Below are 72,089 nucleotides of genomic sequence, written 5' to 3'. Positions count from 1 at the left end.
GATGCATCACCAATTATTTGATCCTTGGGGTGATCCTTCTTGTAGGTCCAATCCTTTGGCAAGTCATGTTGGACTCCTTGACTTTGTGTAATTTGCATTTGTTGCTCTTGAAGTCCAACTTCATCTTCTATTGCCTCTATTGAATCCTCCTTGGGTTGACTTTGATCTCCATGAGGTTGAGGATCTTCAATGGTCAACTCATCAAGGTTACCTACAAGATCATCATCACAAGATACCTCCTTTCTTGGAGCAAAGGGATTAGATTCATAAAAAATAACATGCATTGACTCTTCAACTATCAAGGTTCTTTTATTGAATACTCTATATGATTTACTAGATATAGAGTATCCTAAGAAGATACCTTCATCGGTTTTGGAGTCAAATTTGCCTAGATTATCCTTGTTGTTTAATATGAAGCATTTACAACTAAAAACTCTAAAATAACTAACTCTAGGTTTCCTTCCATTCCAAAACTCATAAGGAGTCTTATTTAAGAGAGGTCTAATTAAAACTCTATTTGAAATATAACAAGCTGTATTTATGGCTTCCGTCCAAAAATAAGTAGGTAAATTATACTCTCTTAACATAGTCCTCCCCATATCTAAAAGAGTTCTATTTTTTCTTTCAACAACACCATTTTGTTGGGGAGTCCTAGGAGATGAAAAATTATGAGTGATCCCTAACTTATTACAAAAAACTTCAAAATTTTCATTTTCAAATTCTCTACCATGATCACTCCTTATTGAAGAAATTTGAAAACCCTTTTCATTTTGAACTTTCTTTGTAAAACTTTTAAAAGCATCAAAACAATCATCCTTATGAGCAAGGAACACAACCCAAGTATACCTAGAGTAGTCATCAACTATAACAAAACTATAATGCATGCCACCAAGACTAGCTACTCTAGTTGGACCAAATAAATCCATATGCAAGAGTTGCAAAGGTCTAGAAGAGATTACCTTATTAATAGATTTATGTAACAGCCCGCTTACCGGACCATCACCGGCACTAGGATCCAGATCGGCTTAAGGCCGCCGGGACCCGTAGTAAGCCTACTGTCAACTCTGTGTACCTGATAAATCCCATACATGATCATACTTAAGCTTAAAACTGTTACTTACTCTCTTTTTTTTTTTTTTTTTTTTTTTGCTTGACTATCTTTTCTTTCTGTATAACTTCCACTAAGCCTGGACTATGCATGCTCTGTCTGTATGCACTCGAAGAGTGATACCTGCTATGGTACCATACAGTGACTACAGAGATAGAAAGACTACCATGCACCAAGCTTAGCTCATCATCATCACAACATTATCTCCATCATATAGAACATAAAAGAATCATGTGCAAAGGGATAACAAGCACTAGGGCCAAGCACAATTCTATAACTCACTATATAACTTACTATTACATCATTTCTATACATTACATAAACTCTGTACTGTACATCATTATCATGTCCACTATTCTATACTATTACATATGCCTTTTACCCTTGCTATCTCTTTCTCTTTCTCTTCTCTGAGGCCCTGAAAAAATGGGGTTAGGGAGAGGGATGAGCTGCTAAAGCCCAGTGAGCGGAATCTATATAAAAAACATCACATTGAAAACATGCTATCATATGATGCATCACTGCACAAACATTTCACATCTCGGATTGGACATGATCCCAAAACTCCCTCTGTCAGTGCCCGGCCCCCAAAGGAGCTCACACAGGTCTTTCACTAACTACTCATGGTGCCCGACCCTATAAGGGCTCTCACAGGACTCATCCAAGGTAAATGCCCGGCCCCAAAGGAGCTCACACAGGACATACAATAATGACAGACTTATGGGCTATTGAGATCGCCTCGGTCCAATCCACATATACAAGTAATAATGCAATACATCAACTTGGTGAATACTAATGCAAAGCATCCTACATAAACATGGCATTAATGATGCATGAATCATGCTAAAACAGTTCTTAACTTTTAAAAGAAAGTTCTGTTCCACTCACCTCTGTCAACTGCTGAGCAGTCTCTATAACTCTAACTCTGTGGGCCTCCTTGGTCTCTCGGGTCCGTACCTACACAGGTGGACTCAAATGAGGACCAAACTTACTTAAACATAACTCCTACTATCTCCCCAAAACCCCTCTAAAACATCATAGGCATGCATGGAAAAATGGGCAAAAGAAGGCTGGACTGGGCACTTTCGGCGGCTGGTTCGGCGGCCGAAACCTCCCTCCAGAGACGAAACTCATGCATGTTCGGCGGCACCTTCGGCGGCCGAAAGTCTCATCCAGAGACGAAACTCATGCACTTTCGGCGGCGGAACTCCCTCTTTCGGCGGCCGAAAGCCCCTTTCTCACCCAAAAGCCTAGCTTTCGGGGGCAAGGTTTGGCAGCCGAAACTGCCTCCACAAGGGGTTCGGCGGCCGAACCTGGATTCTCCAGAAAGGCAGAATCCGAGCACAACTCATGCTCTCAGCCTCCAAACTCCTATCAAACACCCAGAACATGCATACCAACACTTCTCAACTAACATATAACATAACTCATGCATATAGAGGCCTAAAAACTAGTTCAAGCCCCAAAAACAACAACAAAACGCATATGAGCAACATATGCTCAAACTCATGCTTATACCCCAAAACATGCCATAAACCTCTCCAAAACTTCTAAAACTTGCTTTAAACATAAGGGGAGGTGAGGATCCATGCTTACCTCTTGAAGAACTAGAGGATTGATGATCCAAGCTTGGAGATAGGAGAAAACTCAATCAAACTCTCCAAGTGCTCAACTTTGCTTCCTTTTGCTCAAATCTCTAAAACAAAGCTCAAATCAAGTTAAAACATGCAAGATTTGAGGAAAACATGAGAAATCACACCAAGGAGAGCTTGAACCTACCTTTGACCCAAAAACAGAGTGTTTAACACTCAAGTCTCGGGCAAAGGGGCTTTTGTAGTGGCCAACCGACTCTTCCTTCGGCGGCCTAACGTGCATGCGAAACCATGCAACTTTCGGCGGCCGAACTTCACCTTCGGCGGCCGAACCTGGCTTTTGTCCCCTTGGCCTTTTCATTTCATAACTCAATTTTCTTAACTCAAAACATGCAAACATGATAAAAACACTTAAAAAACATCTTCAAAACCTTTCTTATACCCTTAGGGCAAGCTCCGACATCCTCGAATCCCGACTTCCAACGGAAAATCCGCCGGAACGTAGGAATTTCGATACCGGGGTCTAGCCGGGTATTACATTCTCCCCCCCTTAAGAACATTCGTCCCCGAATGTTCCTCTCTAACTCAAAACAGAGTAAAAACATAACATAAAACACATAAAGAACAAAAGAAGCTAACACTCACCTCAAAAGAGATGGGGGTACTGTTGGAGCATAGACTCCCGTGTCTCCCAGGTGCACTCTTCTATGTTATGGTGGTTCCAGAGGACTTTCACCATCGAGATCTCCTTGTTCCTTAGCTTTCTGATCTGGGTGTCAATGATCCGCACTGGTTGTTCTACATACGTGAGATCACCTAGGATCTCCACATCTGGTTCGCTGAGAACCTTACTCGGATCTGACACAAACTTCCTTAGCATCGAAACATGGAAGACTGGATGGATTCTTTCCATAGACATAGGCAAATCAAGCTTATACGACACATTTCCGACCTTCTGCAAAATCTCAAAAGGTCCAATGTACCGTGGAGCCAGCTTACCTTTCCTCCCAAAACGAACCACCCCTTTCATTGGAGACACCTTCAACAAGACCAGATCCCCCTCCTCAAACTCTATGTGCTTTCTGCGAACGTCTGCATAGCTCTTCTGCCGACTAACAGCAGTCTTGAGCCTTTCTCTGATGATGGGCACCACCCTGTTCGTGATCTCTACTAACTCAGGCCCTGCTAGGGACCTTTCTCCAACCTCTTCCCAACAAACTGGTGACCTGCACTTCCTCCCATACAGAGCTTCATATGGGGCCAACCCTATGCTAGCATGATGACTATTGTTGTAGGCAAACTCCACTAAGGGTAGATGCTGCCTCCAAGATCCGCCAAAATCTAGCACACACATTCGAAGCATATCTTCTATGGTCTGGATGGTCCTCTCTGACTGTCCGTCAGTCTGTGGATGGAAAGCAGTGCTGAAGTCTAATCTTGTGCCCATAGCCTCTTGCAGACTTCGCCAAAACCTGGAGGTAAACTGGGGTCCTCTGTCAGACACTATAGAAACAGGAGCCCTATGTAACCTCACAACTTCCTCAACATATACCTGCGCTAGCTTGTCCACAGAGTAGCCACTCCTGACAGGAATGAAGTGAGCAGATTTAGTCAGTCTATCCACAATCACCCATATGGAGTCTAGTCTGTTGGACGTCGCCGGTAACCCCACTACAAAATCCATGGCTATATTCTCCCATTTCCATTCTGGAATCGGCAGTGGGTTAAGCATTCCAGCCGGCTTCTGGTGCTCTAGCTTCACCCTTTGACATATCTCGCAGGCTGACACAAACTGTGCCACTTCTCTCTTCATTGCTGGCCACCAATACACTCTCTTCAGATCTTGATACATCTTGGTGGCTCCAGGGTGAATGCTATATCTCGCATTATGAGCTTCCCTCATAATGTCTCCTTTCAAACTGATGTCGTCTGGTACACATAGTCTATGCCCGTAGCGGAGAATCCCTTGGTTGTCGAATCTGAACTCTTCGCTCTTGCCTGACTGAACAGTCCTGGCAATCTTGATCAACTCTGGATCCTCATGTTGTTTCTGAGCCACCTGCTCCAGAAACACGGGTGTAACTTTCATCTGTGCAATCAAAGCACCTGTACCAGTTAACTCTAACTGTAGCCCTTCCTCAACTAACCTGTAGAAGTCCTTCACCACCGGCCTCCTTTCTGCTGTAATGTGGGATAAACTGCCTAATGATTTCCGGCTCAAGGCATCGGCTACAACATTTGCCTTTCCCGGATGATACTGGATCTTGCAATCATAATCACTAAGCAATTCCACCCACCGTCTCTGCCTCAAATTTAACTCCCTCTGACTCAGGATGTGCTGTAGGCTCTTATGATCTGTAAAGATCTCACATTTCACCCCATAGAGGTAATGCCTCCACATCTTGAGTGCAAAGATAACAGCTGCCATCTCAAGATCGTGTGTTGGATAGTTCAGCTCGTGCTTCTTCAGCTGTCTAGAAGCATAAGCTATTACTCTGTCATTCTGCATTAACACACAACCTAATCCCACTCGGGACGCATCACAGAACACTGTGAAGTCTTCATCACTAGTAGGCAGAGCTAACACCGGTGCTGAAGTTAATCTTCTCTTTAACTCTTCAAAGCTCTCTCACATGTGCTAGATATCCCTGACATCCCCTCCTGAGCAACCTACGAGCCTGTAGGGCTGATATCAGACCTCTAGGCGTGCCCCTCCTGTCTCCTCTGAAGACAAACTCAGATCCATCCTCATCTCTGAACTTAACTACCTTTTCTCTGCAGTCCAAGGTAGCACCATATGCAGATAGCCAATCCATCCCTAGAATGACGTCAAAATCTGTCAACTCTAGAACCACAAGGTCAGCTGGAAGGCATCTACCATCTATAAATACTGGACTATGTCGACAGACTGTCTCTGCCAACGATGGATCACACTTAGGGCCACTGACCCATAGGGGACACTCTAACCCAGACGTCATCAAACCCACTCTCTCTATGGCTCTGGGAGCAACAAAGGAATGCGAAGCACCAGGGTCTAATAAAGCATACACCTCAGAACACCCAATGAGGAGATTACCTGACACCACGGTGTTAGAAGTGTTTGCCTCCTGCTGTGTCATCGTGAAAATCCGCGCCGGAGCTAACGGACCTCCACCTCGGGGACCCGCAGATGAAGAGGCTGACCCTCTCCCTCTGCCTCTGCCCTGTGTCATAACTGAAACTGGTGGCTGTGGCATGCTAGCTGGAGCTGTCTGATGGGATGGTGCCGTGAAAGATGCCTGAGGGCACTCACGAGCCATGTGTCCCTCCTAGCCGCACCTGTAACATCCTGTAATCCCCAAACGACAAACTCCTCTGTGCGCTTTACCGCACCTACCACACACTGGCACCTCTGAGCCTGAACTCGTGCCACTGCCTAATCCCAGACCTGCTTTAATCTTATTCCAGAACTTATTCTTCCTCGACTTCTGCGTGGAACCACTCCACTTCTTACCACTAGAAGTTGCTGCACCCTGTGAAGAGGGATCTGACTTACCCCTACCTGGGGTCTTAGACCCAGAAGACTGTGCCGGCTGCTGTTTCACTGTACCCTGTATAATGGCACTAGCCTCCATCCTCCGTGCTAAATCCACCACGGTGTGGAAACTCTCCCTCTCGGCTGCATGGATCAAAGAGGAATACCTGGAATGCAGTTTCATAGCATACCTCCTAGCCTTTTTCTGTTCCGTATCATAGGCCTGTCCTGCATACCGCAGCAACTCCAGAAACCTGTCAGTAAACTCATCAATACTCATATCCTCTGTCTGCTTGAGCTGCTCAAACTCTATCATCTTTAGCTCTTTCGAACTATCTGGGAATGCCCATCCGGCAAACTCATTAGCAAACTCCTCCCAAGACATATTATCCAACCTAGGGTCCACATAGACGCCAAACCATTCCTTCGCCTTCTTACATTTTAAAGTGAACTCTGCCATCTAAATGGCTCTGGTATCATCTGCCCCTAGCTCATCTGCTATCAGCTTGACTGCTTTAATGTACTCAAACGGATCATCTCCTGATTGATACTTAGGAGCATCTAACTTTAGGTAATCAGTCATCTTTACCTTGCTCCTCACAGATGGGCCAGGTTGAGGTGTTTGGATAACTGGGGCTTCTGGTTGTACCACTGGTGGTGGTGGGGGAGGTGCAGAACTTTCTGGTGTAGAGTATGCTGGACTGGGGTAAAAAGGTGAGGGTGGATACATGGGATATGGTGGATATGGGGGGTAATACGGTGGATAAGGCATATATGTGGGATATGGGTGAAAACTAGGATAATCCGATGTACCTCCCATCGAATATCCTGGGCCCTGTGGGTAGGGCTGATAGTGGGGTGGATAACCATACCCCGAGGCCTGACCGCCTCCCTATGATGATCCCACATCCTCCTCCGTAGTGCCAACACCTAACCCTCCATCCCTTCTTGGATCCACATCCATCTCTTCCCTTGTATCACTAGATCTTCTTCTCTGTTCTGTCTCCCTCCTGCTTTCATCAAAAGACCTTCTAGGGTCCCTTGTTGATCTTTCTCTGCCTGCCCTTTGGGACATAGCTCTTGGCAAAGCAGGGGGATGCCCTTCCATACCCTCATTCTCGGGCGGAGCTCCAGTCAATCTAGCTGATCGACGGGTTCCTCTCATCTTAGCTTCTGAAAACATAACATGAACTTTAGCATCATAGGATCCATGTAACTACATGAACCCTCAACTCATAGCATAGCATATCATAGCATATCATTAAATGCACATGCATAAAATCATGGCATTACACATCAAGACAGGACTCAACATCCTATCCTAGTGGACATGATCTTCCTATTGTGCTTGCCCTCTAAAACAACCTCTTTCCGATGTGAGATATCTCTAATCCCTGAGCATCTTAGCTCAGCACACCGTACTCTAGAGGCCCTATGCTCTGATACCAATCTGTAACAGCCCGCTTACCGGACCATCACCGGCACTAGGATCCAGATCGGCTTAAGGCCGCCGGGACCCGTAGTAAGCCTACTGTCAACTCTGTGTACCTGATAAATCCCATACCTGATCATACTTAAGCTTAAAACTGTTACTTACTCTCTTTTTTTTTTTTTTTTTTTTTTTTTGCTTGACTATCTTTTCTTTCTGTATAACTTCCACTAAGCCTGGACTATGCATGCTCTGTCTGTATGCACTCGAAGAGTGATACCTGCTATGGTACCATACAGTGACTACAGAGATAGAAAGACTACCATGCACCAAGCTTAGCTCATCATCATCACAACATTATCTCCATCATATAGAACATAAAAGAATCATGTGCAAAGGGATAACAAGCACTAGGGCCAAGCACAATTCTATAACTCACTATATAACTTACTATTACATCATTTCTATACATTACATAAACTTTGTACTGTACATCATTATCATGTCCACTATTCTATACTATTACATATGCCTTTTACCCTTGCTATCTCTTTCTCTTTCTCTTCTCTGAGGCCCTGAAAAAATGGGGTTAGGGAGAGGGATGAGCTGCTAAAGCCCAGTGAGCGGAATCTATATAAAAAACATCACATTGAAAACATGCTATCATATGATGCATCACTGCACAAACATTTCACATCTCGGATTGGACATGATCCCAAAACTCCCTCTGTCAGTGCCCGGCCCCCAAAGGAGCTCACACAGGTCTTTCACTAACTACTCATGGTGCCCGACCCTATAAGGGCTCTCACAGGACTCATCCAAGGTAAATGCCCGGCCCCAAAGGAGCTCACACAGGACATACAATAATGACAGACTTATGGGCTATTGAGATCGCCTCGGTCCAATCCACATATACAAGTAATAATGCAATGCATCAACTTGGTGAATACTAATGCAAAGCATCCTACATAAACATGGCATTAATGATGCATGAATCATGCTAAAACAGTTCTTAACTTTTAAAAGAAAGTTCTGTTCCACTCACCTCTGTCAACTGCTGAGCAGTCTCTATAACTCTAACTCTGTGGGCCTCCTTGGTCTCTCGGGTCCGTACCTACACAGGTGGACTCAAATGAGGACCAAACTTACTTAAACATAACTCCTACTATCTCCCCAAAACCCCTCTAAAACATCATAGGCATGCATGGAAAAATGGGCAAAAGAAGGCTGGACTGGGCACTTTCGGCGGCTGGTTCGGCGGCCGAAACCTCCCTCCAGAGACGAAACTCATGCATGTTCGGCGGCACCTTCGGCGGCCGAAAGTCTCATCCAGAGACGAAACTCATGCACTTTCGGCGGCCGAACTCCCTCTTTCGGCGGCCGAAAGCCCCTTTCTCACCCAAAAGCCTAGCTTTCGGGGGCAAGGTTTGGCAGCCGAAACTGCCTCCACAAGGGGTTCGGCGGCCGAACCTGGATTCTCCAGAAAGGCAGAATCCGAGCACAACTCATGCTCTCAGCCTCCAAACTCCTATCAAACACCCAGAACATGCATACCAACACTTCTCAACTAACATATAACATAACTCATGCATATAGAGGCCTAAAAACTAGTTCAAGCCCCAAAAACAACAACAAAACGCATATGAGCAACATATGCTCAAACTCATGCTTATACCCCAAAACATGCCATAAACCTCTCCAAAACTTCTAAAACTTGCTTTAAACATAAGGGGAGGTGAGGATCCATGCTTACCTCTTGAAGAACTAGAGGATTGATGATCCAAGCTTGGAGATAGGAGAAAACTCAATCAAACTCTCCAAGTGCTCAACTTTGCTTCCTTTTGCTCAAATCTCTAAAACAAAGCTCAAATCAAGTTAAAACATGCAAGATTTGAGGAAAACATGAGAAATCACACCAAGGAGAGCTTGAACCTACCTTTGACCCAAAAACAGAGTGTTTAACACTCAAGTCTCGGGCAAAGGGGCTTTTGTAGTGGCCAACCGACTCTTCCTTCGGCGGCCTAACGTGCATGCGAAACCATGCAACTTTCGGCGGCCGAACTTCACCTTCGGCGGCCGAACCTGGCTTTTGTCCCCTTGGCCTTTTCATTTCATAACTCAATTTTCTTAACTCAAAACATGCAAACATGATAAAAACACTTAAAAAACATCTTCAAAACCTTTCTTATACCCTTAGGGCAAGCTCCGACATCCTCGAATCCCGACTTCCAACGGAAAATCCGCCGGAACGTAGGAATTCCGATACCGGGGTCTAGCCGGGTATTACATTCTCTTTACTTGCTTACCCATTTGACATGCATCACACACTGTCCTTTTCATATTTGATCTTTGGAAGGCCATCAACTAGCTCATCTTTGCTCAAATTTTTGAGGAGATCCATGCTAGCATGAGAAAGCCTTCTATGCCAAATCTAAGAGCTATCTCTAATAGACACAAAACACTTCATATCTAGGTTAGTCATAGCTTGTAAATCAATAAGATAAATATTTTCAACTCTTTCACTAACAAACAATATTTTGTTATCCGACATTCTAGAAACAAAACATGATTTTGGTTCAAAGATAACTCTACAACCTTTATCACATAATTGACTTACACTTAATAAATTATGCTTCAAACCATCAACTAAGAGAACTTTATCAAGAGTATGAGAGTTTTCCTTACCGACTTTACCTATGCCAACAATTTTACCTTTTCCATTGTCTCCAAAAGTTACTTGTCCACTTCCGTCTTTCTTTTCAATAGAGATGAAGTGACTTGAATTTCCGGTCATGTGCCTTGAACATCCATTATCTAGATACCATTTGCTTTCAATTTTTGAGGATTTCAAGCACACCTAAAAAAAAAAAGAATTCAAACACTTTTAGGTACCCAAATGTACTTGGGTCCTTGGGGGTTAGTTATTCCACTATCCAATTTCCATATGCTACCATATCCAAGATGTAATTTTCTAATAGTACACTTATAATTGGTATGACCAAACTTGCCACAATAGTGACAATGACCATTGAACCTTCTTATTCTAGGTCTATAGGTGAGTGAGTGTGTTTGAGTTCTCATGTGGCCATTTCTCCTTTGTTTATTAAAAGCATGTGAGCAAGAGATATGATTAGAGTGGTGATTTTGTGAACTAGAAGTGTGTGTTCTATAATGATCATTTCTCTTATATGCAAATTGCCTAGGTGTGTGTCTTATATGAGTGTTATAACTAGTGGATTTATGTACATGTGCATTCCTTATAGACATATTACCACTAGAAACTTTAGGCATACTTCCATTAGAGCTAGATACCTTGGGTTCATTTGAGTTAGTAGCTTTAACAAAAACCGTTTTAGAAGAGTTTGCTTGAGTTGATTTATCATAGCCAATGCCATACTTGATGCTAGGAGACCTTTGAGAGTCTAATATTTCATCAAGTTTGTCCTTGCCTTTTAAAAATTTTGAAAGAGAATTTTTCAACTCAAGGATTTCATTTTTCAAATTTTTATTTTCTAGTGAGAGCTCATCTAAGGATTTTTGTAAAGAATTATTTGAGGGTAAAGGTTCCTTAGGTGAGTTCTCACTTTCCCTTTTAAAGCTAGCTAACTCACATTTCAAAATTTTATTTTTCTTATGACTCTTTTCAAGCTCATCATTCATTAATTTTAAAGCATCTACAAGTTCATCATATGAAAACTCAACAACATCATCACATAAAGTAGAGTCATCAAGTATAGTTACCTCATTGGAGCTTTCCTCTAGAGCCATGAAGCACATGTTGGCAATTTCATCCCCAACGTCCTCCTCTTCGGTATCACTCGACTCATCCCATGTTGCTTTGAAGGCCTTCTTCTTGAACTTTTTTATAGGCTTCTTCAACTTGGGACAATCCACTTTGTAGTGACCCGGCTTATTGCACTCATAGCAAATGACTACTTCCTTTTTGCTTGATTCACCCTTTTCCTTTCTAAAATTCTTCCTTGGGATGAACTTTTTATTTTGGAGAAGCAACTTCCTTATTCTCCTAGTTACCAAGGCCAATTCTTCCTCACTTATCTCTTCTTCTTCCTCACTAGTATCTTCGGAGGCTATCCTTAGAGCAATGTTCTTTTTCATCTTGCTAGGTTCCTCCACTTGCTCTCTCTTTAGAGTCATCTCATAGTCAATGAGATTCCCCAAGAGTTCATCCAATTGCACTTTGCTCAAGTCTTTGGCATCCTTTAAAGAAGTTACTTTTGGTAGCCATTCTTTAGGTAGACATCTAAGGATTTTCTTCACCAACTCTTCATTTGTGAATGTCTTCCCAAGAGATTTCATCCCTCCAATGATCTCAATGAACCTATCATACATTTGGCTAATAATTTCATCGGATTTCATTTTGAACAACTCATATTGGTAGATGAGGGATTCCATCTTGTTTTCCTTGACTTGATTGGTGCCTTCATGAGTGACAACCAAAGCATCCCAAATTTCCTTAGCGGTGGACTTCATGCATACTTTGTTGTACTCACTTCTACTAAGAGCACAAAACAGAATGTGAATGGCTTTGTCATTGAGGGCTACCCTTCTCTTCTCTAGCTCACTCCATTCACTCTTAGGTTTTTGCTCTTGGTTTCCATCTATCACTCTTGTGAGAAAGAAAGGGCCATTCTCCACAATGTCCCACAAATCAACTCCTTCTGATTTAAGGAAATAATACATTCTATTTTTCCAATATAGAAAGTCATTTCCATCAAAGAAAGGTGGTCTCACAACCGATTGACCTTCTTGAGAATTGAGGGTTGCCATTTGATCTTTACTCCAAGATAGTTATATCTTCAAGATGGGGAGACTTGGCTCTGATACCATTTGTTGTCCCTTGAAGCAACCCAAGAGGGGGGGTGAATTGTGTTTATAAAAAATTTAAAGGGAAAAACACAAATTAGAAGGCAATAGGGAAGAAGAAAATCAACACAAGGATTTATAGAGGTTCAGCTATCTCAAGTCTACGTCCTCTCCTCAATGCCCACCTTGAGAGTTCAACTCCACTATCAAATCTTCTTTGGGTGAAGATTAAAACCCTTACAATCTTAGAGCAAGCCTTTGCTCTTTACAAATCTCTTTTTCACTTAAGAGCAATCCTTTGCTCAATACCAGACTCACTACAATAGAATCACTCAACAACCTTTACTCACTCTGTAAACCCAATCAATTACAACTCAAAACAAGCTTTCAAGAAATTAATGCTTTGGCTCAAAGTTTTGAGAGAGAGAGAGTGAAAAATGTTGTAATCTCAATAAATATTTGCTTAAATGGTTGTTGTAACATTTTCATATCAAAAACTCATTGTATTTATAGTTCAGTTATAAATATGGCCGTTGGAGGTACATTAAATGCAAATAGAGCCGTTTATGTTCAGAAATAACCGTTATATCTTTCTTAGAAAAATTCAGGTTCGGCGGCCTAAGCTAAAGTTCGGCGGCCGAACCATTTGAGGTGAAGAACATCACTCTTAAAAAAAGGACTTTCGGCGGCCTAAAGTCATAGTTCGGCGGCCGAACTTGTGGGACTTTCGTCTCTGTCCCTCTCTTTCGGAAGCCGAACTTTTGGCTTCGGAGGCAGACTTAAAAGCACACTTTCGGCGGCCGAAGGTAATGTTCGGCGGCCGAACATAGGTGACTTTTGCCTCTGTCCTTAACTTTCGGAAGCCAAACATTCAGCTTAGGGAGCAAAACACCTTCGGCAGCCGAAAGCCAATGTTCGGCGGCCGAACATACAGGACTTTCGTCTCTATTCCACACTTTCGGAAGCCAAAGGTTGCACTTTAGGGGGCAAGCTGAAAACACACTTTCGGCGGCCGAAAGTCAATGTTCGGCGGCCGAACATGTGGGAGTTTCGTCTCTGTCCCTGACTTTCGGAAGCCGAAAGATGACTTTAGGGGGCACAAAAAATAAATCTTTAAATCTTTGAAAAATCATAACTTAGGCTGTAGAATTCCTTTTTTCAATCCGTTTGAATTTTTGTAACTCATATTTTTATATCTTTAATTTTGATAAAGAAAAAATGTCAAAATCACTTCTTTTGAAAAATTTCATTTTAGTGCTAAAAGTCAATTACTTAAAATTTGGCCATATCAAAAAAACTTTTAGAGATGAAAGGAACCTTGAGCCATCACAATTAATTAATTGAAATTCACAATGAATAGAATTTAACAAAGTATATACAAAAATACTTTCTTATCCCTTTCTTGTGGTATGCTTCCAAAATAGGCACTTTTCTCTTTTGAGATTGAAGCAATTTCATTCTTGTTAGTAAGGGACCTACAAGCTCAACACAAACACCTTTGAAGATAATTAGTAGCATACCAATTGTTTATTAATCATCAAAACAAGGATTAGAACATTTAGGTTCAACACTTCATATTATAGGGATGATCGTCTATGGATGCTGCCTACATTTAATGTCGACTATATTAGGGTGAGACAAACTGATAGGCGAGAGTATTACGCCGGGCTACATCGTGAATGGGCTTTCGCGTTGAGGAGTCGAACAACCTTGTCATTGATTGCCGTCAGCTTAATGCCCCAATTGTCAAGCGTCATTCTATAACAATGTCAAGGAACAACATTCGTACATATGAGATTGCGTTAAGGAGGATCCGTGAAGAGTATCAGCTAATGATACACAGAAGTAGGTATTATATGCTATCTTGCTAATGAACAAGCGTATGCTAATGGTTGCTTGATGTCGGAAGTGGAGATACTTAATATAATGTCATCTCTTATGTATGCATCAGATATTGATATGTCCAGTGAGGAGTAATGTCATGTTCTATAAGCTTAACCACTTTTCAATGGAAATAAGCAGTTATTCATAATAGTAATGTTGTAATGCCACTAAACATAACTATTTCGTAAAAGTAGTAACTCTGACACAAATATTTAAAGTGACATGAATTGGTCAGCGTACGTGATTACCTTGGCTGATCATCATCAGACATATCAATATCTCATGTACAATCACTTGCTAATATTATATTGCGGTACATTTCATACTGATTTAAATTTCCATCCTCCAAAAATTCATTTGCTTTGGTCTTGAAAATTTTCCTATTTAATCTATAGCTATTCTGCTGTTCTCCTCATGAATACGATAAAGTGTACAATGTAATTGTTCAATATTCGTCATTGATATTGTTATAGCTTTACAACGCGGACACTTAATTTCACATTGAACAAATTCCTCTTAGAGAGATTCGAATTGCCGTAGACGAAACATCCATTCGCTTTGCATTATATTATATACATGGTCATTATTGTGCATACGAGGGTCTAGAGGATACACAAATTCATCATCCAATAACCAACTTCTACCAGTTGCTCAGAAAATATCACGTGGAGTGTATTTAATCATAATATGCCTACAACAATAAATAACCAGATCATTGTCAATATGTTAACATATTATAAAACATGATCAATGCATGCATAAATTTCAACAGCATTTTGGTAGACAATGTGGCAAATATTTTGTAAAATCACTATAATAATTATCACTATAGTTAGACAGGTCATTATCGTGTATGTTGAAATTGCTTGAACAGGATAACTGGATGTCGTCATATACACTTGGAAATTCACTTTTTTCAGCATGATATTTATTCAGCTTCATTTCCATAACCCTAATCTCCTTAAGAAGTTGATCCTTAAGCTTCTTAACTTCTTCATATGTATTGCGAGCCATGTCTGCCGATGTAGTTTTTGGAATTGGCAACTCATGATAGCCACAGTAAGCTTCCAATTCGCATCGAATCTCCCACAAATGATGCCAATCATGTTGAGGAGCAATTGTCGCATGTCCAAAATCAGAAAGTTTTTTGGAATGATATCCGATAAATATATGGTTAACAAAGTCTTGTTCCAAACAAGCATAAATTGGTTGATTTATAAAACATCGCTTGTGACCATACCATGAACAACCATTTGGATCAATATATTTGTCTATTAGAGTGTTATGACTATTATATTTTCTCTTTCCTCTGCTTGATTGGCATGCTGATGGCTCATGAAGATTTTTACAGGATAATATTTTCTGGATGTAATATGTGTATGATAGAATGGTTAAATATAATATACAAATAAGGAATTATAACACATCAAAGATATTTGCACAAAATAAGCCATGTGAAAATCATAAATTTGTATTCACACTACATGTCTTTTTATTGTGACCCAAGTGACCACATATTGAATAATGATTTTTTTCGATAATATTAACTTTGGCAACCCTCCAATCCATTTCATTTTGGATCCTTGGTGACTTCGGTTACCCTTTTTTCCTAATTCGATTCTTGTTAGAAATTAGTGGTACTTTATAGTCTGCGAGCCAATAGTCTAAATTACCTAATAGAGTGTCATTTCCAACATATAATAACTATCAACGAATTGCTCATAATCCACAGACCTCAACATGCATGCTGTTATGACATGTGAACATGGGATGTGCATCTCTTAAAATTTACCGCAGCTACAAGACCCTTCTATAAGCTTAACCACTTATTTTTGCCTGATTTTGCACTTTGATTTCGACAACCAATTCATCACGATTAAATATTATAACACGATAGTCATTTGCTGACTGTGCATTCTTCTGTATGATTTCACCACATGATTGGGTGAATTTATAGCCATCTTGTTGCTGCCAAAGAAATTGACTTTTTCTAGTGTCGAAGTAATGCGCACATTGATAAAAGATTTTTTCAACCATTACTGTAATGGGCAATGCTCGAAAGCCTTTTAACATTCCATTGACAAACTCAATGGTGTTAATCGTCATTGATCCATATCGCTTCCCACCATTGTGGGAACGAGTCCACTTGTCCAAAGGAATCTTCACGGCCCATTCAAAGGTCTCAATATTTACTTCCTTTATTTTATTCATCGGCTCATAGAATTTTCCTTTTTGGTTATGATTGGCTGTTAAGGTGAAAATATAATATTAATTATGAATTGGTTATATATAATGAATTTTTTAATTTAAAATAAGTAATTGCAATTCAGGTTTTACCAGCCTTATGCAAACATTCCTTCATTATTGCATTCTTGAATTTTGTATTGTAATTGCTCAAAATATAACGAATGCAGTATCGATGATATCCACTTGGCGGTTGCCACCAATCTTATTGCATTGCTTTCTTAATTCTAATGTGACGATAAAAAATAACATATAAATCTTTGCGTTCTATCACATATGCTCTCAAACAAGACATGAATTATCTCCAATTATCTGAATCCTCCTTCTCAACGATTGCAAAGGCCAATGGAAATATCTAATTATTTCCATCAAGCCCTGTTGCACACAATATACACCCACTATATTTGCTGTATAGGAATATACTGTCAACAAAAATCACTGGCCGACAATACTTGAAACCATCAATCGATTGACGATAAGCCCAAAACATGCGATCAAATACACAACAAATATGATCAATACAATCATTTATATAGTGGGGATCATATTCAATTACAAAGATTGAACTAGGATTGAAGTGGCATACTACATTCATGTATTTATGGAGCCTTTCATATGACTCGTCTCATCCATGAAAAATTTTCCTAATTGCAAATTGTTTTGCCTTCCATGTCTTTGAATATGTTGGTTCATATCCAACTTTATCTCTAACTTTTGCCTGTAGGATTTTTATTTTAATGTGTGGCTGTTCTTCTATCATCGATAAAATAAATTGACATATAAATTAAGTATCCAATTGTGGATGGTATCTTTCAACTGTTGGGTTAGAACATGTATGCGGTCCAACATACGATACAATTCTCCACACCTTAGATCCCTCCTTCATCGAAGCACGCAGATGCCATTTGCAATTATGTTTTTTATATTTGTATTTAATGCTATATGTTTTCTTTTTTGTCTCATCAGAACAAAATTGATGATGTCTATGCAAATAATATTCCTTTGCTGCAGCCATAATAGCATCTCTGAACGGAAAAATCATCCCAACAAAAAACTCTTTATTCGGATTCCAAAAAATATCAATAGGTGACTTTGCATAGGGGTCTACACGCATTAAGTCAAAATCTATTTCTGAAAATGGGGGAGGATGTACAAGTGGCAAAATGGAATTAGGATACTGAGCAATTGCGTTATCATCACCTGATAATATATCGTCATCCTCAATCCAACCACTTTCATACTCATTAACGTCCGAATAAGATAATCTAAATAAATTCAATATTCATCAAGTTCATCCACAACTTTATTAACCATATTATCAATACTATTTAGGATATAGTCTTCCGTACCAAACAGAATCGTGGGACAAACTACTATTTCATCTTGCTCTTCATTAATGGGACGCAAAAGAGAGTATGAATTCTCTAAATCATCAGCACAATCATCTTTCTCATTTCTGTTAATATCTCTAACGACATCCACATAAAAAATAATGCTTTCGGATCTTATTATATATACGTAATCAAATATCATCTCTACATCGTCATCATTGAACAGCTCAACTAGATCAAATTTGTATTCATTACCACTAATAATTGGTTTCCTATATTGAATCTTGCATATGAATTGATTATGGTCTGACAATATAGTACAACGAACTATTTTCAAAAAACGTTCCTCATACATCAATCTTCATTTCATATGGAAGATATTGTGTTGACTGCCAACATAATCGTAACCTAATTCAGTTCTAATAATACAACCATCCCAGTGTACAATGCCATAAGTCGGACTACTCATTTTTGTCAAATCTAGTCCACATTTCAAACATAATAAAAATAATATAAATATTTCATTGACGTTAATTATTTATTGAAATATAATTACTCATACCTTTCTGTTCTGATTAATGTGATCTAATAGTCTTGCAACGAAGATTATCTATCAAACTATAATATAAAATTAAATTTTATATTAACCACCAAATACATTACCTCATTAATAATTTAATAAAAAAAATAAAATAATAACAACTATATTTGTCCAAATAAATTGTTACATAAACGTTTTCGAATGAAATCATGTTATAACTAGACCAGAATTTTTTTAATAAATCACAACATATTAAATTTTTTAAATTAAAAAATTTATAAAATATATTAAATAATGTAACTGACCTTCACAAATTTGTAGAGATTTTTAGCAAAATTGAATTGAGACGAGAGGTAGGATTGGAAAATATTGAGAAATTGGAGGGGAGGATGTAATAAGATTGGGGTTGAAAAATATTGGGAGGTTGAATGGGGAGGGTGTAATAAGATTGGGTTGAAAAATATTGAGAGATTGGATGGGAGAGTGTAATTAGATTGGGGTTGGAAAATATTGGAAATTTGGAGGATTTAGGTTATAATAAGGGAGATTGAGTGGAGGGGTGGGGAAAGGGGATCGGGGAGTTAATATCATGGCAAGTGGCGCCAACTTGGCATGTCAGTTGGACACTTGAGGCTTAGCGCCACTCTCGAGACTTAGAGCGTTTCGGGACTTGACCTGAATTCTGACACCAAGACTCAGGAAGTCTCTTCACGACAGAGATTCTCTACCATGAAAAGTGTCTGCCGCTACTTTTCCTAGACATTCTAAGTTATTTTTAATTTATATATATATATATATATATATATATATATATATATATATAAATTTAAATTATATTTATATTATGTATTTATATAATATTTTTAATATATACATATATCCAAATTAAAATTTAATTTATACTTTAATTTTAATATCTTTATGCTTTGATTATTTATTACAATTAATTTAAATATATATTTTAATTTTTACCTTTTTTTATTAATTACAATTATTTACATATTGTATTTTATACATTTTTAAATATATGATTAAATTATAAATAAATATTAAATATAATTTTTAATAATAAAATTTCAAGAAAATATTAATATTTAATATATATAACACAACAAAATACACATTTTAAATTTAAAAAAATATTAAAATTTTAAAATAATAACAACTAATTACGTACATTATAAATTATCTTTTTTTTTTTATATATATATATTTTTCAAATCTGCTGTCTTTCGCTTGAAGTTTAGCGATTTGAATGCTCTTCCCTTCATTATTCTAAATAATATATATATTCGTTTAATAACTTGTAGGCATGTAAATTATTTTCCCATATAGAATATTATTCCCTTCTGCCCCTTGTTGGGATTCTCCATTCCATTTTGCTTTTTCATTTATAGCAAAAAAAATCTTTCAGGTTCTTTGAATGACTATGGAAACTGTAGCTCACCAGGAAGAATAGAAAAATATTGCTAATATGTCTGCTCAATCCCCCATTATTCCTCTTCTCACTCCCTACAAGATGGGGAAGTTCGATCTTTCTCACAGGTAATATTAATGCTCTCATTCTTCAGAATCCCATTGTTTGGATTTTTTTTGTTACTGGGTTTTGGTGTTATTTGATGACGATGCTTTCGGTTTGTGGATTTTGTTGTGTCTTGCATTTTGCATTTGTTTCCAATATATAAGGAACTGGTATTTGTGATAAGTCCTAGATGGAATAAAATTCTATATGGGAAATCCGTTCTTTTCCCCATCTTCAGATCTCAGAGGGAGGAGTGTTGTTTCCTGAGATTAAACGCAGCCCATTTTGGAGTTTACTCTTTCGTTGATTATTTTATAGAAGCTAATCGAATGTTTTCTCTCGTGTTTTTACTTCTATAAAGACTGAGTTTTATTTGCTGACCTCGTTGGCTTAGAAAGTTTAAAGCTTGATGATATTGATTCATCATTTAATCAATGTTTATCTTTCAGGATTGTTCTAGCACCATTAACCAGGCAGAGATCATACAACAATGTTCCTCAGCCTCATGCCATCTTGTATTACTCTCAGAGAACTACCAAAGGGGGTCTTCTTATAGCTGAAGCAACGGGAGTTTCTGACACTGCTCGAGGGTAACTTCTGTTATAAGCAAATTTTGGTATTTGCTTTCCTGAAATGGACTTCTGATATCTCATAATAACGTTACTTTTGTGTTTTCATTTACTAAAGGTATCCCGATACTCCTGGTATTTGGACCAAAGAACAAGTTGAAGCATGGAAACCCATTGTAGATGCTGTTCATGCCAAAGGCGGTATATTCTTCAGCCAAATTTGGCATGTTGGAAGAGTTTCAAATGCAGGTGTGTGCTTGGGACGTTTGCATTTGTTGACACTATTTAAATATAATGTTGGTTTTGTCACTTTGGATGAACTTGATAATTGATATTGTCAAAAGGCTTCTCTTGTCATTCTGGCATCAATTATTGGGTGCATGCTACTCATCTGTAGAAGCTATATAGGAGTTACTATGTTTTAAATTTAACCAAGTGACACCAATTGCTATACATAAGAAGTTAACAGTCAATTGGGATTGGCTCCATCAGTGCATATGCAGGTGATTGTAGCTCAATAAAAGAGTTTAATGTTTGGACGCTATAGGCCTGTATCAAATGAAGGGGAAAAACCTAGTACAGTATATTGAAGCTGACCTGTGGTTGTAAAAAAAAAGAAGGAAGTTCAACAAACTTTTCTATAGTTTACTTTGTATTATTGTCATCATTTGCTTGACTTGGAGCTACATTTGAACTTGCATGCACTTGGCATAATCTGATTATTGAGGTTAAATTACTATTTGGATGTTTCAAGCCTCCTTAAAGTATACAATATTTTGTTGGTTCCAACGCAGTTCCACTTGCCACACATTGGCGGTATCTCATCTAATTGAATTTCCCATTAGTTAATATAGGGGATTCACAAGCACATGCAAAGAATTTTCATTCTAGTTGTCCATGAGGATCTTCTCCTTTTATTAGTTTCTTAATGATTTTTAACCATTCCCGGATATTCCTTTCAAATTCACATATGGAATCACTCTATTAGTGAATGCTCCTCTTTGTTGGCACCTTGATTTTACATCAATAGTTGTTGGTCTTTACAGGTTCTCAGCCAAATGGGCAAGCTCCAGTCTCGAGTACAGACAAGCCTTTGACCCCTCAACCTCGAGCCAATGGCATTGATGTTGCTGGGTTCACACCTCCAAGGCGACTAAGAACAGATGAAATTCCACAAGTCGTGAATGATTTTAGAATCGCTGCAAGGAATGCAATTGAAGCTGGTAGGCTGTTTAAATAACACTGGATTGCTCAAGTGTTAATGTTTTTAGAGTTATTGAATTAATCACTGATCAATAAATTACTCATCTGCTGCTTCGGATGATCTCAATAGTGACAAATGTGATTCATGGCCTTTCTTTGTTCTTCAAATTTAGAAGTTAAGGAGCATTTGAACTAGTAACCAATTCTAATGCTCTCCCCTGTTGCTTTTATTATCTTGTTATTTGCCTTGCAGGGTTTGATGGAGTTGAGATCCATGGTGCTCATGGTTACCTAATTGATCAGTTTATGAAAGATCAGGTGAATGATCGCACAGATCAATATGGTGGTTCTCTGGAGAACCGCTGCCGATTTGCTCTGGAAATAGTTGAAGCTGTAGCCAATGAGATAGGAGCAGATAAAGTTGGTATTAGATTATCTCCATTTGCAAACTATATGGAATCTGGAGACTCAAATCCTCATGCTTTGGGACTTTACATGGCTGATTCCTTGAATAAATATGGAATTCTTTACTGCCACATGGTTGAGCCAAGAATGAAAACAGTAGGAGAAAAATTTGAATGTCCAGAGAGTCTTCTGCCTATGAGAAAGGCTTTCAAAGGAACATTTCTTGTTGCAGGAGGTTATGACAGGGAAGATGGAAATCAAGCTATAGCTGAAAATCGGGCAGATCTCGTAGTTTATGGTCGTATTTTCCTAGCAAATCCTGATTTACCAAGGAGATTTGAGCTAAATGCTCCTCTCAACAAGTACAACAGAGAAACATTCTATACTTCTGATCCTGTAGTTGGTTATACTGATTACCCATTTCTTGAAAACTGAATTAACCAAGTTTCTTGCAGGAGCAGTGCTACTTATATTTGTTCAATCCTTCTCTTCTATCAAGAGATTCTTTGGGAAAATAAATTCCTCTTTCATGTAGAAACAGAAGGAGAAGAAAATAATGATAACGAATAAGAAGAATCGCCTAGATTTGGCAATTTTTTTCTGAAAAATTATTAAATTTTAATATAAAATTCTCATCCTAAATCAGAAGGTTTGGATAAATTGAGTAATAATAAGCTATTTCTGAAAAAAATATGATGCCAAAGAAAAGGGAAATATCAAATGAAATTATTAATAGTAAATATTAAAGCAGTGAGTAATAATAATTTGTTGAAGGACAACAATATTATTATGTCTGAGAGGCAAAAGCATCTCAGAAATACTAAAACTGAAATATTTCATTCTGTATAGTTAGTGGATATGGAGAATTAGTGGTCATTGCTGCAAACTTGCTTAGCTCAACAGTCTCCTCTATCTGCCAAAAATAATTTTTAAAAAATTTAATTAATTATAAAAAAAAAAGAAAAAGAGTAACACATAATTAGTAATTAAGTCTTTAATACCTTATCTTGGAGATATTGATTTGCATCTTTCAATATTCCTTCCTGTAAAACAAAATATTAATATTAATAATAACAATAATATAAAAATTATAAAATTATTCTCTTAGCATAAATAGTTTGATAATAACTTAAAATTATTATAACTAAAATTTAATTTTAATTATATATAATAATATATTTAATAAATTATTTACTTTATATTTAATAAACTTATATTTTTAAAAGTAATTTTTATCTATTATATACTCTACAACTAATAATTCTTATATTAGAGATATATAGAGAAATTAATCTTTTAGAGTAAATAAAAATATTTAATTTTAATAATATATAGAGCAGTTGCATATTTCCTGCAAATTTGTAATATGTGATTTTATTTTCTAACTAGAATTTTTGTTTAGCAGTACATAATTTTATTAAATAATAAAAAATTAAATAAAATAATTGAAGTTTTAATATAAAAAAATAATAGGTAAAAAAATCATCAACTATTTACATTTTAAAATATATAATATAATTTATGAAAGTTAATTAATATATCTTATATTAACCACCTAAATTTATTTATACGATCTATTATTAAGTTTAAATTTTAAATTTTAATTAAAATATTATATTATTATTTTAATTCGCACTAAAAATTAATATTTTAATATAATTAAAATAGATATTTATTAAAATAATTTTAAATTTCAATTTCAATAATTGCAATTTAAATATTTTTTAAGAGAATCATAGTTCTGATTTGCTAGAGACATCGTTATCACAAAACTTATAATTTATAATTACATAAACAATTATAATTATTGATAAAAAATTAAAAAATAAATTATTCAACTATGAAATTATAAGTAAATTCAATTAAAATTATTTTTTAAGAGAATCATAGTTCTGATTTCAATAATTTTAAATTTCAATTTCAATAATTTTAAATTTCAATTTCAATAATTAAAATTATAGGTAAATTATTTTTTAAGAGAATCATAGTTCTGATTTGCTAGAGACATCATTATCACAAAACTTATAATTTATAATTACATAAAAAATTATACTTATCGATAAAAAATTAAAAAATAAATTATTCAACTATGAAATTATAAGTAAATTCAATTAATATTAAAAATTAAACTAAATTAAAAAACTGATTTTAGATAATATTTATTAAAAATTTATTTAGAATATAATTATTAAAATTAATAAATTTTAAAATTTTTTTTGACAATTATCTATTTTAAATTATATTAAAAATTAATTTTTGATATTGAATAAGATAATGTTGTCACATTTCCATTAAATTTAATAGTAAATGTAAATAAATTTAAATGATTAATATAAATATATCAATTAGTTTTATAATTTATTAAAAAATGAATATTTTAAATTATTTTTTTGCCAGTTATCCTATAAAAAATTAATAATCATCGATTTGAATATATTATATATCTCATACATAATAATTTATTTTAGAGAATTTAAGAAATCAAGTTACTATTTACCTATATTTAAAATTTGAATTTTCTTTTCATATTTAATATCAGAAAACAATAAAAAATAGCTTAATAATTAAATTTATTTGTATAATTACTAAATCAATAATGAAGTGAAGAATTATGAGAGAAAATTGAGTACTAACCTTATTCCTCAGCAGCTGGATCTCTTTAGACATTATCTCCATCTGTCAACCATTAGCTAATTATTAATCAACTCCAATAATAATTATTATTTCCTTTCATTTTTATCCAAAATTTTCTATTATTTTAGAAAATTAAGGAATACTAATTTATTTTTTCAATTTTATCCTTTCTCTACCAAAACACAATAATTACTTTTATAATTTCTTAAAACTAATTAAATTTCAATTTAATACCTTTGTTGAGCGAATGTGGCAAATCCAAATTTCAAGATTTCTTTCAAGCATCAGTAATTCATCAATTGACATCTCTGCATATCTCCCACCAAGCAAGTAGCTGTAGAATGTAAGTAGAGAAGTTGGAATTTATTTTAAATTAATTATATTTTTTTTAAAAAAATAATTATAATTAATTAATTAGTAATTAATACCTTAATCCTTTTTGGAGTATCTCAATCTCTTTCTTCAACATCATGATCTCCTCTTTTGCATCCTACTCATACAATTTCATTTTCCCCTTAATGAAAGTAATTAAGCAATAGGAATGCACAACAGGAAAAAAAAAAAAAAAAAAAAAAAAAAAAAAAAAAAAAAAAAAAAAAAAAAAAAAACTTAACAGCTAAAATTTTATAGTAATTTTAAATTATAAATAAAAATATATATTAATATTTTTTTTTGAAGTTAAAATATATATTAATATTTAAAATTAGATTTAACAATTATTTTAAATCTAAAATTAATTTTAAAAAAATTTAAATTTATCCACAAACACTACTATATTTTAGAGTTTATGCAACAATATTAAAGCAACGGTTATAAAATTGTTTCTTTTATATTATGAAAGTAATAATCTCAAATCGATATGAAATTAAATAAAAAGTCCTCATCGTCTATAGGGGTGTAAACGAATTAAACTGTTCGTGAGCTATCGAGACTCGATTCGATAAAAATTCGATCGGATTCGACTCATTTTCTAAATGAGTTGAGTTCCAGCTCACTTTTTAGCCTCGTTTAATAAATGAGTCGAACTTGAGTTTAGCAGTATTTGACTCATTTAAGCTCGCGAGCTCGGCTCATTTTCAAGTTTATGAACAGACTCGCAAGCTGACTCGTGAACAGACTCGCGAACAAACTCGTGAACATACTCGTTCGCCAACACCAATCCCATATCGAAAGTTGATGGGATATGGAGAATTGTGACTTTTCTATAAAAGAACAACTCTTTTACATTTTTTTTTATTAGGTTTGGGTTTGAGAGACTTTAATTAAATAAAAGAATTTAATTTAAAAGTTTCTTATGACCTTATAATTTAAATTTTATTTTTAATTTAAATTTATTTATAATTCAAATAAAATTTAAATTTGTTTATAATTTAAATGAATTTGAATTATATTGAGCTTGTTTATAATATAATTAGGCTCAAATTTGAGTCTAATCGAACTCAAATTCGAGTTTAAATGAGCTTAAATTCTAGTTTTTTGAGTGGAGTTTGAGTTGGTTCGTTAATGTGATAAACAAGGTTATTACGAATCGAGCTCGAACTGAACTCGAGTTTAATATTTATAATTTTATGAATCGAGTTCAAGTTTATAAATGAAACTCGAGTCGAGTTCGAACTTTTAAATTTATTTTCTAATCGAGTCGAGTTCGAGCTCGACTCGGTTCGACTCGATTCGATTACAGCTCTAACCGTCTAAGGGCGAGCAAGTTTAATAATTATTAGAATATATATTTATATTTAGATTCATATATTTATTATATAGACTTTAATTAATTCTTCTAAAATCTCAATATTATTTTTTAATTTTATTTAATAAGTTATTAAATTTATATTTTTATATGAGGCAGAGCTTATATTAGATGCAATTATGTATTTATATTTGAAAATTAATTACAAAAATCAAGATTAACTATTAATCTATTAATATTTCAATAATAGAATACTTAATTTATCTCATAAAAGAAAACTATTAATGTGAGTAATTGAACTTTCCTTGCAAAAAGTGAAGGGAAAAAGAGAATGAAGTGAGAGACAAAGATATGATAATAAATACATACAAGAGGGTGTGTCTGGTTGGGAAGGTCAGGCTGCAGAGAACCACCGGTGGCATTCAGGTACTTCTCAATGAGCCCTTGCATGCTTCTGTTTATCACATACAAAACTTACTACTCAGCACTAATTTATAGTGTAGCATCCCACATATTTTGACTATAGAAAATAAATATTTTATGTAATAGCTAGCAAATTATTAAATAATTCGAATTAATCATATTAAACAAAATAAAAAAATAAATTTAAAAGTTATTTAGAATAATTTAAAATGACGACTACAAATAAATCTAAAATAACAACTATATTAGAAAATAATATATTTACGGAAAATTCAATATCGACGTAACTCACTCCAACAATTAGAGAGAATGAGTGTCCAATACTTTTATAATGTGAAAATCAGCTGCTTGATGTGGGTCCTGCGACCCACATTCACATAGCACTGAAAATTAAAATTATATAATAACTAGTATAAAATTACTAAATAATTTGAATTAATTATGTTGGATTAAGTGAAAGAATAGGATCAGAAGTTATTTAGATTAGTTTGGGCTGAATTGTTTTAATTGGTATCAGAGTCACTGAATAGAAAAATTGTGCAGAATTAATGGGACTGCAAAGAAATGGTTACTCGTATAAGATGAGTGGAGTCGTCTGAGATATTAACGAACCACAATAGCCGAGAATTTGATTCTAACGTAGTAATTGTATCTGATTAAGATTACTAGCTCTTGCAAGAGAAAAAAAATTATCTATGTGAAACGAGTAGAGTCGTCCGAAATAATAACGAACCACAATATCTGAGAGAATTCGGTTCTTACTTAATAATTGTATCCGATTAAAATTATTAATCAACATATAAAATGCTCAATAATTTATTATTTTATTAATATATTATTTTTAGTATTATATTAATAATAGTATATTATTATTAGTAAATTATTATTATTATTATTATTATTTAAACCCTAAATGAAGTAATGATTACTATAGTAGATGATTAATAATCCTTGTATGCAATTGAGTATATCCACTAAAATATATGTCCACAATTTTTAAAATACTAACGATTGTATTGTATAATTTTTCGTTCGTGGATGACTTATACCAACTACTTAAGCAAGCTAATAGGCAATGAGAGAGAGATGGAAAGAGATACCCATTGGTGGCCAGTTCATAGAGCTTTCCATGGGTGGAGAAAATGAAAACTCCAATTTCAGCATCACACAGCACAGACAGCTCCTTAGCCTTCTTAAGGAACCCAGCTCGGCGCTTGCAGAAGGTCACCTGCCTATGCACTGGATTCTCTATGCGTTTCATCTGAACCTTTCCTCGAGCCATTTCTCAGCAATATTCAACTGAAAATTTCTTGGTATTCTTTAACCTCTCTCACTAACTTTACTAACTAGAAATTTTTCTCTTCCTGCAAACAACCTCCCACTAGTTTGAACTAGCTTCGAGGTTGCTGCAAATCCACCCTGATCTCTCAAGAAGCTGCGCAAAGATTGCTTCTCTGCTTGCAGAGCTTCTAAGATTTATATATGGTACTTTGTGCAGATTCTTTGTCATCCACCCCTTGCTTCCCAGCTAGCCCTGAGAATAAAGGTGGAGCCTGTAGCTGCTTTTACTCTTCCTTGAGGTTTTAATATTAAATTTGGAGATGAATTATTGCTTTAAGGCTATAGCACTTATAAAGATTCATATAATATATTTTTGTCACATCAATAAGATTATTTAATTTCTTGCAGCATGATGAGGCCACTATACTTTTTCTACCAATATGATTGGTGGAGAGCAGACGGTCTATTGTATATTCCATCGAATATATACGAAATTTCAAAATGATACCCAACAAAGAAAACATGAACCCTAAAAAGTTGATGCATGCAGGAACCCCCTCCACTCAAATTTCATCTTAACGTTGAAGATGATCAAGAATCTTATGAATTGTCAAATCAGTTCCACATTCAAAAGAAACCCAGAAAGTGAAATAATATTTTTCTTCTATTGATATCTCAAGATTAGACTAATCATGAGATGGAGGAGCTGCTGCTGATGCTGCAGCTGACACCTGGATATTCTCTGTCGATCTCCATTACATGTGTCTTCTTTGATGAAAGATTTAAAAAATAATATTTGGGGAATATAAGTTACATTTTCAGGGAATTTTTTTAACAGTTGGTGCCCTATGAGTGATGAGATTAATTTCATAAGCAGCGTTGGTAGGCCAGGGAACTGAACACAGCATATGTTCTTCTTCTATTTTGCTCTTAAGTATGATGTGAAATCCAGTGTGGGGTTTAGCAAAAATATCCCAAAAAATATAATAAATGAAAGCAAAATGGACAAGTCATCTCACTCATTAATTTCCTCTATGATTTAATTGGTCTTTGTGCATTCATCATTATTTTAATTGAAATTTTTCTAAATGATTTTAGTATGAAAATTTAAATAAAAAAATATTATTTAATAATCTTTTAATTTTTAAAAATATATTAAAATACCTCAAAAATTTAAAAAAATTATACTAATTAATATCCATATATATATATATATATATATATATATATATATATATATATAGATTTTTAAATTAATTTTTTACATTTTGAATAAACTAATTTAATAAGTTCAATAAACATATTTTTTATTTTTAAAAACTTTAATGTTTATTACATTATATATTTACATATATCTTAATAATATTTTAAATTTTACATAAAAATATGAAATATTTAATTTTTTTCAACATATATTTATATTATATGTAACATGTGAAGTATAAGTATTTTCATAAATGGGTAACTATGAAATATCAATTATATTTAAAAAATAAAAATGAAAATTTATTTTATAAATTTTATTATATTATTATAAGTAAACAAATAACATTTTTTTATGATTCAATTTGAATTTAATTTTCAAACATATATTTAGAGTTGGCGAACCTGATTTCATTTGCCAACTTGATCTGAATTTATTCTACTTGATTTTTAATTCACACGAATCATAAGAAATAATTAACCTTTATGTTTATTTAATTAATAAAAATTTTCACTTAAACTAATAAAATTTACTTTTTAAAATAAATTGACTTGAAATACTTTGATTCTTGCTGTTGTGTTGATGTCTTGGTTAGATATATGAAATGATGAGGACAGTGTCAAAGTTTGGATGCTTAGAAACTTAGAGAATGAAGAAAACGGTTGTGAATGAATCACAATGGAATTTGATTTTTGGCCTTGTGTGGAGTCTTTTGGCATCGTGGAAATGAAATGCTTTTAATTCTGAGCATGTGGAAGGGAGTAATATGGTTGGTGGTGTTTTTGAGTATAGAAAACAACACATTATGATAGTCAAGACGTATATGGAACCTGTTATTGAGCCTACTTTGTTGATGTCTAAGCCATAGGTGAAGTGGATGTGCATGCTTTTCTCTCTCTCTCTTTTTTTAGGTGAATGCTGGTGATTCATAGAATCAAGCTTCTAGATCTGCGATTGAGGGTGGTGTTGTTAGGGATTTATTTAGGAAATATGTTTGCTTTATGTGACCATTCTCAATCTAGTAAGCTTCCGCTAATCCAAAGGAACTACACAGGGAGTCCAAGCCAATCAATATCAAAATGAGGTTCAATTGGTGCTGGATTGTATGCCAGAACGACAAGGTATGTGCGAGGTGCTCCACGGACTGGCTTAGCACACAAGCAAATAAGGTTTAGTTGGCAGGGGCCCACACCTATAAGCTACCAAACAAGGCTTCAATGGATTGCAAAGTGAGCTAGCATTTGTTCATTAAGCCCAGCCCATGCAACAAGTTAACAGTAACACTGACTAGGGGAGAGGTGGCTGTCTAGACCCTTTTATTGAACCTCCTTTGCTAAGGAGGTGGGAAGCTTCTGGGGGCCTCACAAGGACACTTGTACAATTACTATGGGGTCCTTATTTTTTCTATTATTTTGGAATAGTCGTTAGCCATTTTTAGCCATATGTATAAGAAGTGCCCTAAACTATCAATAGGCATCTCCCCCTTATTTGAATGTATGTTTGAGTAAGTCTTTGTATAGCAGAAACCTTGCTACTTTGTACACTCACATTATACTCTTCTTTGAAATAATAAAAGCTTTCGATTTTAAAACTCTTGTGCACTACTCATCATCCTAATTACCTTTAGCTTCCATATGTACTCATCACCGAGATTTCAATATTGAACTATCGTAGTAGAAAGCAGGCTGACTTAATCGTCAAAAGGGTTAAGTGCCGCAAGGGCTCTTGGAGTTGGGCTAGTTTCAGGTGTTAACTTGCAAGGGACGTGACATTTGATATCAAAGCATGAGGGAAGTACGATGGTTGATCTAAGCAAGTAAGCTTGTCAAGTGAGACATGTTAGTGATGAGGAGCAGGTTCCCCTAACACAACAGTATACGCCCTGCAAGAAGGGAACAAGAGATAAGTTGTGTGATGCAGCTTGCGGAAGGGAAAAGTTGGGTGATATTGACATCCGAATAGCCAACATAAAGTTAAAGCTCATCAATGGGGAGGAAAAGTTTGAGGAGTTAGACTTGCATATGAAGGAACTCAGTAATGGGATGGATAACTTCCATGATGAAGTGCAAATTGCTTTCAATGCTACAATTGATAAATTGGCTAACAAAGGTGAGACCATGTGCCTTTCACTTGTGGAAGAGATCATTAAGGTAAGGGAAGAATTGGATCGAGTGCTAGCAAGAGTCTAGGAAGTAATGGATGAGGTTACGTTGTTAAAGCAGGTAGTAGTACGAGGAGGTATGTCAAGCCCTTCAACCTCAATAAGTATGGGAACTTCAGTTGAAAATATCTAGGTACCTAAACCTTCATCATTTAAAGGCTCTAGGAATACTAAAGAGGTAGATAATTTCTTACAAATTCTAGAGCAATATTTTAAACCTATGAGGGTTGTAGAGGAGGTTGCCAAAAGTTAATCATATGTCCCTGTATTTGATGGATATTACAATAGTGAAATTTCTTTGTACCATGGCTACGTGGGATGATTTTAAGAAGGATTTAAAGAAACAATTCTATCCCAAAAACCTCACAATGGAAAGGAGAGAAGTGAAGGTAGTAAAAAGAGTAGTGGAAATTCTAAACTTAGTAAGAAGAAATGAGGCTTTAAATTTAAAAAGGTAGAATCTACTTCTAAAAGTTGTAATAGGCTTCACATTAAATGGTTCCTTAATGAAGACCCTCATAGGATAAGAGAGTTTCCTAAAAGAAATAAATTAACTCTCGGCTTTAGTGGAGGATAAAGAATTAGGTAGTAAGAAGGAAGAATAAGTAAGAATGGGATCTCTATAACTTGCGGCTACCATGGAAAAATATGGCCCGCTTAAGAAGAAGAAAGGCTAACTCTATGTCAATATGAAAATTGGGGACCACGACCTATAGGCTCTTATAGATACGAGTGCATTAAACAGTTTTGTAACAGCCCGGAAACCGAACTGCTACCGGCACTAGGATTCAGATCGACTTAAGGTCGCTGGGACCCGTAGTAAGCCTGCTATGAACTCTGTGTACCTGTGAAATCCCATACATGAAAACCTTCAAAAGTCACCAAAACTCTTAAAACTCTTGAAAGATTTGATGAAAATCATGGAAAACATGAAAGTCAACGTGGGAGAGGCTGGAACTCACCTCTGGCTGCAAGTGGAGGAGAAATAACCTCCTTCCACCGACCCTTGGCCCTTTTATAGGTGGCTGGCCAGACCACCTTCGGCAGCCGAACGTGAAGCCGAAACCATGCAATGTTCGGCGGCCGAAAGTGACCTTCGGTGGCCGAACCTTTGCATTTCTCCCTTGTTGCTTTTCTTTCAAAACTCAATACTTTTAACACTTCAAAACATGAAAACAAGTGAAAATACCTTAGCAAACATATGTATTACCCTTCTCGAGGGTTCCGACACCCAAGATTCCACCGGACTACAGGAACTCCGATGCCGGACTCGAGCCGGGTATTACAAGTTTTCTAAGGTAGAGGATGATAACCTTATAGGCATGACTTAAGAAAAGGATCTTAGATGGCTAAAAGTGGTGAACTTCAAGCCTAATATGATTTATGAGTGGCTAAGGGTGTGAATATCCAAATAGGTGAGTGGTCTAGATCTTTTGACTTCTATATTATTTCAATAGATGATTATGTTTGTGTGCTTGGCATTGAGTTCGTTGGATAATGTTAAGGCAATTCTCATTCCTTTTGTAAATTCTATATGCATCATGGAAGAGGGAGGTGTTTGACTATTCTATTAGCTCAGTGCAAGCCCAATTAAAGTCAAGTGCTCTTGGCAATGTAATTAAGTAAGGGGGTCAAGAGAAAAGAGCCTTTTTACCTAGTTGCCTTGAAGGAGAAAGATGAAGTTCAAGGCAATGCAATTCCCATAGAAGTAGGTCAACCCTTGCAAGACTTCAAGGATGTCATGCCATTTTAAGTTACCCAAGAAGCTTTATCAAGATGGGGGAAGTGGATCATGCTATTGATATTGAGCCCAGTTCTAAACCTCCTTCAAGTGTGTCTTATCGGTTAGCCTCTCCTGAGTTGGAGGAGTTGCAAAGGTAGCTTAAGGAGCTTTTAGAAGTTAGTTTCATTCAACCTTTAAAGTCAACTTGTAAAGCTTCAATATTATTTCAAATGAGAAAAGATGACTCACTACGAATGTATGTCGACTATCATGTTCTAAATAAAATAACGGTAGAATAAATATTTCATTACACTTATTGCAGATCTATTTAATAGACTTGGAAAGGAAAAGTGGTTTTCAAAACTTGATTTGAGATTCAGTTACTGGCAAGTTTGTATTGCCGAGGAAGATGAGCCAAAGACCATGTGTGTAACAAGATATAACTCCTATGAACTCCTTGTTATGTCCTTTGTACTTACTAATGCTCTAGCTACATTTTGCACATTAATGACTAAAGTATTTCATCATTTTCTTGATAAGTTTATGGTTGTATACTTGGATAATATTGTCATCTATAGTAAATCCTTGGAAGAGTATATGAAGCATTTGAAATACGAGTTTTAAGTCCAAAGGGATAATAAGCTATATGTGAAAAAGTAAAAGTATTTTTTTGCTTAAAAGAAAGTACCCTTCCTTAACCATATTATGGGAGATGCTAAAATATGCATGATGGAGCTAAAGTTATTCGAGATTGGGAATCTCCTAAAAAGGTAATAGAGCTAAGATCTTTCCTTGGCTTAGCTAATTATTATTGGAGATTCATCCGTGAATATCATCTATTGTAGCTCCATTGACGAACCTTCTAAAGAATAACAGACAGTGGAATGAGGATGAAAAATTTCAAAGTACTTTAAAGAGTTAAAGCAAGCAATCATGGAAGAATTTATCGTAGTCTTACCCAATTATTCAATGTCATTTGAAGTTCAAACCCATACCTCCGATTATGATATTAGTGGGGTGCATATGAAAGAAGGCTATCCAGTTGCATAGGAGAGCCAAAATTAAATAAGTTAAAAAGAAGATATATAGTGCAAGAAAAGGAAATGGTTGCTTCGGTTCATTGTATAAGGACATGACAACATTATGTGCTTAGGTCTAAGTTCATAGTACGAATGAATAATATGGCTATAAGTTATTTTTTTCCTCAAAAGAAACTTTGTCTGAAGTAAGTGAGATGGCAAGCCTTCCTTATGAAATTTGATTTTGTGATTGAATATAAAAGGGAAGAAAAACTTTGTAGTAGATGCCTTCTCTCGAAAAGATAAGTTAGTTACCATAAGGCAGCCATCAATTAATATTATCGCTGGAGGAGCAAATTAAGCAAGCGATGGCTTATGATGTATAGGCTGCAAGTTGTTAAACCTCGTGCAAGTTGGCATATTGTAGATCTATATTGTTGATAGGGATTTCTTGAAGTCAGTACTAGAGTAGGAAAAAAGACATTATTTATGAGTGTCATGACTCACTTTAGGCTGGTCATTCAAGCATAAGTCACATGTTGGCGTTAATAGAATGTGCTTGTTTTTTTGCCATGAATGGGATATGATGTTGAATAATATGTGAAGATGTATCTTATTTTTCAACAAGTTAAGAGTGAGAAATTAAGGCCAACAGGGTTGTTGGAGCCTTTATCCATTCCTGAAAAGCCTTAGGAGTCCATCTCCATAGATTTCATATTGGCTTATCAAAGATGGACAGCTGTATCAATATAATGGTGGTGGTGGACAAATTTAGCAAGAGAACTACTAAAGTTGCTTATTGGGTGAAGTTGCTAACTCATACTGAGGCTCATCCCAGCTTCCATGGGAGTTTAAAACCATTCCATAAGGATGATGAATCACCAAGCTAGAGAGAGTCACATTGATCACTTACCATAGTAACTGCCTAGAAGGGGTAATCATCCTAGTTTTAAAGAAATACTTAGTGAAGGTGGAAAAAACTACCTGATGCACAACCACATGGGATCATGAGTTAAACTTGTGGCAAAATAAGGATGAGGTGCTCGAATATTGGCAAGAAACAATAAGGACATCACCAAAATAACTGGAGAAAAATGTGACCATCCTCTAGTGAGCTCTTGCTAATCCAAAGGAGCTACAGAGGAAGTCCAAGCTAATCAATATTAAAACAAGGTCCAACTGGTGCTGAGTGGAAGGAATCACACAGTGTAACTAACTAGTGCACGCAAGAGAGCAAGGAGCACACAAAGTGCTGCGAGGCTTTGGCTAGAAATCTGTAGATTAGTAAGGTGCAAAGGCAAATGAGGTTTGGTTGATAAGATTCCTCGCTTGTGAGATGCTAGATGAGGCTTCAATTGGTTGCATAATACTATTGGGCTAGCACGGTTTATCAAGCCTAACCCAGGCAACAAGTTGGTTGCAACACCAACTAGGGGAGAGGCGGCAACCTAGAACCCTCTATTAAACCTTTTTTGTTGAGTAGGTAGGAAGCTTTTGTGAGCCCCATAGGACACTTGTATAATTATTATATGGTTCTTATTTTTGCTATTATTTTGGAATAATCATTGGCCATTCTTAGCCACATGTAAAAGAGGTGCCCTAAACTATAAATAGACATCTCCCTCTCAATATATGCTTGAATGAGTCCTTATATAGCAGAAACCTTGCTACTTTGTACACCACATTATGGTCTTCTTTAAAGTAATAAAAGCTTCCCATTTTAAAACTTTTGTACACTACTCCTCCTCCTAGTTGCCTTTATCTTCTGTATGTGCTCATCACTGAGGGTTCAAATACAATTTATTGAACTAACTTGATGAAAAATAAGTCAACTTGATATTCTGAAAGGTTAAGCGCCACAAAAACTTTTTGAGTTTAGCCAATTACACGTGACAATTTGAAAGTAACGTGACATTTAAGGGTTAGAGCTGTGAGCTTTTGAAGGCTAGTATTAAAGCAATGGACTTGATTCTAAAGGTTATAGAATAGTTAGACACAATTATTGTGGTTATAGAGTCGAAAGAGCCAGCTAAATATTTTAATACTTTAGTTTCATAGATTAATAGCTATTATGGATAGATTGCGAGTTCACCGTGTCTTTAAGGAAGCTAATTCTTGCATTGACATTCTTACTAAGCTTGAAGCTCGTTATCTTGTTGGTGTTCATATCTTAGACTTTCCTCCATTGAGTGATGAGAGTTATTTAGCTTTTGACAACAATGTTTCTCCTTCAGCTCTTCTCTTTTTATCTTATTATCCGGAGTTTTAGCTCCTATATTATAACAAATAAAATTAATTTGGTATAGCTGCAAATTCACTAAAAAATTTAGATTCCCTTTAATAACTTAAAATTAAATCTAATTAACAATTTATACTAAGTTGAAAATTTTATATTCTTCACAATTTTATGCTTGCTATCATAAATCACATCACTTTTTTTTTTCTTTCTTTTTTTCATATTTTATTCAATAATTGAACTACTTGTCTTTTCTCTTCTTCATAATTTTTCATTTTATATCTCAAATTTTCAAATTCATCATTTCCACATAAGAATCACTTAATTTCTCATAAATCCAATATTCCTATTCGGTTGAGACATTTTTGGTAAAAATATTGCGAAATATTTAATTTCACTCTTATATTTAATAAAGATATTTAATTTAACTTATTTCCAATTTTTCATTCATTAATTCATAAGCCAATTTAAGCTCACTGTAGCATAAAATCAAAATTTTTATGCTAAATTTCTTGATTTTATATTTTAGCTAAAAAAAAATTTAAGAAGCTCAATTTTTTTTAATTTTTGGATTAAATTTCTTGAAAATTGTGCTCGACTGATTTTAAATTGAAATTTTCCTTAATTTTGAAAAAAAAATAATAAAAACATAAAATACGTTCCGAAACTGTATAATAAAAGTATAAAATATTAAAATTAATTTTTTTTTTCAAAAATGCTAAAATGTCGTATAAGATTATTATTTATTAGAATTGGAAGTGTAAATTATACTCTACTTAATTTATTTCATTTTATTTAAATATATTTAACTTTTTAATAATAATTTAAAAATATTTTAAAAATAAAAATTCAATTTATTTTAAAATTGTACCGGAACAACTATCGTTTCATTTCTCTATAGTCTATTTTGCATTTTCAGAGGGGAGTAATATTCGATTTAAACTAAAAAAATCAATCAAATTAAATTAATTTAGAAATTTAGTTCGATTTTTTATTTATTTCTATATGGTTTAATTTGTAATTTTAAAAATTTTAATTATTTTGATTCGATTCAATTTTAATTAAAAAAAATTAAAAAAATCAAAATGAACTGATTAGTGATAATAGTATATTATTTTTAATAATATAGTGAGATTAGATTATATTAAAATTAAAATATTTAAATTAAATTTTAAAATATTAAAAATAATAAAATGTAAAAAATTAAAAAATTATTAAAAATTTAAATTGATCAAACCGAATTAAATTGAATCAAATCAAATCGATTTATTTTGATTTAATTTTTAATTAAAATCAATTTGATTTAATTTTTATGAATACTAAAATTTTAATTTTTAATTTATTTAATTTAATATCAAAATATTTGAATTAAATTTTAAAATATTAAAAATAATAAAGTATAAAAAATAAAAAATTTATTAAAAATTTAAATTGATAAAACCGAACCGAATTGAATCGAGTAATTTTTTGAGTCGTTTATAATACTTTTGAAAAGCTAACTTTACTACAATCATAAATTCTTGTACAATTTAATTTTCATAAAATTAGAAAATAAGTGGAAGAATATATTAAAAAATTGAATAAAATTATAAAAATATTTTATAATTTATAAAATTTAGTAAATTTTGACAAAATTAGACGAAGGTAGATTGTACAAAATTTGACTTAATATTTTTATTAGACCATTAAGAACTGATGTAATATATAAGTGGCAAAACCTTATTGATGCGTTAATCCATCCGAATTTTTTTATTTAAAATAATTTCTTAATTTATTTCAATACATATTAAAATCAAAATTCTTTAAACCCAAATAATTTAAACAATAATTGAAAAGTATTTTTTCCATAATTAGCCCATAAACTATATTTTGAAAGCTTCAAGTTTCATTCAATTCGAAATCACCAAACCATTATGCCTTTTGGGTGCTTTCTATTGAGACATGGTGCATTTTCTGCTGTTCATCTAGTTATAATTCAATGACCTTTATTAGAACTAGTCAAACTAAGAAATGAGGAGATCTCTTAAGAAACAAAATTCATTAGCCAATAACTCTAGACAGTGTCAGAGCTTAATGGAGACATGTAGGGGCCATGTCCCCTGCAAGGGAAAAAAATTAAGTTTGTCTCAGCCCCAACTAACACTTCTTGTATATGCGTAATAATCAAAAGATGTCATGTATATTAAAATTATGGTAAGTTCCACTTGTAAGAATATATTGGTGGCTTATTATTGGTTAGGTGTTTGTATACCTTGGTGCGGATAAGAATTTTCATAGAATGAGAAAGGAATGAGAAAAGAAAAATAGAGTTATTCCTATAATAGCTTTTTATCATTTTCATTTCAATTATCTTTTCTATTTATTGCACAATATCAATTCAAATAGTAAACAAAATCATCTTGTAGAGGTAAATTCCTAAAACTCACTCTTTCAATTCGCATGATGGAAATACTTTCTTGTTATATAATTTTTATTAAATTTTATTTTATTGTTTGAATTATTATAGGCATTTGAACCTGATTTCTCTTTAAGGTTTGTTTGTTTTCTTCTCCAATTGATCAAGTTTTCTTTGGCTTTACTCTTGTAAAGATTAGTCAAAATGAGATTAAGTTTAGTTAGTTTTATTTCTACTGTTTAGTTAATTTTGGCTAGAGTTATTATTAGTTATTGTAGTAAGGTTGTAAGTCTCTGTTACTGACTTACTATTTTATTTATTTCCTATTTAGTTACTTATTTATTTCCACTTTAGTTAGGTCTTGATAGTGTATATAAGGACTTTTTTATACTATTCGGTCAGTGTGGTAATAAAGATCACTACAACATTATCCATATCTTGTCACAAAATAAATTGTAGCTAAAAATAGAATTTTGGTGGCTAGATGATTTTGCCACAACATATTTTTCCCGTGACATACCGTAGCTAGAAGTGGCGTAACTAAAGTTTAGTTACAGGATTTACCTGTGTTGTGGCTAAAATAAATATTTATAGTCACACTTTTTATTTAAATGAAGCAAAAATATTGCCATTAAAAATAAATATTGTGGCTAGTTATTAGCCACAAATGGAATATTTGTAACCACATTTTCTTTTTGCCACAACAACTTTTTTTTGTAAGTGATTTTGCTATGATTATGTTACAAAAATAATAATGTGGCAATTTAAACTTATGTATAGTTACAAATTTAATTTTATGGCTAACATATCTAAATTTAGCCATAAACTTAATTGTATGACAAAAAATATTTACTATTAGCCACATTTAAATAATTATAATGCAAGAATAAAATTTATAACCACAAAAATAAGAAAGTGACAAGTTCCAGTATAATTGTTACACTTAATTTTATTTTATAACTATTGAATAAAGCCACAAAATTATTAAATTAGAAGCTATTCTAAATATAGTACATACGGCTACTATTAATTATTTGTAGCTAAAATGTAATATTTATTTAATTTATTATTATTTAATGGGATTATATTATAATTTACTATTACATATGTTATTTATCTATTAATAATTTTGGTAAAATTTATAATAGAATATAAAATTTATATAAAAAATTTAGCTAAAATTTAAATTTATAAAATAATTATATATTAATATTAAGACTCAATCAGAATGACAATTATAAAATAACAATACATTTAAGTCAAAATAACTAATATCCAAAATAAACTAATTTAAGTCATAAACCAATCACACTAAAAATACTTGAAATTATAATACCATACTAACACTAATATTAATATCTAAATTTTTTAAAAGTAGTATTATAAAGCTGCTGGCTGCTTCAAAATCCAAAACTTCAAATATACTGCAAATCATCCTCCAATTTCATCATCTTGGGAATCCTCCATAGGCTGTATAAAATTTTATTTCAAAATATTAATAACAAAATTATATAAAATAGATAAGGTTCATACTAGTTATATAGCTTACAAAAATTCTTATATTAGAAAAAAAATGAGACTTAGTTTTTAATCACTTACTGATGCAATATTATTGTTTTTCTCCAAAAGCATCTTGAATTTCTGCTCTCATATTCTATTCATCTCTGCAAGTTTCTCATCCATTTGCTTCTTAACATCATTTACTTGTTCACTTGCTTCTTTTTGAATTTGTTGGACACGCTCGTTTGCTTCTCTTCTCGAAGTATCAAGTTGTTTAAGTAGTTCTATCTTTGTAGGTCTAGCACCAAAATATTCCGTGACATTTTTTCCAGGACCATAAGCACGTACATAACCATTTTTTCTGGCCTAAGTACATCAGCAAACATAGCATCATCATCCAGTGAAATTTGTCCTTCTTCTCGTTATTTCTTTAGTTGTTGAAACTTTTCCTATAGAGATATTTATATTTATTGATATTAAAAAAAATCAAAATATAGCATAAAATACATAACAAATAAATAAAACATATGTAAAAAGTATTACAATGGCTTCTTGTGATATTGGATCAATTTCTTTGCCTTGCTTTCTCTTTCTGGATTCAAGAAAAAGCTCTAAGCGAGAAAGTGTTTTTCCATTTTTTTTGTTCTTCTGTTCAAATAAATATAACAATTAGTATTAGTTTATCATAGATCTATATCAATAAAAATTTGAGTTCAAGCAAAACCAAACTTTCCGTAAAAGAGTCAATTGACTTAACTACAAATATGCTGCAGATAAACAAAACTTGTATAAAAGAGCTAACATTTTTACAGCTAATGATATCAATTCAAGCGTTAAAATTCATAATACTGTTGATTATTATTTACTCTACAAGTTTGGATGCTCATAGGGTTGACCAATCATAATTCATTCCTATATTTAGAATATTAAACATGGTCAAATTTCACCATTAAATGAGTGAGTTATTAATGGTGTTTGCTGTCTAATCTAATACTACTAAAAAATTGTCATTTTTAACTTTAATGAGCATAAAGAAAAAGGGGATTTGTTTTGATGTGGGAAATGAAGGTTAATAATGGCAGTCTGAATCTAATTAGGCATTTACAGAAAAAATAATAAATGGCATATCAAAAAGTTCTAACAATCATATGAACTTCAAAAGGCATTATTATTTTTTTTTTTTTGATAAAAATAACCTTTATTAGAACTTTGAGAGTTATAGCAGAATACAAAGAATAACAACAAGCAGCTAGCTTATACCATTACAGGTTGACCAGTTCTTGATTGTTGAACTACTAAAAAGAATTTGGATTAAGGAATAAGGAAAGCTAGGCACATCTTAAACCAAATAAAAGATCCATAAAAGATCAAATCATAAACTTTCTCAAGTTCTAAACTAGAATTATCAAATACTATTTTGTTTCTTTCTAGCCATAGTCCACAAAACGACAGCAGTAAAAAGGGATTATTTGTATATCATTTAATTAATAAAAAATACTATAATACTAATAAAATAAAAACAAATTCATACCATATGATCTCTCAGCCAAGCAAAGCTTTTTGTCCCCGTGTATGGCGGCATAAAACGCTTGCATCTATTTGTCTTATTTTTGTTGCTTCTCTCTAAAGAAAAACAATGAAAAATTTTTAGAATTTATGTTAGCTAACAGAAACTGAATTCATATAAAATAAATTATTAAATTTTACACGAATTTTTAATACCTGAAATGCATTTTCTGTCCAAAGATTAACCAAATACTTCCAATCTTTTACATCCATATCCTTAGGCTTGTTTCGGAGACGAAGTGAATAAGTTGCCTTTGAATCAAAGTACTTCTTCAACTTATGCCTATAATTCCTATATAATGCATTCATATGACCGAAAATTGCTCCCTTTCTTGCATCAGAATACTCAAAAGTGAACTTTCCTTTTAGGAAAGAAGTAAGAAATAAATATTATGATACTTAATAGAACTAAAAAAATTATAATCATTTTATAATGGATGTAATTTAATATAAATTTTCGTACTAATATGGTAGACCACATAAGGTCGAGCTTATCATCGGTAATCTTATTCCATTGTTTCACTTGCAATGGACAACACGACACACTTCTAATAATTTGTCCTAAAAACCAAACAAATGCAGTAGCATTATCACCAATAGCTTGATCATCTTCATCAAATTCTACTGGCAATTTTTGTCCATTCTCCAATTGTGTGATTTTCAAGCATCGTGTTGGTCCTCTAGTTTTTCTTTTAATTATATTGGAACCTATTTCAAAATAAAAGTAAAACAATAATCATATAATAACAAGAATTTCTGTACATAGAACAAGTAAACATAATCAATTGTTTAAATAAAATTAAATGAGTAAACCTGTTGCTGCAGTTGCATTTGGATTTTGAAGTTGATTAGAAGTGTGATCAACAGTAACTGCGGGTAGCTCGTCACCAAGTCCATTTGGTAAAATATCATAATCTCGAAATAGAGTGTATATATCAATGGGTTTCGAAGGGAACTTCTTATAACTATCCATCATATTTTTCACATCTGTATCATCTTTAACCTCTATCAATGCATCAAGATCACTAAGAGATTTATCAGCCTTCAAGTAATAAAATTTATCTCCTTTTATAACATCAAATCCACAATCCTTTTTCAAGTCATCCAATATATCAAAAAATGAGATGAAATCAACATCAAAATTAGGTTTCTCCATGAACCTACCATTTTCATATATTCTATTTGGTGAAAATATAAAATGACCTTCATAATGATACCTCATTGTCTTCTGACTAGTATTCCCTAAAAAAAAAAAATTGAAGTTAGCCATATAATTATTTATGAAAACAACTTAAAATTTATAAATCACATAAATATTATTTACCTTGAAAATTTGAAGCCTGATTTTGGTATAACTCTTGAGTTTCTTGAAAGTTCTGGTTAACATTATTTTCAGTCTCATTTTCCAAGTTAATATTGATGGAATTCCCTTTCCGCAACTTGCATCGTCGAGCCATGATGTTTGCTTCTGCTTCATGGAAAAAATTGAATATTACACATAGAGGATAAATTAATATAAAAATAGTGAATCAAAGCTTTTTAACAGATGAAAAACGAATGAAAAGTAAATATCAGATGCCTTTCACGTGTTTAACCTAGAACAATTACAATGAAACATTAATTTTAAGGCTTTTGTAATTTTAAACATACTGTAACATCCTAAAAAAATATATATAGGATAGTAAAATAAAAATAAAGAAATAATAAATATAATAAAAGAAAGGAAACGAATTTAAAAAAAAAGAAAAAGAAAAGAAAAGAAAAGAAAAGAAAGGAAAAGAAAAAAAGAAGATAATACATAAAATTTTAATTTAAAAATAAGTGGCTCATTTGTAGCCACAAACCAAATAAATAAAAAATAAAAAAAAAAAAGAAAAGAAAAGAAAAGAGGAAAGAAGAAGAGACTAGAAGTGAAGAGAGAAACCGATTTTTGTTTTCTCCATTTTCTTCTCCTTCCTCTGCCGTGAAACCTCCTTTCTCCATTTGTTTTTCTACACCAAAATTGCTTCAAAATTTCACCTCCAATTAATTCCCCATCTTCTCTCAACACCTTTCCAAAGAAGCATTTGAAGAAAAGAAGGGAAATCAAAGAGAAATTTCAAGGGTGAGGGAGAGTAAATAGTAACCAAGGGTTTGGAAATTTGAAAGGTATGTTAGGGGTTTTTGTTGTAGGGTTATTTCTTATCATTTTATGTGAATATTTATGAGAAATAGTGTATTAATGTGATTTATTGGTTTATTTTTTTCATGAGAAAAAAGTGGAAAGGAAAAGTGGAAGTTCCAAAGGGAAAGAAAAGGAAGAGTAGAGAAGTAAAGCTTGTAGAATATTTTGGAAATTCTAAGGTTTGTGCTCAACTCTATTTCAAGAAATTCAAGAAATTGTTATTTATGTTCTATGTAACAGCCCGGAAACCGAACTGCCACCGGCACTAGGATCCAGATCGACTTAAGGTCGCCGGGACCCGTAGTAAGCCTGCTATCCTGTCTGTATACCTGTGAAATCCCATACATGATCATACATTTGCTGTAAAAACATAAAACTTTACTTCATTCCAAGGCTTAACCTGTGCATGCAATCTTTCTATTCTTTACTCATCCCTACTAGAGCTCCTCATGGCCCTAGGCGGATCAAACTCATCATGTTAAGCCTGGTTTTGCTCATACACATACAACAATATATGTAAACATAAACGGATCATGTGAAAAGAACAAGGGATTACAACTCTTATAGTCAAGCACCATTCTATACACTGTACATATACATTTTCTCTATACATTTACATTTACATGTACATGTCCACACTAGCTAGTACAATACTCTGTACTCTTCCTGTACCCTGCTGAGTTCTCTCTGACCTCTGAACCTGCACAACTGGAGTTAGGGGAGAGGGATGAGCTACGCTAGCCCAGTGAGTAGAATAGGCAAATAACAGGTGATAAAACATGCTCTCATGGAATGCAACACATAAGCACATCACCTCGGCCGGACGGATCAAAACTCCCCCCCTTAAGAACATTCGTCCCCGAATGTCCCTAACACAACATAAACACATAGAAACATGGGGAAAAACTAACCTTAAAACAGATATGGGTATTGCTGGAGCATGGACTCCCGAGTCTCCCACGTGCACTCTTCTAGGTTGTGGTGGTTCCACAAAACTTTCACCATTGGTATCTCCTTGTTTCTCAACTTTCTGATCTGGGTGTCAAGGATCCGCACTGGCTGCTCTACATAAGTGAGATCACTTAAGATTTCCACCTCAGGTTCACTAAGAACCTTCTCTGGATCTGACACAAACTTTCTCAACATAGAAACATGGAATACCGGGTGAATTCGTTCCATAGAAGCCGGTAAATCTAGCTTATACGATACAGGCCCGTTCTTCTGCAAGATCTCAAAGGGACCAATGTACCGTGGGGCCAGTTTACCCTTCTTCCCAAACCGAACCACTCCCTTCATCGGAGACACCTTAAGCAATACCATATCCCCCTCTTGGAACTCTATCTGCTTCCTACGGATGTCTGCATAGCTTTTCTGTCTGCTTACAGCTGTTCTGATCCGCTCTCTGATGATAGGCACTAACTTGCTGGTTATCTCAACTAACTCTGGCCCTGCAAGAGTTTTCTCTCCTACCTCTTCCCAGCAAACAGGTGTTCGGCACTTCCTTCCATACAAAGCTTCATAAGGAGCCATCCCTATGCTAGCATGATGGCTGTTGTTGTAGGCAAACTCCACCAAAGGTAGATGCTGCCTCCAAGAACCGCCAAAGTCTAACACACACATTCTCAACATATCTTCAATGGTCTGGATGATTCTCTCTGACTGACCGTCTGTCTGTGGATGGAAAGCAGTGCTGAAATCCAACCTTGTGCCCATTTCATTTTGCAGACTCCGCCAAAACCTGGAGGTGAACTGAGGTCCTCGATCTGATACTATCGACACTGGAACTCCATGCAACCTTACTATCTCGTCTACATACACCTGCGCCAACTTATCCACAGAGTAGTTACTCCTGACGGGAAGAAAGTGAGCAGATTTAGTGAGTCTATCCACAATCACCCATATGGAGTCTAGTCTGTTAGACGTTGCCGGTAATCCCACTACAAAATCCATCGCTATGTTCTCCCATTTCCATTCTGGAATCGGCAGTGGGTTAAGCATTCCAGCCGGCTTCTGGTGCTCTAACTTCACCCTTTGACATGTCTCGCAGGTTGACACGAACTGTGCCACTTCTCTCTTCATTGCTGGCCACCAATACACCTTTCTCAGATCTTGATACATCTTGGTGGCTCCCGGGTGAATGCTACACCTCGCATTATGAGCTTCCCTCATAATGTCTGCCTTCAAACTGCTATCATCTGGTACACATAACCTCTTACCGTGCCGAAGAATCCCCTCACCGTCAAATCTGAACTCTGCACTATTGCCCGACTGAACAGTCCTGGCAATCTTCACTAACTCGGGGTCTTCGTGCTGTTTCAGAGCCACTTGCTCTAGAAACACTGGTGTCACTCTCATCTGTGCGAGCAAAACACCTGTACCAGATAACTGCAACTGTAACCCTTCTTCCACGAGCTTGTAGAAATCCTTCACCACCGGTCTTCTCTCTACTGCAATGTGGGATAAACTGCCAAGTGACTTTCGGCTTAAGGCATCAGCTACAACATTAGCCTTGCCCGGATGATACTGGATCTTACAATCATAATCACTGAGCAATTCTACCCACCGTCTCTGCCTCAAGTTTAACTCTCTCTGACTTAAGATGTGCTGCAGGCTCTTATGATCCGTATAGATCTCACATTTTACCCCATAGAGGTAATGCCTCCACATCTTAAGTGCAAAGATAACAGCTGCCATCTCAAGATCGTGTGTCGGGTAATTCAGCTCGTGCTTCTTCAGCTGTCTAGAAGCATAAGCGATCACTTTGTCATTCTGCATCAACACACAACCTAATCCCACTCGGGATGCATCACAGAACACTGTGAAATCTTCATCACTGATCGGCAGCGCTAACACCGGTGCTGAAGTTAACCGTCTCTTCAACTCTGCAAAACTCTCATCACATTCCTCTGACCACACAAACTTCTGATTCTTTCTGGTCAGTCTGGTCATAGGAGCAGCTATCTTCGAGAAGTCCTGAACAAACCTCCGATAGTAGCCTGCCAAACCCAGAAAACTCTTGATCTCTGTCACTGTAGTGGGTATAGGCCAGTTGGCTACTGCCTCTACCTTTTTGGGATCTACTGCTATACCGTCCTCTGATACAACATGTCCCAAAAAGGAAATGCTCCTTAACCAGAACTCGCACTTGGAGAACTTGGCATACAAGCCATGCTCTCTCAAGGTTTGCAACACTATCCGCAGATGCTGGGCATGGTCCTCTGCATTCCTGGAGTACACCAAGATATCATCAATAAAGACGATCACAAAACGATCCAAGTACTCCCTGAAAACTCTGTTCATGAGATCCATGAATGCTGCAGGGGCGTTAGTCAACCCGAACGGCATCACAAGGAACTCATAATGCCCATATCTGGTTCGGAAAGCAGTCTTGGATACATCTCCTTCCCTGATCTTCAACTGGTGGTATCCGGATCTCAGATCTATTTTAGAAAAACAACCTGCTCCTGCCAGCTGGTCGAAGAGATCATCGATCCTGGGTAACGGATACTTGTTTTTGATAGTGACTTTGTTCAACTGTCTATAGTCGACACAAAGTCTAAGAGGTCCATCCTTCTTTCTGACAAATAATACTGGAGCACCCCAGGGTGAGGTACTCGGGCGGATGAAACCCTTAGCTACCAAATCCTGTAACTGCTCTTTCAACTCTCGCAACTCTGCTGGTGCCATCCTGTAGGGAGGAATAGAGATCGGTCTGGCATTGGGCATCAACTCAATCTCGAACTCTATTTCCCTATCCGGTGGTAGTCCTGGAAGCTCTTCAGGAAACAAATCTGGGAAGTCGCTAACAACTGGTACTGAGGATGGTTCCCTAATCTGACTGTCTAGCTCTCTCACATAAGCTAGGAACCCCTGACACCCCTTCCTTAACATTCTACGAGCCTGGAGGGCTGATATCAAACCCCTAGGTGTCTCTCTCCTGTCTCCTCTGAAGACACACTCTGACCCATCCTGGTCTCTGACACTGACTACCTTGTCTCTACAGTTCAGGGTAGCATCACACGTAGATAACCAATCCATCCCTAGAATGACATCAAAATCTGTCAACTCTAGAACCACCAGGTCAGCTGGAAGGTATCTACCCTCTATGCACACTGGACTGAACCGACAGACTGACTCTGCCAAAGATGGATCACATTTGGGTCCACTGACCCATAGAGGACACTCTAACTCAGACACTATCAGACCCAACCTCTCTGCAGCTCTAGAAGAAATGAAAGAGTGAGAAGCACCGGGGTCCATTAAAGCATACACCTCTGAACACCCAATGATGAGATTACCTGACACCACCGTGTTCGACGTGTCTGCTTCCTGCTGAGTCAGGGTGAAAATCCGTGCTGGGGCTGACGGACCTGCACCTCGGGAACCCATCCCTGATGAAGAGGCTGCCCCTCTTCCTCTTCCTCTGCCACTGCTTGGTGGTATCGCTGAAGCTACTGGCTGAACTACACTGCCCGCACTCATCTGCTGGGATGGTGCAACCAAAGTCGCCTGAGGACATTCCCGTGCATAATGTCCCTCCTGCCCACATCTATAGCAGGCTGTGGATCCCAACTGACAAGCTCCTCTATGCTGTTTGCCACACCTCTTGCACACTGGAAAATCTGCGCCAGAACTGGAGCCACTACTCATTCCCAGACCCGACTTAAGCCTGTTCCAGAACTTGCCTCTCTTTCCTCTGAATTTCTCCCATCTCTTCTTACTTGCACTTACTGTACCCTGTGAGGAGGAACCTGGTTTAACACCAGAAGACTGTGCCTTGACTACACCTTGACTTATCGCACTGGCCTCCATCTTTCTAGCAGCATCCACAATAGAGTGGAAACTTTCCTTCTCCGCATGAAGAATCAAAGAGAAATACCTGGCATGAAGCCTTGTGGCATATCTCTTTGCCTTCTTCTGATCTGTATCATATGCCTGACCGACATATGGCAACAATTCCAGGAACTTATCTGTATATTCATCAACGCTCATCACTTCCGTCTGTCTCAACTGCTCAAACTCCACAACCTTGAGTTCCCTGGAACTGTCAGGAAAAGCCCATCCTGCAAATTCGTTGGCGAACTCTTCCCATGTCATACTCTCAAGTCTCGGGTCCACATAGTTCTTGAACCATTCTCTAGCTTTCTTACACTTTAACGTGAACCCTGCCATCTCAATGGCTCTACCATCATCTGCTCCCAACTCACTTGTTATCATTCTGACTGCACTGAGATACTCAAAGGGATCATCTCCTGTATTGAATTTCAGAGCATCCAACTTTAAGTACTCGGTCATCTTCACCTTACTTCCCCCTGAAGAACTGGGTTGCTGTGCTTCCACAACAGGGGCTACTGGTTCAGGAGGTGGTGGTGGAGGAACTGGTTCCCTCACTTCAGGCTGTACTGGACTTGGATGAACAGGTGGGGGTGGATACATGTGATATGGTGGATAAAAGGAAGGATAGGGCATATATGGCATGTAGGGTGGATATGGGGCAAAACTGGAGTAATCCGACGTGCCTCTCATCGGATACTCTGGGCCCTGTGGAAAGCCCGAGGCCTGAACGCCTCCCTGGGACTCCCCCATACCTTCTTCTGACCTTCCTACACCCATGCTTACATCTCTACTCTGATCCTCTTCCATCACACCTCTTTCTTCTACTGACCTTCCCCCTCTGCTTACTCCTCTCCTGCTCTCGTCAGAAGACCTTCTAGGGTCTCGTGACGTTCCTTCCCTGCTTGACCTGTGAGATCTTGCCCTTGGCAAAGCAGGTGGACGAGCAGCTGTACCCTCACTTACAGGTGGGACTCCAGTCAATCTCGCGGATCGACGAGTTCCTCGCATCTTCACTCTCTGGAAAACAACAAATCACATAATACATAAGCAACACATAAAAAACATGCACATGCATAACTCAGGGCATAGCACATCAGCATAACATCCTATCCTCGTGGACATGTTTTTCCTATAGTGCTTGACCTGCTAAACCTCTCTATGAGCCCAACTCTCTCTCTATAGGTCCGACCATGTGAACCTAGGGCTCTGATACCAATCTGTAACAGCCCGGAAACCGAACTGCCACCGGCACTAGGATCCAGATCGACTTAAGGTCGCCGGGACCCGTAGTAAGCCTGCTATCCTGTCTGTATACCTGTGAAATCCCATACATGATCATACATTTGCTGTAAAAACATAAAACTTTACTTCATTCCAAGGCTTAACCTGTGCATGCAATCTTTCTATTCTTTACTCATCCCTACTAGAGCTCCTCATGGCCCTAGGCGGATCAAACTCATCATGTTAAGCCTGGTTTTGCTCATACACATACAACAATATATGTAAACATAAACGGATCATGTGAAAAGAACAAGGGATTACAACTCTTATAGTCAAGCACCATTCTATACACTGTACATATACATTTTCTCTATACATTTACATTTACATGTACATGTCCACACTAGCTAGTACAATACTCTGTACTCTTCCTGTACCCTGCTGAGTTCTCTCTGACCTCTGAACCTGCACAACTGGAGTTAGGGGAGAGGGATGAGCTACGCTAGCCCAGTGAGTAGAATAGGCAAATAACAGGTGATAAAACATGCTCTCATGGAATGCAACACATAAGCACATCACCTCGGCCGGACGGATCAAAACTCCCTCTATCTTATCTGGGGTACCTGAGTACCATGTGCCTGGTCCCCGTAGGGCTGTTCCAGGTCTTTGTGTGCCTGGTCCCCGTAGGGCTATTCCAGGTCTTTCCTCTGAGGGCTAATGAATCCTCACGAAGTCCGTGCCGCCTCACATAAGCAATGTACAAGGAGCAATGCCAAGTACAAGGATAAATGCAATGCATCATCTTTGTGTAAACTAATGCACTCACCCTAAAGCATATTCATGATGCATGAAGCATGATAAAATATTCAGTGGTTATATTAAAACATTAAGTTAAATTCCACTCACCTGGTTATCTCTGCACTGACTCTGCAGGTTCTGACACTGGACTCACTGCTGACCTCCCTGATTCCTCTGGTCCGTTCCTACACAGGTGGACTCAAATGAGGGACTAAACTCACTCAAGAACATCTCTAAGAAACTCCCCAAAACCCCTCTAAACAATCCTAAAACCATCACATAAAACATGCAAAAGAAAGCTGGACAGGGCACTTTCGGCGGCAGATTCGGCGGCCGAAACCCCACTCCAGAGACGAAACTCATGCATGTTCGGCGGCACCTTCGGCGGCCGAAGGTCTCATCCAGAGACGAAACTCACACACTTTCGGCGGCCGAACGCCCTCTTTCGGCGGCCGAAAGTCTCTTTCTAAACCGAAAGCCTAGCTTTCGGGGGCAACCTTTGGCAGCCGAACTGCCTCCACAAAGGGTTCGGCGGCCGAACCTTCCTTCGGCAGCCGAACCTGGTTTTGCCCGAAGGACAGAACCCTGCTCTGTTTCATGCAAACTTTGCCCAAAACCTACCAACATGCACATCAACTACTCCCAACTAGCATATACACATATATATGCACAAAGGGGTCTAAAACTACTCTAAAACCCCAAACAAACAGAACACATAACACTTCAACATGCTTGACCACCACAAATCACCAAAACCCTCACCTAAACCTAAACATGCATACTACCCCTACAAACTTCATAAAACCTTTTAAAATCATCAAAGAAGCTCAGGATCTTCACTTACCTCTTACACAACTTGAGGATGAAGGATCCTAACGTGGAGATATGAAGAAAAGCTCTTCCAAAGCTCCAAGCTTCAAACTTTGGTTCTTTTGCTCAAAACCTTCATAAACCATCAAAACTCTTAAAACTCTTGAAAGATTTGATGAAAATCATGGAAAACATGAAAGTCAACGTAGGAGAGGCTGAAACTCACCTCTGGCTGCAAGTGGAGGAGAAATAACCTCCTTCCACCGACCCTTGGCCCTTTTATAGGTGGCTGGCCAGACCACCTTCGGCAGCCGAACGTGAAGCCGCAACCATGCAATGTTCGGCGGCCGAAAGTGACCTTCGGCGGCCGAACCTTTGCATTTCTCCCTTGTTGCTTTTCTGTCAAAATTCTATGCTTTTAACAATTCAAAACATGAAAACAAGTGAAAATACCTTGGAAAACATATGCATTACCCTTTTCGAGGGTTCCGACACCCGAAATTCCACCGGACTACAGGAATTCCGATGCCGGACTCGAGCCGGGTATTACATTCTATTTGAAATTTTACTACTCTAATAGAAAGACCAAGTGAATGATTATATTAGTATAATCAAGGTTTGTAAAATAATAGATTTAATAGATAGAAAATTTTAAAAGTAATATGTAATGTAATCATAAATTAGGTTATGGAATAAATGAAATGACTTATATTCTTGGATAGAAATATAATTTGGTTAGATATAGTGATAATGAAAAGATTAGTAAATTAAAGAAAAAAAGAAGAGATATTAGATTAAAAAAAATTATAGATATATATATATAGCAATTAAAGAAATAAGAAAAAAAAAATGAGACATAGTGTAATTGTGATGTTGAAGAATAATAAGAATAATATAAGATAAAAAAAAATAGGAATTAAAAAAAAAATAATAATAACAAAAAGAATAATAGTTAATTAATTAAGGATTAAGTTATGAATTTATAATTTATGTAGTTGAATTAAATTAATAGATTTATATGATACGACAATGTTTAAAAGCACAGTTTTAAAATGATAAAATATTATAGTTTGAATAATTGATAGTTACACTGTATTAAAAGTTGTTGTCCCCCTGTTTAAATGTATAAATGATTTAAAGTCTGGCCCTAGTAAGTTTGGTGGGAATTGTGGGTTAGTTTAAGGGTGTGGCATGCCATACATAGATCTTGCAGTACTGCACTACAGTTACATGGATTTTTGGGATACAATGAGGTATCCTACAGTCATAGACTCGGCTTTTGAGCCATACAGTTATTTGGCACTTTGTGCCCTACAGTTACAGTATCCTTATCTGACTTAACAGTCCCATTTAAATTTATAGGGGCCAACAGAAACATACTAAATAAATAAAAGTATTAAGAGAAAATAAAACCTTTTACATGATGAAGAAAAAGAAAAGATTGTGAAATGTTATATAGTTATTTGTTGTTTGTTTGTTTGAATTACTGTTATTACATGAATTTTGATTTAACTTTTTATTTATAAAAAAAAAAAAGTTGAGCACCACTAAGCAATTTGCTTAGCGCGTAGGAATTTATTTTTCCTCGCGCAGGTTGTAGATTCAAAGAGCAGTAGATCAAGATCTGCATCAACCCAGCCAGAGTTACATCATCATCTATATTGGGGTATATTTTGTAAATTTTTATATGAACTTGATTTTTGGACATATGGCATGTACATAAGGTTTTAGAGATAAAGTTGAATATGGTTTGAAACAGATATAGTTAATTATTTTAATTTTAGTGTAAATGTGGATGGTTAGTATAAGTTTCTGTGTTGAGATTAATGAAATGTTATGAAGCGTTTGATCGAAATTGAAACTGTTTTGATGTTGAAAGAAGTTTGGGGGTTAAGGTTGAAATTGATAGAAGTGTGTTATTACTTTTCACAGGTGGAATTAAGTCCATATTTAAGGGGAAACTCTGCCGGATTTTTGTAAAAAAAAAAAAAAAAAAAAAAAAACAGCCATGATTTACATGATATAAATTAAAGGAAAAATAAGAGAATTGTTACAAGATGTAATGTCTCCGACTCAGTTAATTAATTAACCGGGTAGGGGGGTGTTACACATACCTGATTGGATTTGATAGTGGGAGCTTCTCCTTTTGATAGTGGACAGAAATTGAAAACTGAATGAATCATGAGTGAGAATGAATCAGTAGCGGCTGTAAGGAGGGAATTTTTAATTTTAAGGTTTTCATTCCCCCCAAGCCAAAAAGCTTATCATTATATTGCCGCCACTAATTGATAGGGTTCCCTTTATTAATTAATATAATATTATTTATTTTTATTTTTTTGTAATTAAAATATTTTATATTTTTAATTAAATAAGCAAAATAAAATAATTTTAATTTGCTTAAGCAGATTCAAAATCAACGCTATGAATTTTTTTTTAAAAGAAAAAAATCATGACCACACCTTCGTAGAGCTGTATTTTTAACATCAAAATAAATTTATTTTCAAAAAAAAAACTTTAAAATTAATTTATACGCAAAATACAAATATGTAGGTAAAAAAAAAATTCAAGTATGTAAAAAAAAAAATTTTAAATGTGCCAAATTTGGCATAATTGTGTTTTTTGATGGAATAAGACCCTAAAAGTGTTAAATCGTTGGTTAAAAATTTGGAATAATTTTGGTATAAATTTAATTTATATATTGTGGATAAAGAATTTTGATTTTTTGGTTACCGATTAGTAATTATGTTTAGTAATTAGTAATTCTGTAAAAAAATTTCAATTACCATAATTTCCAAATTTGCTAATTGGTCATGGTGATGGTTATAAAATGCTGACCTTTAAGCATATGGTAGTGTAAAGTTCATGTTACTAAGGGTGTGTAGTACCGGTTCTCAAAATGATTCCTAGAAGAAAGCGGTACTATATAAAAAAAATGATTCCTGGAAATTAAAATAAAACTTTAATTCTTTACTTAAATTAATTTAAAGTCAAGAACATTAAAAAAAAAAAGATGGGACGCAAAATAAATGATAGTGTCTTTCTTACTCCAAAATGTTATACTCATACATTATAAACAAAATTGTTATTTATTAGTAATCATTTATTCAAATATTCAATTAAAATAAAACTTTAATAGTTCACTTTAATTAGTTTAAAGTCAAGAACATTAAAAAAGAAACAATGGGGGCCAAAATAAATGACAGTGACTTGCTTACCCTAAAATATTATACTTATACATTATAAACAAAATATAATAATTATTAGTAATTATTTATTCAAATATTCATTTAAAATAAAACTTTAATTGTTCACTTTAATTAGTTTAAAGTCAATAACATTAAAAAAGAAATAACGTGGCGCACAATAAACAGCAGTGCATTTCTTACCCCAAAATATTATATTGTCAATCATTAGTAATCATTTATTCAAATATTCAATTAAAATAAAACTTTAATTCTTTACTTAAATTAGTTTAAAGTCAAGAACATTAAAAAAAAAGATGGAACGCATAATATAAACGACAGTGCCTTTCATACCCCAAAATATTATACTTATACATTATAAACAAACTTGTTATTTATTAGTAATCATTTATTCAAATATTCAATTAAAATAAAACTTTAATTATTCACTTTAATTAGTTTAAAGACAAGAACAATAAAAAAAGAAACAATCGGGTGCAAAATAAACGACAGTGTCTAAATATTAAAAAAGAAATGATGGGTGTAAAATAAATAACAATACTTTTTTTACCCCAAAGTATTATACTTATATATTATAAACAAACTTGTTATCTATTAGAAATTATTTATTCAAATTTTCAATTAAAATAAAACTAAAATTGATAATTATAACTAAAATTGATTCATTAATATGTAACTTTTTAAGTTAGAAAATAATTCTCAATAACTTTTCTATCTAAACAAATGGACAATAGGAGAAAAATTGATTGAGAGATAAAAAAAAACATATTATATGAAATTTTTTAGAACCTCTAAGCATATTTTTTGAACTTGATAAACCAATATATAATACTTAGAGGACCTCAGAGTAATTCTCCAAATTATTTTATTAGTTATAGTATTCTATCATAGTTATATAATTGTGGCTAATTTGATAGCTAATTCAATGACTCTTTGATAATTATAACTAAAGTATCATAGTACTCATATAATTCATTTAGCTACGATATTGTGGCTAATGATTTAGTAATAGTTATGACAAACATAATTACATGACTAATATTTTTATGTTTCTGCCACAAATTTTTTGTAATGACTAATAAATTGTAGCTAATAAAATAATTATTACTACAATCATATTAGTTTTGTGGCTATTAAAAGTATTATCTATAATATTAATGTGTTGTGACTATAATGGTAGTAATTGTTACAAAAAAATTAAATTTATAGCTATTATATCTATTAGCTATGATATTACTTTGTAGCTAAAATTAATTGTGGCAAATAGTCAACAAATAGTTACATTATATATAAAATAAAACAAAAAATACATATTAGTTATAATTGTTGCATTTTTGTTACTAAATAGTTTAAATTAGCCACAATAGGTTTTTAGCCGTAATAAAATAAATATATTAGCCACAATAATTTTTTTTGTAGCTACGTATCGTAACTAGAGATGTAATATGTTGTAGTGGATTATGTGTTATTTTCTTTCGTCTCTCTATATTCCTTCTCTGTTCATGGTTCTTTGTTCATGGCATCAAAGTGACAATATCTAGGGTTTGCATGTGCTTCTTCTTGATTTAGCTCTCCATCAACGTGAACCATGAAAGAATCACCAAGCGTAGTAGATCATGCCTCAATAATCACCGGAAACACGGTCAAGATCGCCGCCATGGAAAAAGGGGACACTAACGACTCAAACCATTGCCAGACTACTTAACCTGCTTAGATCTAATCATCTAATAGGATTCTTGTCACAATCTTGCTAACAAGGCCAACATTAGGTCCTGGTCTCGTGTTATGAAAATGGCGCTCGGTGCAAATAGAAGTTATGCTTCATGAATGGTTCCTATTTGGAACTGGATGCCAAATCTAAGATCTATAAAACATGAAAATGATGTGACTATATGGTCACATTTTGAATCTTCAACTCCATCTCGAAAGAGTTGGTAGATGCTTTTATTTACCCTTCCTTCGCTAAGGAGTTATAGAATGAAATCACTTAGTGATACAGAGAAAGCAACGGTCCTCTGATCTTTCAGATCTAGAGGAAACTCAGTCTCGTTAGCCAAGAAGGTGCTTCTATCTCCGCTTATTTCACCACAATTAAGAAATTAGGGAATGAGTTGGCATCTCTCGAATGCCTAACTGCATGCATTTGCAGTTGAACTAAGAAATACGTAGACGTAATAAACAGGAACAAGCTAATGTAGTTCCTTATGGGACTGGATGAAAACTTTGAACAAGTTAGGAATCAGATCTATTATTGGATCCTCTTCCTTCAGTCAATAAGGCCTATTTTATGGTCCTTAAATTTGAAGTTCAAAAAGTAGTCATGTCTAGTTTTTTTAAGAACATTGGTTTAGTAGTCTTACCGTCCAAAGGACAAATGCCTAAAAATGTTCAGAAGAAACCTGATCCTAGGAAAGGACACTGCATTCATTATAATGCATATGGCCATGTTAAAGAAAACTACTTCAAGCTTATTGACTATCTAGACTGGTGGAAAGGTAAAATCAAATCTCAATCCCAATCTAGATAACCATATGCTAACATTGTGCATGGAAAGCTTGACTCTATGAGAAATATAATAGACTCTCCTCTTGAGACAATTCAAGAGAGTCAAAGAGCAAATCTTGAAGATCTGAATATTAGACTAGGCTCCATACAACATGATCTTATAAGCTTATAAAAGGAAAGTCTTCTATGCATGTAACGACTCGAAAATCGGACCGCTACCGGCGCTAGGATCCAGATCGGCTTAAGGCCGCCGGGACCCGTAGCAAGCCTGACATATAACCTGTAAACCTGTATAATCCCATACATGATCAACAACATACATAAAAATTAAAACTTTTCTTTCCATGTACATCAACCAAACTCAACCTGTGCATATAGATTAACATAACATTGATCCCTCTGTGGGATCTCATCAGTGCCCCCAATGGGTGACATCATATATGTTGAGTTGGTTTACATAAACATCATAAAAATCTCTAAGATCATGTATTAAAAGGGGTAACAACAGTCTATGGTCAAGCACACCTCTAACACCCATAAACATCATCTCATTACATATCTATACTGATTAAGACATTACATTACAATTTGATCATGTCCATTGCTAGCTATTACATAAACATGACTTCTTTACTCTATCCAGACTCCTGCTCTATACTGTACCTGCAAGCCTGGGGGAAAAGGGAGAGGGGTGAGCTAAAAGCCCAGTGAGTAGAACCATAAAAACATATTAACACCATGCTCCAATGAAATGCATCATAACACAGACAATTCACATAAAGCTGGGGTGAACGTGTCACCAATTAGTCCAAGCTAACTCTGTGTCAGGCCGTAGCATGGGGTCCTGGTCTTCCTGTCATAACATACATTACTTACCATTGCCCCAGGGCCTCCTCTGGGCTCCTGGTCTTCGAGTCCCATAACCGTGCCAGGCCGTAGAATGGGGTTCTGGTCTTCCTGTCATGGACTAATTGGGTCATCCAATATTCACCGACATCAACAACAATCGATGCAATGTGGCATATTCGTGAAAACTAATGCAATCATCCTATTGCATAATCATGATGCATGAAACATGATAAAACATTAAATTTCTCAATTTAAAAGACTAAGTTTAGTTCCACTCACCTCTGGCTGACTCTGACAACATCGAAGCAGCTGAACTCACTGCTGGGGTCCTCGGTTCCTCGGGTCCGAACCTACACAGGTGGACTCAAATGAGGGACCAAACATACCTGAACATAACTATAAACTACTCCCCAAAAACCCCCTAAAATAATCATGAAACAATCATAGAAAAACATGCAAAAGAGGCCTGGACAGGGCACTTTCGGTGGCAGGTTCGGCGGCCGAAAGTCCCTACAGAGCCGAAAGTCAGGCAGGTTCGGCGGCACCTTCGGCGGCCGAAACTCCCAGACAGAGGCGAAACTCATGCATGTTCGGCGGCACTTTCGGCGGCCGAAACTGCCAGACAGAGACGAAAGTCTCCTTTCGGGGGCAGGCTTCGGCAGCCGAAAGGCTTGCCTCCACAAGAGGGTTCGGCGGCCGAAAGTCCTTTCGGCAGCCGAACCTGGTTTCTCCCAAAGGGCAGAAACTTGGTTCAAACATGCACAAATGCCTCCAAACCTTCCAAACATGCATCAAACCTATTCTACAACACACATACACAAGCATACATGTTCCTAGGGGCCTCAAACCATCATAAACCCCATCTACAACACAACAAGCAACTCACATTGTTCATGAACACACATTAAACCCATAAACTCCAAAAACATATCCATAGCCTATCATGCATTTCTAACCCATAGATCTACTTAAAACTTACTTAAAACAGGCAATGAGCTTAAGATCGGCTCTTACCTCTTGAAGATCGAGAGAGACGACCTAAAACTCGGAGGTGGGAGAGATTGGGTTCTTGAACCTCCAAGCTCCAAAACTTTGCTGAAAAGCTCAAATCTTCAAAACAAGGTTAAAACAAATGAAAATCTTGAAAGATTTAGAGGAAGAACATCAAAGATTGGTGAGGGACGGCGGAGAACTCACCTTGGCCGACAACGGGGAGAAAAGCTCGCCCGTTTTCGGCTAAGGGACCCTTTTATAGTGGCTGGCCAGGCCATGTTCGGGGGCCGAACGTGCCTCCACATGCATGCCATGTTCGGCAGCCGAACTTGAGGTTCGGCGGCCGAACCTGGACTTCCCTCACATTATGCCTTCGGGGGCCTAAAGCACTCCCGAAGTGCATGCATGTTCGGCGGCCGAACCTGAGTTTTCCTCCAAAGCTATTTTCATGCAAAAACTCATTTCCTTTTTACTTAAAACCATAGAATACATTAAAACATTTTATGAAAACATGTTTCTACCCCACTAGAGGCTTCCGACATCCGAGATTCCACCGGACGGTAGGAATTCTGATACCGGAGTCTAGCCGGGTATTACATTCTCCCCCCCTTAAGAACATTCGTCCCCGAATGTTCCTCAACTAGCACATGCAAGGCATACAACATATCATACACATAAAACACATGAAACATATAAGAAACTAACCTTAGAAAAGATAAGGGTACTGCTGGAGCATGGACTCCCGTGTCTCCCAGGTGCATTCTTCCATATTGTGGTGGTTCCAAAGGACTTTCACCATCGGGATTTCCTTGTTCCTTAGCTTTCTGATCTGGGTGTCTAGGATCCGTACTGGCTGCTCAACATAGGTGAGATCTTCTTGGATCTCCATATCAGGCTCACTAAGAACCTTGCCCGGATCTGACACGAACTTCCTCAACATTGAAACATGGAAAACCGGATGGATTCTTTCCATTGAAGCAGGTAAATCCAGCTTGTACGACACGTTCCCAATCTTTTGCAAGACTTCAAAGGGTCCGATGTATCGTGGAGCCAGTTTACCTTTCTTCCCGAACCGAACCACTCCTTTCATTCGAGACACCTTGAGCAATACCAGATCCCCCTCCTGAAACTCTACTTGCCTTCTGCGGATGTCTGCATAACTCTTCTGTCTGCTTGCAGCAGTCTTGATTCTTTCTCTGATTAAGGGTACCACCCTGCTGGTGATCTCTACTAGCTCAGGCCCTGCTAGGGCCTTTTCTCCAATTTCTTCCCAGCAAACAGGTGACCTGCACTTCCTTCCATATAAAGCTTCATATGGAGCCATCCCGATGCTAGCATGATGGCTGTTATTGTAGGCAAACTCCACCAAAGGTATATGCTACCTCCAAGAACCGCCAAAGTCCAGCACACATATTCTTAGCATATCTTCTATGGTCTGGATGGTCCTCTCTGACTGTCCGTCTGTCTGTGGATGGAAAGGAGTGCTAAAATCCAACCTGGTACCCATGGCATCCTGCAGACTCCGCCAAAACCTGGAGGTGAACTGGGGTCCTCTATCTGATACTATAGAAACAGGAACCTCATGCAGTCTGACAATCTCATCAACATACACCTGCGCCAACTTGTCCACAGAATAGCCACTCCTGACAGGGATGAAGTGAGCAGATTTGGTGAGTCTGTCCACAATCACCCATATGGAGTCCAATCTGTTGGACGTCGTCGGTAACCCCACTACGAAGTCCATAGCTATATTTTCCCATTTCCACTCTGGAATAGGTAGCGGGTTAAGCATTTCAGCCGGCTTCTGATGTTCCAGCTTCACCCTCTGACAAACTTCGCAGGCTGACACAAACTGTGCCACTTCTCTCTTCATAGCTGGCCACCAATAAACCTTTTTCAAATCTTGATACATCTTGGTGGCTCCGGGGTGAATGCTGTATCTTGCATTATGAGCCTCTCTCATAATGTCTCCTTTTAGCCCTATGTCATCTGGTACACATAAACGACTCCCATAGCGGAGGATCCCCTTGTTGTCGAATCTGAACTCGCTGTCTTTGCCTGACTGAATAGTCCTGGCAATCTTCACTAACTCTGGGTCCTCATGCTGTTTCTAAGCCACCTGCTCCAGAAACACGGGTGTCACTCTCATCTGAGCAACTAAAACATCAGTACCAGACAACTCCAACTGTAGACCTTCATTAATGAGCTTGTAGAACTCCTTCACCACTGGTCTCCTCTCCGCCGTGATGTGGGATAGACTGCCTAGTGACTTCCGGCTTAGGGCGTCTGCCACAACATTCGCCTTACCCGGATGGTACTGAATCTTACAATCGTAGTCACTCAGCAGCTCTACCCATCTTCTCTGTCTCAAGTTCAAATCCCTCTGACTCAAGATGTACTGCAGGCTCTTATGATCTGTGAAGATCTCACATTTAACCCCATAGAGGTAGTGCCTCCACATCTTGAGTGCAAAGATAACGGCTGCCATTTCCAGGTCATGTGTGGGGTAATTCAACTCATGCTTCTTTAGCTGCCTAGAAGCATAAGCAATCACCCTTTCATTCTGCATAAGCACACAACCCAATCCCACTCGGGATGCATCACAGAAAACCGTGAAGTCCTTATTGCTAGCTGGCAAAGCTAACACTGGTGCTGACGTTAACCTCTTCTTAAGCTCTTCAAAACTCTCTTCGCACTGGTCGGTCCACACAAACTTCTGATTCTTCCTGGTCAACCTGGTCAGAGGAGCTGCAATCTTTGAGAAGTCCTGGACGAACCTCCTGTAGTAACCTGCCAAACCCAAGAAACTCCTAATCTCTGTCACTGAAGTGGGTCTAGGCCAGTTAGCCACAGCTTTTACCTTCTTGGGGTCTACCTCTATTCCATCTTCTGACACAACATGCCCCAAGAATGAAATGCTCCTCAGCCAGAACTCACACTTAGAGAACTTGGCATACAAGCCATGTTCCCTCAAGGTCTGTAGAACCAACCTCAGATGATGGGCATGCTCCTCTGCATTCCTGGAATACACCAAGATATCATCTATGAAGACAATAACGAAGTGATCCAGGTACTGGCTAAACACTCTGTTCATGAGATCCATGAATGCTGCAGGGGCGTTGGTTAACCCGAACGACATCACAAGGAACTCAAAATGCCCATATCTGGTCCTGAAAGCTGTCTTTGGCACATCTTCTTCTCTGATCCTCAGCTGATGATACCCAGATCTCAGATCTATTTTGGAGAAACAACCCGCTCCTGCTAGCTGGTCGAATAGATCGTCGATCCTTGGCAATGGGTACCTATTTTTGGTAGTGACTTTGTTCAACTGCCTGTAGTCGATACAAAGTCTGAGGGATCCATCCTTCTTTCTTACAAACAAAACTGGAGCACCCCAGGGTGAGGTACTCGGTCGGATGAAGCCCTTGTCTACCAGCTCCTGTAACTGCTCCTTCAACTCTTTCAATTCTGCTGGCGCCATCCTGTAGGGAGGGATAGAGATCGGTCGGGTTCCAGGCATCAGTTCTATCTCGAACTCTATCTCCCTAGCAGGTGGTAAATCTGTCAGCTCGTCTGGGAACACATCTAAAAAATTTCTAACCACTGGCACCGAGACGGGCTCTCTAACCTGACTGCTAAGCTCTCTCACATGAGCCAAATACCCCTGACATCCCCTCCTGAGCAACCTACGAGCCTGAAGAGCTGATATCAGACCTCTAGGTGTACCCCTCCTGTCTCCTCTGAAGACAACCTCAGACCCATCCTGACCTCTGAACCTGACTACCTTGTCCCTGCAGTCCAAGGTAGCACCATGGGTAGATAGCCAGTCCATCCCTAGAATGACGTCAAAGCCTGTCAAATCTAGAACCACCAGGTCGGCGGACAAGCATCTTCCCTCAACAAACACAGGACTACACTGGCAAACTGACTCTGCCACTGATGGATCACACTTGGGTCCACTGACCCAGAGAGGACACTCTAACCCAGAGATCATCAACCCCAACCTCTCAACGGCTCTCGGTGCAATAAAAGAATGAGATGCACCAGGGTCCATCAAGGCATAAACATCTGAACAACCAATGACTAAGTTACCTGCCACTACGGTGTTAGATGCATCTGCCTCCTGCTGTGTCATTGTGAAGATCCGTGCTGGAGCTGATGGACCTTCACCTCTGAAACCCGCTGAAGAAGAGGCTGCCCCTCTCCCTCTACCTCTGCCACTGGCCTGAGTCGTGGCTGGAGCTACTGGCTGTGCTACACTACCTGAGGCTGTCTACTGGGACTGAGCCATCGGGACTGCTCTTGGACATTCTCGAGCCATATGTCCTTCCTGACCACATCTGAAATAGGCTGTCGTCCCAAACCGACATACTCCCCTGTGCGGCCTACCACACCTTGCACAAACTGCATTATCAGCACCAGAGCTTGAGCCACTCCCAAATCCCAGACTGGACTTGACTTTGCTCCGGAACTTGTTCTTCTTACCCTTGGCTTTACTCCATCTCTTACTGCCTGAAGCTGCTGCACTCAAGGTAGAGGGATCTAACCTTCCCCCACCCGGAGTTTTAGAACCAGAAGGCTGTGCCACTGTCTGCTTAACTGTCCCCTGAAAGATGGCACTGGCCTCCATTTTCCTGGCCATATCTACTATGGCATGGAAGCTCTCCCTGTCCACTGACTGAATCAAGGAGGAATACCTGGAATGAAGTTTCATGACATACCTCTTTGACTTCTTCAAATCTGTATCCAGACTCTGCCCAGCAAAAGGCAACAGCTCCAAGAATCTATCGGTGTACTCCTCTACACTCATATCATCTGTCTGCCTCAACTGCTCAAACTCTATCATCTTCAGCTCCCTTGAACTATCGGGAAAAGCCATCCTGCAAACTTGTTTGCAAACTCTTCCCAAGACATGCTGTCCACCCTTGGATTCACATAATTCTTAAATCACTCACGGGCCTTCTTGCATTTTAATGTGAACCCAGCCATCTGAATGGCTCTACTATCATCCGCCCCTATCTCATCTGTAATGGTTTTGACCCTCTCAAGATACACAAACGGGTCATCACCTGACTCAAACTGGGGAGCACCCAGCTTCATATATTCAGTCATCTTGACCTTGCTCCTACCAGATGAGTTAGGCCTAGGTAATTGGGTTTCTGGAACTGGGGTTTCTGCTGATGGTGGAGAAGGTGCAACATTTTCTGAGGTAGGGTTAGCTGGGTTTGGATAGTAAGGTGGGGGTGGATACATTGGGTATTGTGAATATGGTGGATAGTAGGGTGGGTATGGCATCTGTGTGGGATAAGGGGTGAAGCTAGGGTAATCCGATGTACCTCCCATCGAATACCCGGGATGTTGTGAGAAGTGTGGGTAGTGGGGTGGCTGAACAAATCCCGAGGCCTGAGTGCCTCCTTGGGACTCTCTCATACCTTCTTCTAACATGCTTGTCATCCCTTCTCTGCTCTACATCCATATCATCCCCCATATCCTCTGACATTCCTCCCTGAACTGTTCCCCTCACTGATCTGCTCCTACCCAGATCCAGAGACCTTCTAGGGTCTCTTGCTGCTCTTTCTCTGTTAGACCTGCTACACATTGCCCTAGGCAATGCTGGAGGACGGGCGCTCATGCCCTCATCCTCAGGTGGCACTCCAGTCAATCGTGCAGATTGACGAGTTCCTCTCATCCTGTTTTCTGAAAAACAGTACACATAGCACAAACATTAGCATCATATGGTTCAAGTGGGAACACATGAACCCGCATCACATACATCACATATCATAGCATATCATTAATGCACATGCATATCATCATGGCATTTCACATCATCATGCAAGACAGGACTCCACATCCTATCCTAGTGGACATGATCTTTCCTATTGTGCTTGACCTTCTATAACATCTATGAGCCCGACACTCTAAGTCCGACCATATGAACCTAGGGCTCTGATACCATTCTGTAACGACCCGAAAATCGAACCGCTACCGGCGCTAGGATCCAGATCGGCTTAAGGCCGCCGGGACCCGTAGCAAGCCTGACATATAACCTGTAAACCTGTATAATCCCATACATGATCAACAACATACATAAAAATTAAAACTTTTCTTTCCATGTACATCAACCAAACTCAACCTGTGCATATACATTAACATAACATTGATCCCTCTGTGGGATCTCATCAGTGCCCCCAATGGATGACATAACATATGTTGAGTTGGTTTACATAAACATCATAAAAATCTCTAAGATCATGTATTAAAAGGGATAATAACAGTCTATGGTCAAGCACACCTCTAACACCCATAAACATCATCTCATTACATATCTATACTGATTAAGACATTACATTACAATTTGATCATGTCCATTGCTAGCTATTACATAAACATGACTTCTTTACTCTATCCGGACTCCTGCTCTATACTGTACCTGCAAGCCTGGGGGAGAAGGGAGAGGGGTGAGCTAAAAGCCCAGTGAGTAGAACCATAAAAACATATTAACACCATGCTCCAAAGAAATGCATCATAACACAGACAATTCACATAAGGGTTGGGTGAACTTGTCACCAATTAGTCCAAGCTAACTCTGTGCCAGGCCGTAGCATGGGGTCCTGGTCTTCCTGTCATAACATACATTACTTACCATTGCCCCAGGGCCTCCTCTGGGCTCCTGGTCTTCGAGTCCCATAACCGTGCCAGGCCATAGTGTTACACATAGAATGGGGTCCTGGTCTTTCCTTACTCTGTGCCAGGCCGTAGAATGGGGTCCTCGTCTTCCTGTCATGGACTAATTGGGTCATCCAATATTCACCCACATCAACAACAATCGATGCAATGAGGCATATTTTTTAAAACTAATGCAATTATCCTATTGCATAATCATGATGCATGAAACATGATAAAACATTAAATTTCTCAATTTAAAAGACTAAGTTTAGTTCCACTCACCTCTGGCTGACTCTGACAACACCGAAGCAGCTGAACTCACTGCTGGGGTCCTCGGTTCCTCGGGTCCGAACCTACACAGGTGGACTCAAATGAGGGGACCAAACATACCTGAACATAACTATAAACTACTCCCCAAAAACCCCCTAAAACAATCATGAAACAATCATAGAAAAACATGCAAAAGAGGCCTAGACAGGGCACTTTCGGCGGCAGGTTCGGCGGCCGAAAGTCCCTCCAGAGCCAAAAGTCAGGCAGGTTCGGCGGCACCTTCGGCGACCAAAACTCCCAGACAAAGGAGAAACTCATGCATGTTCGGCGGCACTTTCGGCGGCCGAAACTGCCAGACAGAGACGAAAGTCTCCTTTCGGGGGCAGGCTTCGGCAGCCGAAAGGCTTGCCTCCACAAGAGGGTTCGGCGGCCGAAAGTCCTTTCGGCTGCCGAACCTGGTTTCTCCCAAAGGGCAGAAACTTGGTTCAAACATGCACAAATGCCTCCAAACCTTCCAAACATGCATCAAACCTATTCTACAACACACATACACAAGCATACATATTCCTAGGGGCCTCAAACCATCATAAACCCCATCTACAACACAACAAGCAACTCACATTGTTCATGAACACACATTAAACCCATAAACTCCAAAAACATATCCATAGCCTATCATGCATTTCTAACCCATAGATCTACTTAAAACTTACTTAAAATAGGCAATGAGCTTAAGATCGGCTCTTACCTCTTGAAGATCGAGGGAGACGACCTAAAACTCGGAGGTGGGAGAGATTGGGTTCTTGAACCTCCAAGCTCCAAAACTTTGCTCAAAAGCTCAAATCTTCAAAACAAGGTTAAAACAAATGAAAATCTTGAAAGATTTAGAGGAAGAACATCAAAGATTGGTGAGGGACGGCGGAGAACTCACCTTGACCGACAACGGGGAGAAAAGCTCGCCCGTTTTCGGCTAAGGGACCCTTTTATAGTGGCTGGCCAGGCCACGTTCGGGGGCCGAACGTGCCTCCGCATGCATGCCATGTTCGGCGGCCGAACCTGGACTTCCCTCACATTATGCCTTCGGGGGCCTAAAGCACTCCCGAAGTGCATGCATGTTCGGCGGCCGAACCTGAGTTTTCCTCCAAAGCTATTTTCATGCAAAAACTCATTTCCTTTTTACTTAAAACCATGGAATACATTAAAACATTTTATGAAAACATGTTTCTACCCCACTAGAGGCTTCCGACATCCGAGATTCCACCGGACGGTAGGAATTCCGATACCGGAGTCTAGCCGGGTATTACAATGCAAGCCACTACTATGACATCTATCCATTACCAAGATCTTATTTCCTTTGATGATAACTCCAATACTGATAGCACTCACAATTCTAATGGTGATAATTCACAATACTGGATCATAGATATAGGTTTTACTAATCACATGTCAGCAGTCAAGAGTTTTTTCCATTCCTTACATTCTACATCCAATTTCATATCTTTTCCATTCCTTACATTATGCATCCAATTTCATATCTGTTCTTTTACCAGAAGACACTTCTAATATTGTCTCTCAAATAGCCATTATCAAATATGCCTTTATATGATATTTTTTCATACCAAATTTTCAATATAATCTTTTATCTATTAGATTACTTAAAACTATGGCTATTCACATTACTTTCTTTGCTACTTGCTGTCTATTCTAGGGCCTTCAAACTAAGAAAGTAGTGGCTGCAGCACAGGAGCAACATGGGCTTTATAAGATAGATAAGTCCAATTTTCTACCTTATGTTATACATGCTTGCTTAGAAACTTTACATTCATCTGCTCTATATAACACCTCTATAAATGCCATGTTCTCTGGCACTATTATGAATATAGAGAACTTTCTTTTTTGTTCAAATGTAATATCTAAGATAGACATACATACTATGCATGCCAGACTTGATCATATCTTAATGAAAAAACTACATCATTTACTTGGCTTTAACTCTCTTAGCATTGAAAAATAACATTTACATTGCCTTGTTTGTCATTTGTCCAAACAGTGTATGTTACATTTCCCAACCAAAGCCACTAAGGCTGCACATGTTTTTAAATTAATTCATGTGGATGTCTGGGGACAATACAGGATAATATCACTCTATGGGGCTAGATATTTTCTTATTATGGTGGATAATGTGAGTAGGGCAACATGGGTATACACCATGGGACACAAGTTCTAAACTGTTTCTTTACTTCGCACTTTTTTAAAGATGATTCACACTCAATTTAATACCACTGTGAAAGCCATTAGATTTAATAATGGAGGGAAATTTTTGAATCATGATCTTCCAAAACTACTAGCAAGCTTGGAGATTGTTCACCAAAGAAGGGTGGTTGAAAGGAAGCATAGGCACCTACTTGACATTGCTAGAGCCTTAAGAATACATGTAGGGTTATTTAAGTATTTTTGGGTAGATTGTATCTAAGTTGTAGTTTATATAATTAACATAATTCTAATGGAACAACTTGATTAGTTAACTCCCTATGAATTGCTTTATTGAAAGCCACCCTCTTATGAGCGCATGAGAATCTTTGACTGTTTGTATTTTACTGTTAACTTAAAACTATCCTAAGACTAGCTTGACCATAGAGGTATTCCCTCTATCTTAATTGGATATTTTAAAACTCACAAAGGATATAAATCATTTAACCTCCTTACTAAGGACATCTTTATTAAGAGAGATATTCTTTTCTTTGAACAACACTTCCCTTTCCAACCCTCTTTCAAATCAAGCTTAACTGATTTGATTAATGGACTTAAAAATGAACATCACACCTCCCTTATAACGACCCGGAAACCGGACTGCCACCGGCGCTAGGATCCAGGTCGACTTAAGGTCGCCGGAACCCGTAGCAAGCCTGCTATACTGTCTGTGTACCTGTAAAATCCCGATACATGATCATACATTTCTTGTAAAAGCATAAAACTTTGCTCTGAACCACGGCTCTACCTGTGCATGCACTATCTCTGTACATACAGAACCCCTTACTAGAGCTTGCTCTAGACGGGTTAAACTCGTACTGTGGTAAGCCTGGTTTTCATGCTCATAAAAACATTTACATACAATAAACAGATCATGTATACAAAACGGATTTACAACACATCTAGGTCAAGCACACATGCCGGACTCTAGCCGGGTATTACATCCCTTCTAATAGTGATGATTCTAGTTTCTAGGATCATATTCCATCTCTTGAAAAGGCAGTTTCTAATGATAATTCTGACTAGTCACTTGTCCACCTTTATTTGAAATTTGTCCTACTACCATTTTTGTGAAACTTTCTTTTGCTTCTGATAAAAATATCCCCCTCAAAAGGTCTGCCAAAATAATAACTAAGCTTACATGGTTACAAGATTACATCTCTCTTACCTCTGCATCCATACCACAGTCACCTAATAGTGATGATTGTTTAGGCATGCCTTCTATTTCTTTTACTTTACCCCATCTCTCTTATGTTAGTAATATATCTGTGATCTTTGAACCTACTACTTTCTCTTAAGTCTTTACTGATGATCATTGAATACAGGCTATGCAATAATTAAGAGTTATATACCTTAGAAAGTAATTATACTTGGGTCTTAACTTCTTTGCTTAAAGGCAAGAAATTCATTGGTTGTAAATGGGTGTATAAGATTGAACATCAAGCAAATGATCAAGTTGAAAGATATAAGACTCGTTTGGTAGCTAAATGCTACAACCAAACTAAGGGCCTAAACTATCAGGACAATTTTTTTCCTGTTGTGCTAAGATAGTTACAGTCAAAATTTTCATGGTTTGCCACTTTAAAATAATAGTGTATTTATCAACTCAACATAAATAATGCCTTTCTCTATGACTTCTTAAATGAGGAGATCTATATAACTCCATTGAGGTTATACTAAGGCATAGCCTGGTCAGGTGTGTCTTCTAAAAAAGTCTCTGTATGGTCTTAAATAAGCCTTTAGACAATGGAATATAAAATTTTCTTTATTCCTTCAGTCTCTGGGATTTACTCAATTAAAAAATTATCATTGTCTTTTCACCTAAACTTCCTCTAGGCAATTTCTTGCTTTGCTTGTCATGTGGATGATATAATCATCACTGGTACTTATTCTATTTTTATTCAGCATGTTAAACAGGCCTTATATTCCAAATTTACTATCAAAGATTTAGGCCTCCTTAAATATTTTTTGAGCCTAGAGATAGCTAGATCCCCTTCTAGTACTAACCTTAGCCATAATAAATTTGTTCTGGATGTCCTTAAAGATTCAGAAATGATTAATGCTAAGCTTGCTTCTTCTCCATTGCCAAAAGGCCTACAACATTTTATTAACTCTGGTAACAAGTTGTCTTCTCCAGATACTTATAGGAGATTAATTGGAAGGTTATTGTACATTAACCTTACCAGACCAGACATTAGTTATATTGTGCAACACCCATCTCAGTTTATTCTGAGTCCCGTTAGCCCCATATGAATGTAGCTTTATATGTATTGAGATATCTTAAGTCTTCTCTTTCCAGAGGACTTTACTTTCCTATTTCTAGTGACGGTACACTCTTTGCTTATTGTGATGCTGACCGGGCTTCCTGTGTCTATTCATGAAAGTCTCTCACTGGTTTTTGCATTTTCTTGGGTGGTTTTTTGATTTCCTAGAAGATTAAGAAACAGTCTATTGTTTCTCGTTCTTCTTTTGAAGTAGAATACCGGGCTATAGTCTCTATGGTTTGTGAACTACTCTGGGTTCATTCTGCTTTACAAGATTCTCATTATTGTTCCTTTACCCGTGTCTCTCTATTGTGATAACAAGGTAGCTATATACATTGCAGCCAACTCAGTATTCCATGAATGTACTAATTAAGCACATCGACATAGATTTCCATATTAGTCATAATCAGCTTAAATGTGGCTTCATTGCTCCTCAACAAGTATCTTCCAAATTGCAATTGGCTGACATCTTCACTAAGCCCCTCAACTCTGCCCTCATTCTCAGCTATGCTCTAAGTTGTCTCTTGTGACTATGTCCACTACTCCAACTTGAAGGGGTGTAAAAATTAAATAGAATAAGATTAAGTTTAGTTTTTTTTTATATTTTATTTCTATTGTTTAGTTAATTTTTCTTTGAGTTATGATTAGTTATTGTTGTAAGTTTGTAAGTCTTTGTTACCTACTTACTGTTTTATTTCTTTCCTATTTAGTTACTTCTTTATTTCCTCTTTATTTAGGACTTGACCATGTATATAAGAACCGTTTCTGTACTGTTTTGTCAGTTTGGTAATAAAGATTAAATGTTCTTTTCTTTCGTCTCTCTATATTCCTTCTTTGTACAACTCTTAAATATATTTTTTCTTTATAAGATTTTTATGTAGCCATTAATGTTATAACTATTTTTGCTCTCTTACTCTATAATACTTGCTTTAATTCTTTGGTTTTTAAATATTTTTGCTTTGATTAGTTGGTCTATCAATTTTTTTGTCAAACTTCGCTACTGCTTCTAAGATTACTTTGAAATGGATAAACAAATATCCTATTTGCATCTATATAAAAGCAACTCTTTTGTTTTTTTAACATCTACAACTTCTTAAAACAAGAACATCACTAACTTGAGAATTAGAGTGACCGTAGCAGATTCAACACTTAGTTAACAAGTCAAAGAAAACTACTACAATATCAGTTAGCACCATATTCAGGAAAAAAAGTTCCTAGAAGAGAAGCTTCCTTTTGAATATCCCACAATATTTCTCTTTTCT

General features: G+C 36.6%; 4 protein-coding genes and 1 long non-coding RNA gene across 6 annotated transcripts in view; 3 read left to right on the top strand and 2 right to left on the bottom strand.

Annotated features, from left to right (window-relative positions):
* Positions 1–19,790: 19,790 nt before the first annotated feature.
* Positions 19,791–22,620, top strand: LOC110606380 (putative 12-oxophytodienoate reductase 11). Its single transcript, XM_021745164.2, has 5 exons — positions 19,791–20,012; positions 20,439–20,579; positions 20,677–20,807; positions 21,605–21,781; positions 22,015–22,620. Exons 1-5 carry the CDS (start codon positions 19,942–19,944, stop codon positions 22,599–22,601), a joined length of 1,107 nt encoding a protein of 368 aa, XP_021600856.1. The 5' UTR covers positions 19,791–19,941; the 3' UTR covers positions 22,602–22,620.
* A 251-nt stretch (positions 22,621–22,871) lies between these two features.
* On the bottom strand, positions 22,872–28,477 carry LOC110607096 (agamous-like MADS-box protein AGL12). The gene is made up of 7 exons (XM_021746150.2): positions 28,011–28,477; positions 26,857–26,941; positions 25,229–25,290; positions 25,035–25,134; positions 24,801–24,842; positions 23,168–23,209; positions 22,872–23,079 (listed from the first exon to the last, which is right to left on the bottom strand). Exons 1-7 carry the CDS (start codon positions 28,190–28,192, stop codon positions 22,987–22,989), a joined length of 606 nt encoding a protein of 201 aa, XP_021601842.1. The 5' UTR covers positions 28,193–28,477; the 3' UTR covers positions 22,872–22,986.
* A 13,483-nt stretch (positions 28,478–41,960) lies between these two features.
* Positions 41,961–54,215, bottom strand: LOC122722378. 2 transcript variants are annotated; one of them, XM_043953033.1, is made up of 5 exons: positions 53,939–54,215; positions 43,320–43,463; positions 42,809–43,237; positions 42,152–42,703; positions 41,961–42,052 (listed from the first exon to the last, which is right to left on the bottom strand). In XM_043953033.1, the coding sequence occupies exons 2-4, from the start codon at positions 43,450–43,452 to the stop codon at positions 42,342–42,344; spliced, it is 924 nt and encodes a 307-aa protein (XP_043808968.1). In that variant the 5' UTR covers positions 43,453–43,463; positions 53,939–54,215; the 3' UTR covers positions 41,961–42,052; positions 42,152–42,341. The 2 variants fall into 2 exon arrangements, with proteins under 2 accessions (XP_043808968.1, XP_043808969.1); XM_043953034.1 differs by lacking the exon at positions 53,939–54,215 and having other exon boundaries at positions 43,320–43,635.
* Positions 43,696–53,928, top strand: LOC110606425. Its single transcript, XR_002486508.2, has 3 exons — positions 43,696–44,143; positions 44,255–44,338; positions 53,418–53,928. It is a non-coding gene; the product is annotated as an uncharacterized LOC110606425 (long non-coding RNA).
* A 17,761-nt stretch (positions 54,216–71,976) lies between the features above and the next one.
* LOC110605781 (lysine histidine transporter-like 5) overlaps positions 71,977–72,089 on the top strand; it is a 6,343-nt gene continuing 6,230 nt past the window's right edge. The window contains exon 1 of the mRNA XM_043952888.1: positions 71,977–72,006. The gene's annotated coding sequence lies outside the window, so the exon portion shown is untranslated. The remainder of the gene's footprint in view (positions 72,007–72,089) is intronic.

Source organism: Manihot esculenta, chromosome 18 (genome assembly GCF_001659605.2).
Source record: "Manihot esculenta cultivar AM560-2 chromosome 18, M.esculenta_v8, whole genome shotgun sequence".
NCBI lineage: Eukaryota > Viridiplantae > Streptophyta > Magnoliopsida > Malpighiales > Euphorbiaceae > Manihot > Manihot esculenta.
This window is presented reverse-complemented; position numbering and strand designations above follow the sequence as displayed.

Bases quoted from the DNA above. Each gene is read 5' to 3' on its own strand.
- LOC110606380 (XM_021745164.2), top strand. From the start codon at position 19,942: ATGTCTGCTCAATCCCCCATTATTCCTCTTCTCACTCCCTACAAGATG. The intron at 20,013-20,438 runs GTAATATTAATG...TTTATCTTTCAG, and splicing joins AAGTTCGATCTTTCTCACAG to GATTGTTCTAGCACCATTAA. The intron at 20,580-20,676 runs GTAACTTCTGTT...CATTTACTAAAG, and splicing joins GTTTCTGACACTGCTCGAGG to GTATCCCGATACTCCTGGTA.
- LOC110607096 (XM_021746150.2), bottom strand. From the start codon at position 28,192: ATGGCTCGAGGAAAGGTTCAGATGAAACGCATAGAGAATCCAGTGCAT. The intron at 25,291-26,856 runs GTATGTATTTAT...TTGTATGAGTAG, and splicing joins CCAACCAGACACACCCTCTT to GATGCAAAAGAGGAGATCAT. The intron at 24,843-25,034 runs GTATTAAATTGA...AATGGTTGACAG, and splicing joins GCCACATTCGCTCAACAAAG to ATGGAGATAATGTCTAAAGA.
- LOC122722378 (XM_043953033.1), bottom strand. From the start codon at position 43,452: ATGGCTCGACGATGCAAGTTGCGGAAAGGGAATTCCATCAATATTAAC. The intron at 43,238-43,319 runs GTAAATAATATT...TTTTTTTTTTAG, and splicing joins TCAGGCTTCAAATTTTCAAG to GGAATACTAGTCAGAAGACA. The intron at 42,704-42,808 runs GTTTACTCATTT...ATTTTGAAATAG, and splicing joins AAATGCAACTGCAGCAACAG to GTTCCAATATAATTAAAAGA.